This window comes from Bidens hawaiensis, unplaced genomic scaffold (genome assembly GCF_021521415.1).
Source record: "Bidens hawaiensis isolate Kalapana, Puna unplaced genomic scaffold, B.hawaiensis_p1.1 tig00002414_1, whole genome shotgun sequence".
In the NCBI taxonomy this organism is placed as follows: domain Eukaryota; kingdom Viridiplantae; phylum Streptophyta; class Magnoliopsida; order Asterales; family Asteraceae; genus Bidens; species Bidens hawaiensis.
Genome location: NW_027491131.1, coordinates 3,213,577 through 3,285,665, shown reverse-complemented (window position 1 = coordinate 3,285,665; position 72,089 = coordinate 3,213,577). Strand labels below are relative to the sequence as shown.

General features: G+C 35.5%; 3 protein-coding genes, 1 non-coding gene and 1 pseudogene across 4 annotated transcripts; 2 read left to right on the top strand and 3 right to left on the bottom strand.

The window, feature by feature from the left end:
- The first annotated feature begins 18,791 nt into the window (after nucleotides 1-18,791).
- On the top strand, nucleotides 18,792-23,611 carry LOC143619121 (carbonic anhydrase 2-like). Its single transcript, XM_077091131.1, has 8 exons — nucleotides 18,792-18,924; nucleotides 19,956-20,004; nucleotides 20,302-20,418; nucleotides 20,765-20,818; nucleotides 21,429-21,514; nucleotides 21,862-21,967; nucleotides 22,536-22,700; nucleotides 23,559-23,611. The coding sequence occupies exons 3-7, from the start codon at nucleotides 20,398-20,400 to the stop codon at nucleotides 22,695-22,697; spliced, it is 429 nt and encodes a 142-aa protein (XP_076947246.1). The 5' UTR covers nucleotides 18,792-18,924; nucleotides 19,956-20,004; nucleotides 20,302-20,397; the 3' UTR covers nucleotides 22,698-22,700; nucleotides 23,559-23,611.
- Nucleotides 23,612-28,965: 5,354 nt separating this feature from the next.
- LOC143619120 (uncharacterized protein At4g28440-like) lies at nucleotides 28,966-30,684 on the top strand. Its single transcript, XM_077091130.1, has 2 exons — nucleotides 28,966-29,191; nucleotides 30,294-30,684. The coding sequence occupies exons 1-2, from the start codon at nucleotides 28,978-28,980 to the stop codon at nucleotides 30,479-30,481; spliced, it is 402 nt and encodes a 133-aa protein (XP_076947245.1). The 5' UTR covers nucleotides 28,966-28,977; the 3' UTR covers nucleotides 30,482-30,684.
- A 9,197-nt stretch (nucleotides 30,685-39,881) lies between these two features.
- TRNAG-UCC (transfer RNA glycine (anticodon UCC)) lies at nucleotides 39,882-39,953 on the bottom strand. Its single transcript has one exon. It is a non-coding gene; the product is annotated as a tRNA-Gly (tRNA).
- A 1,170-nt stretch (nucleotides 39,954-41,123) lies between these two features.
- LOC143619119 (putative lipid-transfer protein DIR1 pseudogene) lies at nucleotides 41,124-41,489 on the bottom strand (annotated as a pseudogene).
- A 3,706-nt stretch (nucleotides 41,490-45,195) lies between these two features.
- Nucleotides 45,196-56,724, bottom strand: LOC143619172 (methyl-CpG-binding domain-containing protein 9-like). The gene is made up of 10 exons (XM_077091171.1): nucleotides 56,648-56,724; nucleotides 52,828-53,296; nucleotides 51,661-52,545; nucleotides 50,931-51,437; nucleotides 49,609-49,911; nucleotides 48,617-48,940; nucleotides 48,423-48,521; nucleotides 47,877-48,338; nucleotides 46,289-47,299; nucleotides 45,196-45,681 (listed from the first exon to the last, which is right to left on the bottom strand). Exons 1-10 carry the CDS (start codon nucleotides 56,716-56,718, stop codon nucleotides 45,196-45,198), a joined length of 4,617 nt encoding a protein of 1,538 aa, XP_076947286.1. The 5' UTR covers nucleotides 56,719-56,724.
- Between the last annotated feature and the right edge of the window lie 15,365 nt (nucleotides 56,725-72,089).

Sequence of the window (72,089 nt, the reverse complement as noted above, 5' to 3'; positions counted from 1 at the left end):
ATTTCCCGCAACTATTTTTGAATACGCAACACATCCAAAAACTTTAAGAAATCTAAGATCCGGTTTCTTTCGCTTTAACATCTCATACGGTGTTTTGTCTTTTAACGCTCGAGTTGGAATTTTATTAATCAGGTCGGTCGAATGCCTCACCATTTCTCCCCACATATAATTCGGAACTTGTCTCGCTTTTAATATACTCTGAGTCATATCCAATATCGTGCGGTTCCGCTTCTCCACGACACCGTTTTGTTGTGGTGTATATGGAGCGGTTAAATGCCGAATAAAACCTTCGTTTTCAGAGAACCGATTGAATTCACGAGAGGTAAATTCTCCCCCTCGATCGGTTCGAAACGTCTTAATTCTCTCACTATTTTCCGCTTCCACCATGACTTTAAATCGCTTGAAAGTATCAAACACTTCACTTTTTTCCTTCAACAGAAAAGTCCACATGAAACGAGAAAAATCATCAATCAAGACGAACGCGTACCTATTTCCGGCTATGGTACTAGGAGTAATGGGCCCGCATAAATCTCCATGGATTAGTTCCAAGGCTCGGGTTGCTCTAAAAGTCGCCGACTTCGGAAACGACTTCCTCGTTTGCTTCCCGACTAAGCACAAGTCACAAATTTGATTTTCTTGATCAACTTTTGGCATTCCAACGACCATATTCTTTTTCACCATTTGTTTCATAGACTCGAAATTTAGGTGTCCTAGTCTTGCGTGCCAAAGCCAGTTCTCGTTATCAATCCGGGCTTGTAAACACACGGGTTTCCCCGTCTTTAATTTAATCGTATAAAGACGATTCTTGGATCGAGTAACCCGCATCAACAATTTTCCTTGATCATCATACATCAACAAATAATCGTCTTTCATACGAATATCACAACCACTTTCTGTTGCTTGCCCAAGACTAATAATATTACTTTGTAAACTAGGAATATAATAAATATCGGTCAGTAATTGTTGCTCCCCCATTTTACCGACTAGCAATATCGACCATTTCCCGCAAATATCGACGTAAGACCCATCTCCAAATTTAACTTTGCCACCAACACGCTTATTTAATTCAGAGAAAAAAGATACATTACCCGTCATATGGCTGCTCGCACCGTTATCCAAATACCACAAGTCTTGTTCATCCGAACCACCCTCGTAATCTTTTGGTATAACCTTCTGTTCATTCAAGTACACTGTTTCTTGAACACACTGCACCATATAGAGGGACGGGTCGTTTTCTTTTGCATCGGCCAAATTTGCTTGTTTTTCTTTCCTCCGTTCCGGACACCTCGAGACGAAGTGACCAAATTCATCACAACGAAAGTATTGAACTTCCGAGTAATCCTTTTTAACCTTTCGTTTATCCCCTTCATTGGACCCTCCTTGTGTACCACGGTTCTGATTGCCACGTCCACCACCACGTCCATTACCACGCCCTCGATTCGAACCTTTCCCGCGACCCCTACTTGATTCGCGTGAAACCTGCCTCGAACTAGAAGAGGATTCAGAATGATTAAACAAAAGTTTACCTTCTTCAGAACGCAACACGTGTCATTTGATACGCTCCTCATAAGTCTTTAACCTCCCGACAACATCCTCAAAACCGACTGTTTTAAGGTCTAACACTTGCTCGAGGGATGCTACAACTTGGATAAACCGGCTCGGTAGGCTTGTGAAGAATTTCTGAACTAGCTTCCTTTCTTCATACGGTTGTCCAAGTGTGGTTGCTTTAGAGGAGATCGCGGTTATTCTCGAGGCATACTCGTCAATTGTTTCGGTTTCTTTCATCAAACCGTCAAATTCACGTATTAACGTATGAAGTCTAGCATCCTTCACACGTTCCGCGCCCATATTTCTTGACTTTATGGCATCCCACATCTCTTTTGCCAATTTAAAATTACCGATTTGAAGTATCTGTTCCTCGGGAATCAACTGAAACAGAAACGCCTTCGCGATGTTATTTTTCTTCGCGTCATTAGAGCCCGGGTCAATTACAACCCAAACTCCATGAATCCCAAAATAACCTCCATGTGCATACTCCAACTCGTGTAGTTTGTTTTTGTCAAACGCGGACACTGAAACGATCCGGAGGTCGTCGTCTCTTTACCCGTTTGGTTCGCGCCACTCATCTTGTTTCTACGGCTATAAGATTTTGAAAAATCCCTTGGTGTAACTGGTTCAATTTTTCCAGCCTACACGATTAAACCCGGTTCCAAATCAAACCCGAGCACGCCTTTCGGTTTCAAAGAAACACAGCCTGATCTCTTAATAGAATATATATATTAAAAATAAGAACTTTTGTCCTTTTGTGACCTAATTAAAAAGAACCTTAAAAAAAGGTTTGGTGAGCCACTTCGAGACTTCCGACCACTTGATTGAAATCACGGAACACCGATCGTCCACCGATCAAAAAACAACTCAATCAACTCAATCGTCCACCAATCCAAAGACAACTTAAACCCGTGACCTCAACTCAAGCCACCGTTCGTCGCCGTTGCCGTGTACCGTTCCGCCGTTTGGAGTACACAACCGCACACTGATTGCTTGATCTGCTGAGCCGCAGAGGTACAGTTGCAGATTGCCGATGACGACCGATGTTTGCTGCTGCTTGCCGGTTGAAGTTCCCACACGCCACAGGTTACTCCGACCTTGCACAGGTCCGACCTTCACGCCGGTTCCCAGGTATTTCGAACGCTCTGATACCAATTAAAGAAATTGGTACCAGGTATCGAACACGAACTCGAAACACAAAACCAAATACAAACCCAAACACGTTTGTTATTATTGAGAAACTTCAAAAAACTCAATTGCTCAGATTACAATCTCTAAACCCCAAAGCACGGGTATTTATAATCTAACCTATCACGTTTAGACTACAATTAGGATTGCTAAATAATAGGACCTGATAATTATACTAACAATTAAATCTGAGCACATTTAATTGTTTATAGTTATCCACTCCTTAAACCATGTTACTTTGCCTTGCACGCCAAGTATCGCTCTTGACCCGAAATTCCCAACATAACAGGTTCCTACCCGGACCCGTTTTTTACTTTTGTTGACCATTCCTACCCGGTTCCGGATCCTGAATATACTAGGTTCGTGCACCTCTAGTAATGTTTATAATCTCGAAGTTGATCGACTGTAAGTTTAAAAGAACTACGAAACCAAAACAAAGAGATAATGACACGGTTAATTAAGATCAAATGGTGAATACGTGTAGCTTTTGGTTACAAACATAAGTGCGAATGGTGTGGAGAAGAATCATCGGGATAGGTTAAGATAGCTCGTCAATACCAATGGAAACACTGCCCCTCCCGATTGGTAACTCCCCTGTTGATACCGAGATATTTATTCCCGATTGGTAACTTTTTACCGATGGCCTCGAGGCGTAGTTAACAAAAAAGGCTAAATAACCTTTGGGTATAAAAAATAAAAATGAATTTTTATTAATTAATTACCATATAAAATAAATATACAAATTTAATTATTTATTTTCTCACACCAAGTTGCATACTTGCATCTTTCTTTCCCATTCTTTCCTAAAATTTCAACTTATAATTCCATAAGTTCTGACTTATGATCAGGTCATGGTCGTGACTTTCATAATACGGATAGGCAGGTTGGTTTAGTTGAAAGTTGGTAATAGGCGTTTTGTGAGAAGATGATTGGCAGGTTGGTTTAGTTGTATAATAAAAAAAATAGTAAAATAATAGTAATGAGGTAATGATTGGAAGGACTACATCCACTAACCATTTTTATCAAAAAACCCATATTGTGACGTGACGTCACATAACACAAACGCTTTCGTATGGGCTCCATCCACTATACGGGGTCTAAGTAACTATGAGAAATTAATATTGGATCGAGCGGTGAGATGGCATGGAAGAAAAAGTTAAATATTTTGGATTTGTTTTTGGTTAAACTGAAATAATTGGTTTGTTCTAATACACTGAACAATATTAGTCTAGTTTAAACACAGGACTTGGTTTATTATGTTTTTGGTAAATTTTCAAGTAATTTTGTTATTAACAAAAGAAATATTTGTGATCTAGTGGTTTGGAGTTCGATCAAGGGCAGAAGAAGTTAAAACACTTTAGCCCATTAGATTTCAATAATATTAGTTCTATATGGTTGGACCCCTTCTAATGCAAGAACCCAGATCTAACCTATCCCCCCCTCCCCCCCTTTAGTGTTTAAGTTATGCCACTGGATCCGACTAGAGTTGTTCACAAATCGAGCTCGAGTCGAGCCAGGGTGGTTTCGAGTTCGGGCTTGAAATTAAACGAGACAACTTAGCTCTAGCTCGATTTTGAAGTTAAACGAGTTTAAAATCAAGCCAACGAGATGAGCCTGAGTCGATTTTGGCTCGGTTACAAAAATGATCCAAATCATCTCAGGATGCTTCAAATCAACTTTTTATAACTATTTTATTCGAGCTTTATCGAGCCACGAGCCTCAAGCTTTTTGAACAGACCTAATCCGACATTTGAGCTGCATATATGCGTAACATGGTTTGGGGGGGGGGCGCTACCAATGAGCTCTTCAATATATGAGATTCGTGTATAAAAGACAAATGTACCAAGGGCAAAAGAACACAGACAATCATGACCCGGGGGGGGGGGGGGGGTGTGGAGGCAGAACCGCCTGCCAATGAGTTCATCGAGTCATGATATTCGTGTATAAAAGACACACCGGCATAAAACTCAAAAACCGGTCTGGGTTGCCAGTTTGGTCAACAAAAGTCAAAACCGGTTTACGGTCGGTTTCGGTTCGGGTTGAAAGCGGTTTCTCGACTAGGTAACGATCGGTTTTGCTTTCATGATTAAAAATCACAAACCGGTTCCGAACCTATAGTTACAATCGATTCCAAACCGGTTTCTAAAGTTTCTAGATAATCAGTTTCGATTTGATTTTCAAATCAGTTCGATTAATGGATTCATTTACCAGTTAAATTTAAATTTAAATTTAAGATTTGTCATCGTCACTCCATCAATGCTCAACTGCTTGTTTGAATAACTTGGCCCAACCCCATCTCTTAACCTACCCGCCAACCAACACATAATATTAGCCGCCACCATTTACACCCTTCCAACTAACACTCTAAAACCCAAATCCAGCTATCCACTCGTCACCAAAATATTATTCAAATCTGAAGAAACGTGGATCGGCTCACTGGTAGACGATCAACTTTCCTCGGGTATGAGTATGATATTTCACCGATGGTTCTCCGGAGTATGAGTTCTTCCACCTACAAAACGAGCAGCACCGTGAACTTACCCCTCAGAAAGGGACAGAGGGGTCCTCTTTGGGGTAACCCTCCGGTGTGAGAATAAGAGATTGTAGGAGAAGATAATAATAATCTGAGAGTGAGTAAGGAATTGGAATGTATTTTCTTGCTTCCCTCCCCTTGTGGAGGTGGTGTGTTATTTATAGTGTTAGGGTTTCCAATGATTGGGCTCAGATCCCATTAGGGCCTTTTTGGCCTCCTCCTGTTGCTTTGCGCCACGTGTCCTTAGGACACCTGGTGCTTTTTCATTGATTATTCTCTGACCCAGGTATTTTACCTGACCCATGTGCAATCACGTGGTAGCACATGGGTTTTGCTGAGTTGTCCACCTTTCATTGGCAGCTGTCAACATCAGCATATTCTTATTCCTTAAAGGATACCTTCTGGAAGGTTTGCTGACGAGCACAATCAAGGTTGTCCTTATCCTAATTTGGATAAGGACGAGGTTGATTATGTGCACGTGTGATATGCGCCTATCCTGAGGATGCGCGAAGTCTTCTCTTTATTCTCACGCGCAGATGTTTCATGCGCAGATGTGATATGCGCGAGCATATGTAATATGCGCCACGCGCAGATGTGATATGCGTGAGCATATATGATGCGTGAGCATGCGATATGCGCCACGCGCAGATGCGCCACGCCAGATGTGATATGCGTGAGCATATATGGTGCGCGAGCATGTGATACGCGTGCGCATATGTGATGCGTGAGCATATATGATATGCGCCGTGCGCATAGGTTTTGGCTTTGTGCCTTCATGATATCTTGATTTCAAGCCTCTTGTCTATATCTTGTGGGTTGACCCGCCCCGCTCGATGTTAAGGCGGGTACATACCTCTTCAAGCCCCCCCTAGTCTAATGCGTGTCTTGTCTCGAGCGAGCGAGGTAAGATAGATATTAGACTTAATAGTTCTCTTTTAATAGGGTTTTGTCTTTTCCTTTTTTATTTCTCATCGTTGCGCGAAATTCTATCCTTGTGGTTGAAATGAATCGTCCATGTATGCGGTTGGTTGGTGCTGACATGCGTCAGAGATGGAGACGTGTCAGACTTTTCGTGTGCTCGAGGTGCTACAGTTGCCTTTCATGTCCCCTCACACAGTGTCAGGAACACGTGTCGCGCTCGCGTTGGCCTGCACCTGCGAGTGGGGGTGCGTGAACTCTGATCAGTACCTGTTTCGTTCCCTTTATGTCCCCTCACACAGTGTCAGGAACACGTGTCGCGCTCGCGTTGGCCTGCACCTGCGAGTGGGGGCGCGTGAACTCTGACCAGTACCTGTTTCTCTCTCTCCTGGGCCTATAAAAGCAAGCCTTTGGGTTGTTATTCTTCATCTTCATTGTTATTTCAGAGCTTTCCTTTCCTTCCATTTTTATTCCGATTTCCGTTCTTGAAGTAACCTCTGTTTGATTTCGCAGTTGTATGTCTGATAACCCAGACACCACAATCTCCCCAAGTAGACGCCGTGTAAAATCATTAGTCATGTCCACTTTGAAGAAGACCGGCAAGGGAAAACGGGCTGCTGAGGCCTCGTCGGAGGAGGTGCGGAAGGGCAAGACGGTAAAGAGGTGGGATGAGATTCCCTGTAAATTGAGACAGTCTGATTTTGACAGTCTCATCGCCTCTCAGGGTTTTCTCCCTGAGTATGGCTGTATGCTTCCGGCGGCCGGGCAAACGGTGGCAGATCCGCCCACCGGCTATATCTCCTTGTACTGCCATTTTTTCACCCACTGCAACCTTCGTCTCCCGATGACAAGGTTTATGGGTGTGCTGCTTAAATTTTATGGGATTCACATATCCCAAGTCCATCCTTTTGGACTTGTGCGCATGACTCATTTTGAGTTCATGTGCAAAGCTCAGCGCGAGGAGCCAACCCCTCGGCGCTTTCAATTTTTTTATAAGACAAAAATCCAAGATTCTTGGTTCTCATTCGTTCCTCGCAGTCAGAAGGTCAAGTGCTGCACTGTTTCCTTCAAGAGCCTTCATGACTGGTCTGAGAAATTTTTCTATATTAAGGCTGGTGTGATTCCCATCCGCATGACCATGCGCGCGATCACTTCTGCGCCCGCGGATGTGAATGTTTTTAAGAACCCAACTGGCGCATGTGTTAATAAGTTGACTGCTGAACCATCCCCCGCCAAGAATATTTGCGAGGAGGCGCTGGTGGGAGTTGGCATGAGCAGGAGGTGGGCCGACAGCGCGACTGAGCCCGTTATCCAAGTTGATGGATTATGTGAGTTATTAGCTCATTGCATTATTTCTGCGCGAACATAATTCGTTTTGCTGATATCATGTCTTTGTTTTATGCAGTAAGCAAGGAGTACGTCCACGCCGCCTATGATGAGCATATGGAGGGTGGCTCTGTCGCGCTGGGCGTTGGGGAAATTGGCTTCCCCGATCGCTTCGCTGATATGTTCATCCCCGTTGATTTGGGATTTTGCTTTGACAGCGATGCGCCTGGTAGGCCTTTGTACTTATGCTTATGCCTTTAGAATACCAAATTTGGTTAACATTTCTGTTGCACGTATTGTAGATGCGCTTGAGAACTATGAGCTGGAGCTCGCGGAAGAAGAGGTGGAGGAGGAAGCTGAGGTGCCACAACTCAAGCGTAAAGCTAAAGGGCAAACTGGCGCAGGGGCCAGTAAAAAACAGAAGAAAAATGATGCCCCTGTTGCTCAGGATCCTCCTACTCAGGCGAAGGGACTTAAGAAAACCAAGGGGTTTACCTCCAAGGTTTCCTTGTCTTCTTTGCCTCAAGGTGTGGGCAGTCCTCCTGTCCACACGAGGTATGGTGCCGACACCTCCTCTCTTCGCGCGACGGAAAAGGGAAGCGGCGCTGCGCCTGCTGTTTCCTCTTCAACAGGTATACTTTGTTTATACTTTATGGTTTTATGAGCATGATTCCGATAGAGTTATTAATGAATCTTTGCTCACTCAAATGTTTGTAGAGCCGGCGACCTTGGTGGATCAACCTCAGGCGCAACAAGGTACCGAGGCTGCGCCGACGGTTGCTTTGAAGTCCCCTGTTTTGCCCTCAAAAAGGGGGAAAATGGACTTCATGGCGATGTTTAACTCGCGAACGGCGGTGCGCCAAGGTATATATTGCGCTTTTATTTTCTGACTTTTTTCTTTTTAGATCAAGTCTTGAATCATTTCTCTTTGTTGGTTTTTTCATAGGCATTATAGCTGGCACACAAGCTGCTGGCGGCACTGCTGGCGCCGGCGCCAGCGCCGTTGGTTCTGCTCCAGCTCCTGCAAGCACTGAATCTCCCCTCATTGGGATTACTAAGGAGCAGGAGGCTGTTTTACGCGCTGATCTCGCGGCGTCGAGACCTCCCTCACCTCCTCCTGCGCGCAGCCCTCCTCGCGAGACTGGTTTTGATTTTTCCAGGTCGCAGGAGAAAAGGCCTGTTACAGAGGAAGATGAGGAGGCCCAATTTGAAGACTCCGATGGCGGCCGCGCAAGCCCTGTAGCGCCACGAGATTTCGTGGCGCAGTCTTCTCATGGGGCTGGCACTGACTTTTCTGCTTGCTCCCCGCAGGTATAAGTTCGTTTTGCTCCGCTGCGCGGACTTCCATATTAGTATTTAGATGACTAGAACGTTGCTTTGTGTTTGCAGAAAGCCGATCACATCTACCGCCCGAGATGGAATATTACTGAGGATAGCTCATTTCAGTCCATGGGGGTGTGTGAAGACTTCTGGGCTCACTCTGTGCCTCCAGCTGAAAGGAGGTTTCAGGAGGAGTGCGCCCGCGTGGACTTGCTCAACGACCATCTTTTTGCTGGGTCAGCGTTCTTTGCTGCCTCCCAAGAGCTTCGCTATGATTATGTAAAGGTGCGTGATGCTCTTGCGGAGGCCAAGCAAGAGGCTAAGGTATCTGCTTGGAATCTTTCTGACGCTCGAGAGAGAGCTGAGAAACTCAAGCAGAACTCAGCGAGAACCGAGCAAGTGCCAACGCTGCCTTCGTGAAGCGCGGGCATGAGCTGCAGGCTGCGCGGGAGAAGCTGCAGGCAGCAGAGGCGGACGCGGCCAAGTATGCGCGGCGAGTGCGCGACTTGGAGCTGGATGCGGAGGCGCGTGACCAAGCACTTGTGCAGTCTATCACTGACAAATCTTCATTAGAGAGTGAGGTTGCGCGCCTGAAGAAGGAGCTTGAGGCCGCGCGGGCAGAGAAGGATGAGGCCCTGGCGACGGCAGCGTCTAGCCAAGAAGCGCTCGATGCTGCGCGAGCGGAAAGGGAAGAGGCCTTGGCGGCAGCAGCGTCCGACAGAGAGGAGCTGAAACAGACCAAGGAAACTGTTGAGTTGTTAAACTCTCAGATTCCTGCTCTTGAGACGTCTGTTTCTTCCCTCGCGCAGGATCGCCAATGGCTAGTCTCACAGGGTATGACTCGTTGCGCTTATGCGATGAAATACTCAGACGAGTTTCAGACCCTTGTGATGGATTGCAACGCTGCCTCGCGCTTGGTGGGTCGAGCTGAAGGGTTTAAGGATGGCTGTGAATATAGCATGCTGAAGAAGAACCCATCGACTACCCTTATCAGCTCGACGTTGTCTGCGCGGACATGGCCGAGGTGGGGGAGAAGTATTTGAATACTCCCATTCCCATCCTTGAGCAGGTATTTTAACCTTAATGAGTTTACCTTGACTTATTTTCTTAGTCATTTTGTACTCACACTTTTCCTTATGCTTTGCAGATAGCCTTGCTTGCTGATCAGCCCGATCTCGGCGCTCTAAAGAAATTACTTGACGAGTGTGAAGGGGCTGGTGGCGGCGATGATGGCGCGGGCAATGCTGCCTCTGCTAGCGGCTCTGGCGTGGCCAAAGGACCCGCTCCTGACACTATTGTGATAGAAGACGACTCCATTCAAGATGAACAGCTTGACTATGGCAAGTTTGGAGATGAGGAGCGGGCTGCGCCAGATGCTGAGGGTGGTAATGATGAGGGCGATGAAGAGGCTGACGTCGACATAGAGACTTGAGAAGCCCTTCATGTTTTTTTTTTATTTGCAGTTTGTATCTCATCATTTTGTAAATTTGTAACCTTCTATGTTTTGGAATGAAATTATGTTTTTCCCTTATTCGCATCTTGCGCATTCCCCATTCATCTCTTTATATTGCATGTTTGCTTGTTGAATATAAGATATGCTTGCAAGTTGAAATAAGAACAAGGTTGTAAAGAAATTATTTTACTTAATCCTTGTCATATTTTAAGTGATTTTGCAATATCCTGACTATGTTGACACGTGCCTTGGCGTTTCATTATTCCTCTTTTGCGCGACGTTATCGCGCATTTATTATAGGGAACTATGAGTTTTTTAGCCTTTACGTGTCAGTATGTGTTACTCTGATACCCATTACAATTCCATGCGCGACCTCGACCTGAGACCTTAACAACTATGTTTTGGCATGTGCTTTGCCTTAGTTGTGCTTAGGTATTTTTATGGTCTAGCTGCGCAGCATGTAGGATGGATCTTGTGAGTGATTTGAGCTAAGGCTCGTATTATTGGGCTAAGGCCCTGAGCTAAGGCTCATATTATTGGGCTAAGGCCCTGACGTTTTAGAGTTAAAACTCGTTAACGCGTTTGAGCTTGAAGCTCGCGCATGTATGTTTTACTTCGTTTTATTTTTGTTTTGATGTCAATACAATGTTGTCATATTGCTCAAAATTAATAAAGGGAAGTGTGAAACATGTATGCAAAAAGTAATAGAACACACATTAAGAGAAGATAGCGCGTATCATTATTCATAATGGCTTAAAAAGCCTTGATTACAAACTTGACAATTTTTACATGAAACATTTTCTAAGCTGTGCTGCGTTCCATGCGCGCGGGTGCTTCTTTCCATTCAAATCTTTTAAAGCGTATGCGCCTTTTCCCAATTCTTCTGAGACTTGATAAGGTCCCTCCCAATTGGGGGACATCTTTCCCGGGGGTATCTCGCGGCTAGCTTCATTGTTTCGAAGGACAAAATCATTCTTCTTGAAGTGGCATTCTTTCACGCGCTGATTGTAATACTTTTCTAGTTTTTTCTTGTATTTGACTTCACTGATGATAGCCGCTTCTCTGCGCCCTTCAAGTAAGTTGAGATCCAACCTTCTTTCGCGCTCGTTATCAATCTTACTCATCATGAGCACTCTATGGGATGGGCATCCAATTTCTGCTGGAATCATAGCCTCCGTTCCATAGGTTAGGCTGAACGGGGATTCGCCATTGCTGGTTTTGCTTAATGTCCTGTGCGCCCACAGGACATTAGGTAGCTCCTCGACCCATGAATGGGATTCTCCCTCCAACCTTTTCTTCAGCCCATTTAGCAAGCTTTGGTTCGCGCGCTCCACTTGGCCATTCCCCTGAGGGTGGTATACTGAAGTGAAGATTTGGTTGATGCGCAATTCCTTGAGCCAGCTGGATATCTTCCTGTCGGTGAACTGTTTGCCATTGTCGCTCACAATTTCCATGGGCAGGCCAAAACGGCATATGATGTGGCTCCAGATAAATTGCTTCATCGCCTCGGCTGTGATTTTTGCTAGTGGCTTGGCTTCAACCCATTTTGTGAAATAGTCTACTGCCACTACCAAAAATTTTACTCGCCCTTGCGCTTGCGGTAGAGGACCCACAATATCGATTGCCCATTTGTGGAAAGGCCATGCGGAGGTCACCGGAATCAAGTTGTTCTTTGGCCGCATGGTGTTTGGCGCATAGCTCAGACACGCTTTGCATTTTTGGATCTCTTTTAACGCGTCCAAGTACATGCCTGGCCAATAGTAACCTGCGCTCATTGCCTTGGCAACCACCATGCGCGGGCCAGCATGTACTCCACAGATTCCTTCGTGTATCTCTCTGATCACATAGCTTGCTTCCTCAGCATCTAGGCATTTCATGAGCTGTCCAAGATAAGAGCGTCGATATAATGTACCATCAAGCAGTTCATAGTTCTGCGACTTGTGTCTTATCTTCCTCGCCTGTGCGCGATCGTCCGGTACCTTTCCCTCCTTCAAGAATTCCATTATTGGAGTTATCCATGATGAAGGGGTTGTATGAATTACAAGGACAGACTTCGCTCCCACCGACGGGTTGCCCATTACTTCTACCCTGACATCTTTGCCAAAGTGATCGAAGCTGGTTGATGCCATCTTACTCAGAGCGTCAGCAGACTTGTTTTCACTGCGCGGAATATGTATGATTTTGAAGAAGTCAAATTGCTCGATGAGCTTTTTCGCCTGCTCTAGATACAGAGGCATGGTGTTCTCCCTAGCATCATAAAGGCCATTGACCTGTGCTGCTACCAAGTATGAATGAACATGGGCCTCTAGCTTTTTAACTCCGAACTTGTGCGCGATGCGCAGACCAGCCAGCAGGGCTTCATACTCAGCTTCATTGTTGGTGCTCTTGAAATCCAATCTGATTGCGTAAGTATACTCATGACTTTCTGGATCCACCAGCCTGAGGCCTGCGCCGGACCCTTCATTGTTTGAAGCTCCATCAGTGAATAATCTCAAAACATTTTCTTCGTTATTGGCTCGCGGAGGGTCTACCTCGCGCTGAGCCTCTTCAATTTTTCCTTCAGGGATTTCTGCGATGAAATCCGCTAAGACTTGTCCCTTTATTGCTGGACGGGGCTTATAGGCGATCGTGTGCTCTCCTAATTCCAGCGCCCATTTTGTAAGCCTTCCTGAGAGCGCGGGACGCCGCAAGACTTGCTGGATGTTGTAACCAGTCAGAACTTCAATAGGATGACCATTGAAATATCTATGAAGCTTGCGCGACGCGTGTGTTAGTGACAAAACTAACTTTTCCATGATGGAGTAGCGCGTCTCAGGATCTGTCAGCACCCGACTTACATAATAGATTGGTGTTTGGATTCCCTTGCGATCCACCAACAACACTGCGCCGATGGCGCGCTCTCCTGCTGACAGGTACAATGTTAGAGTTTCGCCAGGAAGTGGAGCTGTGAGCGCAGGCAGATTTATCAGACATTCTTTTATCTCACTGAAAGCTTGCTCGGCCTCAGGCGTCCACTTGAATTGGCTTTTCTTTAGGCAATTTCTCAATGTGTTAACGAATGGGGTAAATTTGCTTGCATGGTTCGCTAGGAACCTGTTGATTGATACCAATCTATCATTCAACTTTTGAACTTCTTTCATGGTGGATGGTGAGGGCATGTCAAGGATAGCCTCCACCTTCTCTGGGTTCACCTTGAAACCATCCTTGGTGACCATTACACCGAGAAATTTCCCTTCTTCTACGCCAAATGTGCATTTGCTCGGGTTGAGCTTCATGTTTACTTCCTTTAAGCGCCAAAGGGTTTATTCGATGTCTTTGAGCATTTGTTTTTCCTCCCTGCTTTTGATCACCAAATCATCCACGTAGACTTCTAGGTTTCTTCCAATTTGCTCGCTAAAAACCGCGTCCATGAGTCTTTGGTAGGTGGCTCCCGCATTCTTCAAACCAAAGGGCATTTTTGTGTAACAAAAAACACCCTTGTCGGTTCTGAAGGCAGTCTTGTCCTCGTCTTGTGGTGCCATTTGAATTTGGTGATAGCCCTTATAGGCATCCAGAAAACATTTGAGCTTAAATGGCGCCACGGAGTCCACCTTCGCGTCAATGTTTGGGAGGGGGTAACAATCTTTTGGACATGCTTTGTTGAGGTCTTTGAAGTCAATGCACATCCTCCATGACCCGTTGCTTTTCTTTACCATCACAGGATTGGCTACCCATGTCTGGTATCGTATTGGGCGGATGATGTTTGCGCGCAGTAGATTCTCTACTTGCTCATTCATGGCCTTTGCCTTCTCATCCCCCATGATTCTCTTCTTTTGAGCAATTGGCTCTACGGACCTGAACGTGTTGAGAGAATGTTGCGCCAGGTCTCGCGGAACCCCAGTCATATCGGAATGTTGCCACGCGAAGACCGACATATACGTTGTGAGCAATCTTTTCATTCTCAACCTTGTGTCGTCTGATATCGTAGCTCCAATTGTGATTGTTTGCTCTGGGAATTTTGGGTTGAGAATCCATTCCTCTGGCGCGTTGTTTGCCATTGGAAGTTTCATTCTCCCTTCCCGCGGAATACTTGTCACTGCGCACAAATGATCTCGGTATACAAACGTTACACCTGTTGGTGTTGGGAACCCCAACGCGCCGTGCGCTGGCGACGGTATGGCGTTGAATTGGGCAATTGTTTCTCTACCCAAGATCATATTGTGGCATGAAGTGGTGGGCAAGACCAAGAAGTTGACAATTTCAGCTCGCTTGTGTTTCTCATCCCCCATAGTTAGTTCAAATTGTATCTGACCTAAGGGGTGAATGATTTCATTTGAAACACCCGAGATTGGTGCATTCACAATTTCGAGCCTTGCTTGGTCTGCTGGATCCAACTTCCTGAAACATTGCTCATACATGATGTCTGATTCACTGCCAGTGTCCACCAGGACTTTTGACACTTCATAATGAGCAATGTGTGTAGTGATGACTAGAGGACTGCTGATAGAAGGGCCTCCCCTGATTCTTGGGAAGATTACTTGTTGCTCGCGCCAATCTCCTTGGACTTGCGCGCTTCTCTTTTTCGATCTTTGCCCTTGCCTTCCTCCCTCGGATACACAGATTCTTTTGAACTTTTTGCTGGCTGAGGCTCCATCTGGTTGTTCATTCTCTGGTCTTGGGTTTTTCACCAGGTGAGCCAACTTGCCTGATTTCACATCTCTTTCAATCGCATCCTTCAAATGGTGGCATGCATCGGTGTTGTGCCCTGTGGACTTGTGAAACTCACAATACTTGCCACTGTTTGGTGGTCCCTTATAGTGTAGTGGCTTGAGGCTTTTAAACTGGACATTCTCTGTGCTTAACACTTGTGAAGGCGTTTTAGTGAGGGGAGTCCATATTCTTGGTAGAGGTCTGTTAGGCTCTCTGCCCCCCTCCCTCTTGTCACCCTCTCCGCGATTACGACTGTCTTTTTGGGGCTGGGGTGAGCTTGGTTGCGCCTGCTTTTCTGCGGGAGAAAAACTGGTTTGTTGCAACCTGGACCATACAGAGTTTTGTTTGCCCCTCCTTTCGTTGTTGCGCGGTGCTTCTGCTTGGTGCCCTCTTTCTCTTGCTCTATCTTGGGCAATTTGTTTTTCTTTTCGCGCGAAAACTCGCGATGCTTCCATTAGCTTGGCCCAAGTGGTTGGCATGCCATCTCTGCTCACGAGAGCTCTGCGGAGTTGATCACTGCGCGTACCTTGTATAAAGGCCACGCGCAAGAGTTGCTCAGTGATACCTCCAATTGCAAGAGATTCCTGATTGAAACGAGTTATGTAGTCTTCAATCATTTCATCATTACCCGAGACATACCATGACAATAGTTTCCATTATGAGTAGGATTCTATTGGAAACACTTGTTTGTAATAAAGTTTAAATATTAATGGTAAAAACTGTAATATGAAGTTTTTTAAGTCGTTTAAATGCATTACATAATACATATCACGTGTCAGTCATGACCGAGCTTGATCTCTTACCATCTTGGATAATTTCTACAATTGTCATTTCTAAAAGATTATAAAACTATAAATTATATGTTAGGAAATTATAAGATCAATAAATATCTTGGCTATAGATGATCATGCCTTTATGAACATGCATGACCCGGAATGCCTTAAAAGAAACTTGACCTGATTTTTATTGTTTTTTATGAACACACAAAAATTTTCATAGATAATATGCTTTTCTACTTATCCATTTTTCATAGAGTATCTTAAAGAGATTTGTTACATTGGTTGTCCATTTTTATTAGTCTAGTGATATGATGTCTAATTTTACGATGATAAGGTAGTGAATTCAAATCTTTGCAAATACAACGCTTAAAGGATTTCAGGTAGAAAAAATTTGTTGTACAAAAACATGAATACTCTATTTCCGGATATTGAAAAAAAACCAATTTTTGGGTTTTTTTCAGGTATAGAATGAATTTTTTTAAGGGGTTGCACTTTTTAGGGGTATTTTCAGGTAAGATTGGGTATAGATCGGGTATTTGAAAAACATGATTCCGGGTATTGGAAAAACCCGGTTTCGGGTATGGAACCGGTTTCCATTTTTCGGTATTACCGGGTACAAATCGGGTCCGGTTCCGGTATTTGGGTCCGGTTTCGGGTTTAGGTTTTTTGTAACATGAAATGATGGGTATACACGTGAGATTATCTAGTTTAAAAAAAACTATTTTGTCATTCTCTTATTTTATACAAAGTCTTAACCATGGTTGGTTACATCACATCTACTATATATCATCATCCATCTCCTCTTAATAATAAGCTGATCGTTTCACACCTTCAATCACGTCTCACCATTAACAAAGGTTTATCTCCTACTCCACTCTCATCTATTATTTACGTTATTATTTTTAATATTCATCGACATATTCACGCTATTTGCATTTACTCGTAATCCGTTTATTATTATTATTATTATTATTATTATTATTATTATTATTATTCAGATTTTAATGAATCTGAACTGATACGTAATGCGTAAGCGTTATCGTGTACGTCTTACTTGTTCAACAATTTAATAATATTTGCTACGAATGAGCAATTTCGTTTACCGAATACAGGTATCGTACCGAATGAACATAATATCACTTGTTTTTATGTTTTCGGTTTTCTTATTTTCAATGGTACCTGTTAGTATTCGGTACACAGTTTCACTTCAGCTCCATACCCGTACCGATACTGTACCGATTTCATTTCTAATATTCGCTTCCATTTGATTGATTTTGTGAGTTTCTGGTTTTAGTGTTCATATGATTATGAATTATTGTTTAATCCAAATTGTTTTAAGTGTTACTTGTACATCAAGTTAATAATATTTGCTTTCAATCTACGAATTTCGTGGTTGTAGAGTTCATATGATTTATAAATATATGATATGATATATTGATGCGTAATCGAACGTGTTAATTTTATATCAATATGATACAATTTGTTTTTACACGCGGATTTGGTCGGTATCAGGTTGTAGGTTTCATACACGTGATTTTAATTACAAATATATGATTATATAAATAATAAATATGATGTAATATATATATCGATTTAGTGGGTTGATATTTGATTAATTTCAGGTTGGAGAAGATATGGCAACTAAGGATGGTCGTACGGTCAATGACGCCATTGATGGACTGAAGAAGCTTCTCAGGTAAATAATAAAAAATAATAATAATTATTACTTTTATCTTACGAGATAACGGGATCGGAACCGTCCTTTTTAGGAATTTCACGCGCTTTGAATTTATTGCTATAATTAATATCAACAGTTACTCGAGATCTCATATTGATAAAAGGTTTGAAATGAGTTGAGCTTTAAAAGTCACTCGAGATCTCAGACCGATAAAAAGCATGAAATAAGTCAAGCTTTTTGAGCTCGAGCCAAACGAAACCTCAAATAAAGCTTGTTTGGCTATCGATCTCGGGCTCTAGTCCGCTTGTTGAGCTTAACTAGCCTTGTGTATTTTTTAAGTTTTATGTCTTTTGAACTTTAATGTATTAATATTAATAATAAAAAGAATATATATATATATATATATATATATATATATATATATGGGGAAATATAAAATAAAAACCCACTTGAGTTGTGAAAACCCTATGTAACATCGTTTTTTTTTTGTTTTTTTTTGTTATACACGTAATATATGTTGTAACATTTATACAAAACATCGAAAACTAAAAAAAAATTTGCTATTTTTTAACATTTTTTTACTAGTTTTTATATATGTTTTCAGGAGAGAGAGAAAGTTATATTTATGTTTACATTTTTTATTAAGTGGACCACAAGATTTAAACTTTATTAAAAACATCTGGTTAAGAATGAGTTTCTAGAGTTTTCACAATTCAAGTGGATTTTCATTTTAACCTTAGCCATATATATATAGATTAGTTACTTAATTAATAAGCTGAGTCCGAGCTTAAAGAAACAACTCATAAGCTGAGCTCGAGCTCTTGTAAGTTAAAACAAGTAGAGCTCGGGATCAACTCGTTGACGCTGCTACCCCAAACGTAGAAGTGTGTATGGAAACCCAAAAAAGCATACGTAACCGATAAACATAAATAACCAAACCTAAAGTTTAGTTTTATATTTTAGTGAAAACCAAAATTATGGTTTGGTTTCGATTTTGCTTGTAACAAAAACTGAAATACCCAAACCTGACATATTGACTTTTTATATTTATTTTAAACTTTTAAGTACTTTATAATATTTTAATATATAGTTTTACTGAAGTATAATTTATTAATTTTAACTAAAAAAAGTTAGGTTGAAATACATTATTTTCTGACAACCTTTTTCCTCGTCTCAAGAATTTCAAGCCGAAATGAAAAAAATAAAAATACGAAAAAACCTAATGGTTTTCAAAAACTCAAAAACTAACATTCGATTGTTGGTTCGGTTTTAGCCCAAAACCAAACAAAATCGGCCCATGCCCACCGCCAAACTTAATCACCATTGACACTAAGATTTGACAATTTTGCAGCGAGAAAGATGACCTTCTAGCCGTGGCCGCCGCAAAGATCAAAGAGCTCACCGTGGAGTTGGGGGCCAAAGATGCCAATGAGTTTAACCCGGAGAAGAGGATCCGAGAGGGGTTTGCTCGGTTCAAAAAAGAGAAATTCGAGTATGTTTATTCACACTATTTATTTACCTTTTTCTAGTACTGAAATAAATAATTTATGTCCTTTTTCTGAACATAATGTCCACACCATTTTATATGTTGGGCTGTCTGTACTGCCACTTTTATTTGGAACACATGGTTTTGGTTCCATTTTGGCATTTTGTCACTACCCTTAAACTTAAATTCATGGGAAAATTTTAAAAATGATAAAAAAAGGAGAGAAAATCCCAAAGCAAACCTTTTTTTTTTTCAAGATTTCATAAAAGTTTCTCCAAATCCGTCAGCTTAGACGACTTTTAAACGAAAACCGTCGGCTCAGATAACGTTACGAAACCCGTCGTTTTTGAAATTCGAGTTTCTGAACCCGTTGTTTTTGAATAAAACAACGGGTTTTCAATAACGACGGGTTTTGAAAAGGTTGGTCGAATAGACGGGTTTCGTAAAAGTCATCTAAGCCGACGGTTTTTGTTCAAAAGTCGTCTGAGCTGACAGAATTGAAGGGACTTTTATAGAATCTTAAAAAAAAAAGAGTGCTATTTTGAGATTCTCTCTTATCTTTTGGGTCATTTTGGGAATTGCGTTCTTACGTTTTTATAAAAAGTGTAGTCAATATCATGATTTTTCTTCATGAATATTATTTTTCCGGGATCTTGAAATCGACTTTTAAATAAAAACATAAAAAGTTGATATGCTATTAATTTTGAAAAGAATGCATAAATCTAATTATTAAGAGCCATTTTTAATAATGTTTATGATTGTAAAGATATATTTATTTTTATAGTATACAATTATACATGGACGTCTTTTACTTAATTTTAAAATTAAAAAAAAACGAATAAACAATATGATACATAAAACGGTTACATAACATACACTTTTCAACATACAAGTGTTATTGCTATTGTTAATCTTAGCTAATTAAGTTTGTACTTAACATGTTCACTGTAATAAATTCTTTGTATATCTTACTAAATATATTATGGACTAAATTGTATGTGGTTTGACCTTTTATGTTTCTTTTTTCTTTTGTGCAGAACAAATCCCACTTTGTATGGTGAGCTGGCCAAAGTCCAAAAGCCCAAGGTAAACCTTCTTTCTATGTCATATTTAACCAATGAATGCATTATCTATATTACATTATTTAATATACTTTTAATACCATACTTAACAGTAAATTATATTACTTGTAAAATTTTAAACTGTGTACACTTTAATTGACATGCAACTATCTTTTCATAAACTGTGTTTATATAGCACTTATATTTTATGACAAAAATATATAATTAAATGATGTAAATAAGTATAATGCAACTATGCAAGTTTCTAATCATGCTTTTAGTTTTTATAGACAATTAATTTCTTGCTTTTACTATAACACAGTTTTTGGTGTTTGCCTGCTCGGATTCTCGAGTTTGTCTATCACACATCCTGGATTTCCAACCCGGTGAAGCCTTTGTGGTGAGAAATATCGCCAACATGGTTCCTCCTTATGATACGGTATTAATTCAAACTCTTACGAGTAAATCTGACAACCGTGACTCATTCGTCACGAAAGGAGTTGATTTAAATAATTTTCATTAACATCAATTCAAATTATAAAAAACGAGTCACTTTTATATATCTGTTAAGTTAAAATGGATCCAAATGGGCGAGCGTAAGCGTTATCAGTTATCACTTTATAATACATTTATAACAAGCACAAAAAAATATCAAAAGTTGACTTTATGTAATGCATTGAAAGTACAAGTAGATGCTTTGAATATCAATAATCAATGTAGTTCAATAATTGTTGGATTCCTTATTGCTTTGTTGACTCATCAAAGTCAAAACTCACTTTGTGTAGATAAAGCACTCTGGAGCTGGAGCAGCCATTGAATATGCAGTGTTGCACCTAAAGGTGAATATTAAAACTTTTTGTGGTTCCATAATTCAACTTATATCTACTTGTAGTACTAAACATAGTGAATATTATTAAAGAGTAACAATTTTAGTACTAGTTTTTTAAATACATTTCATTTTTCTAACAGCAAAATTATTAAAATTTAGGACTGCAAATGAGTTGAGTTCTGACGAAACATGAGTTCGGCTCGTTTAATTTAAAAGAGCTTGAATTGAACTAGTTTTATTTAGTTATCTTTTATGTATAGCATTTTAGGACCGTAAATGAGTTGAGTTCTGACTAAGCACGAGTCCGGCTCGTTTAACTTAAAAGAGCTTGAATTGAACTAGTTTTATTTAGTTATCTTTTATGTATGGCATTTTAGGACTGTAAATGTGTTGAGTTCTGACTAAACACGAATTCGGCTCGTTTAACTTAAAAGAGCTTGAATTGAACTAGTTTTATTTAGTTATCTTTTATGTATAGCATTTTAAGAGTTCTGACTAAACACGAGTTCGGCTCGTTTAATTTAAAAGAACTCAAATTGAAGTGTTGAACTAGTTTTACTTAGTTATCTTTTATGTATAGCATTTAATATTTGTTAGTTGTGTTAATATTGTCTTTTCAGGTGGAGAATATTGTAGTTATTGGACACAGTTGTTGTGGTGGAATTAAAGGACTCATGAACATCCCTGATGATGGAACCACTGCTAGGTAAATAAATTATTTGATATGTCATTTAGTATAAGAATAACACAACATATTAATAACACAAATATAATCTGTGACCCATATGCATTGTTTTGTCTTATGAGGATTGCATGATGGCTGAAAATCATTTACTACTAATTAAATTTTTAATATTGTTTAATTAAAAATATTTGAAAATTAACTAGAAAAACCACTCTGGTTTCAGTATTCTTTCTGTGCTGTAAGTTATTATTATTATTATTATTATTATTATTATTATTATTATTATTATTTTTATATGTAGTTCTTACAGTTGTTTATTTAAAATTGGTTGTATGTTAACAAATATGTTTCGGATTTTAAACGATCAGTGATTTCATTGAGCAATGGGTTAAAATCGGTTTGCCCGCTAAGAGCAAGGTGAAAGCAGACTGCAGCGATTTAGAGAACTCAGATCTGCATACCAAGTGTGAGAAGGTATGTTTAAAGGGTTTATTAACATTTTTTAGACTATAACCGGAATAAAATTAACGAGTGATGTATTCGTACACTATCTATCATTACTAAGATAGAAAGTTATGATAAAATTTTGGGCCAAAACGTTAACTACGATTTGGTAAACAAACCAAACTGGTGGGGTTGACTGGATCAACTGGACGGACCAGTATTAACAGTTTGACAAGTTTATTGGTTAGGTTTCGATGGGTTTTTTTATCGTTAGTTTGGATTAAAATATTAAAATGACAAAAAAGGTCAATATAATACATATACATATCCACATATTAGAGTTAGTTAAATAAAATAAATAAATAGGACGGTCAAACGACTGTAACCAAGTTTCAAAACGTGGTACTAGACATTAAATCGTTAACCCGTCAAAACTGAACCGTGAACCGTGTAATCTCTAACTGACTTAAACACCCAAACCTCATTAACTACTCTTTTTCTTGTCGTTTTTCCAATTTGAACCGTTCTTAATTAAATACATACTGAATTAATCCGTTTTATTTTAACCTAAGGTTATGTGTTTATGCAATAAATACAGGAAGCAGTGAATGTATCTTTGGGGAACCTATTAACATATCCATTTGTGAGAGAAGCTTTGGCCAACAAAAAGCTATCAATTAAGGGAGCACATTATGATTTTGTGAATGGGACTTTTGACCTTTGGAATCTTGACTTTGGCATCACACCATCTCTACTTTAACGTGTCAAACCGAGTTAGGCAGGGGCGGACCCACATAGGTCCGATCTGGGTCCCGGGACACCGATGTTTTTTAAAAATTACTTAGAGACGGTATATTAAATTTTGTAAGGACCCCATAAAAATTAATACTTGGAACCCATACTATTAAGATTGAACTGGTACAGTGGAAAGTCCCTTGTTTTACTTGTGAGAGGTTGTAGGTTTAAGCCCCACCATACTCCTTTTTTGTTGTTTTTTTAATATCCTAGTCTTAGTTATTCAATTTGGGTATTTGTGCTTTTTGTTAGTTTCTCTCATATAGTCATTATCACCATGCAACATATATAATGTTAACATGGATTTTGCATATTCTTTTATTATTTACCTTGTGTATGTATATTATAATTAATCATTTATTTGTGTTAGAGTTATTTTTCATGTTTTGGTCAATTATATCAATCAATCAATCATACCCAGTAAAATCCCACCGACAGCAAAGCTATAAGTAGGGTCTGGGGAGGGTGGGATGTAGGCACACCGTACCTCTATCCAAAGGAATAAAGAGGTGGCTTCCAGAGAGACCCTCGGCTATGAATTAAAAGTGTATGTTTCATCTAGTTTGTAATTTATGTAAGACCATATATATAGATTATGTTCATGTTTTTCGGGTATGAATTAAAAGTGTATGTTTCATCTAGTTTGTAATTTAGATTCTTTCTACTTACTCGTTTCCAATGACACCATAGTTCCGTGTTTTATTGTGTTCCTCGCCTCGACCCGACCCGAATAACGACCGACCCGAAAAATTTTGTAAACCGGAAAAATTGGGACCCCATTGACAAAAAATCCTGGGTCCGCCACTGGAGTTAGGGTTTGTGAGAGTGATCTTACTCTCCATCAACATAACTAGCTTCACATCTATACAATAACTATGCAAATATTAATATCCTATAATTGTGCTTTAAAAGTCTTTAATTTAGTTTTGGAGTTTATCAAAAGTTGTAAAGTTTTTGGTATGCATTATATATGTATAATATATGTTTTGAGTTTCGATTATCTGTCTTTTTATTTCATATAGTTTTGGTCTATGTGTAACATCTCGTGTTTTGATAAGACTGACATATGACGGAATCAAAAGAGACAATGATGAAAGCAAACATGTCTAAAATAGTAAAACTTGTATCAAACGTTAAATATATTAAACATGGTTTTTAGTCGCGTGTAATGATACTCTCGCGTGCATTCTTACATAATATATGCTTGTAACAAACATGTGTTAACTACAAGTGACATTGGTATTCATGGCCTAGTTTTAGTAACTTTTAGGTTAAACCGTCAGCCAAATTTGTTTTAAAACTCTTTAAAACCAAAGCGAGAATGCTTTGTAATTGAAAGCATTACTTTGAAAGTGTAACGACCGGCTTTTGTAAATACTAGTATCATGTTCATGGTCGCTCGATTTTTGTCTAAATTGAAAACACATCAATCGATCCAGACAACCGTAGTTTTTTAGTTAGACCTTGAAACAAACTTGACGTCTAGTTTAGGCAGTTTCATCGGGTTTAACCGACGCATGAACACCTCTAATTAGGAATATATTTAACATATAATTGTTTTTTGCTGAAATATAATTTATAGTAGGGGCAACTTCATAGAATAGTAACCAACTTTCAAAAGAGTTCCAATTAGGTCACTTAACTTTATAAAGTGTTCCAATTAGGTCACTCAACTTTCGTGTTTGATTAAATTAAAAGTTTTAACATGTTTTTAGCCAATTTTTTTTCTATTTCACATAGGAAATCTTTTTATCTTTTTTTTGAAGTTGACGTTGAGTGGCGACGTGAATTTTATTTTTTATTTTTAAATTTTAATATAATTAACGTTTTTTTAAAATTTTTAAATTTAACCACATATATTGCAAATTCCGACACCCACATCTTATCATCCATTTCTTTCTTGACGTACACAAAAATCAGTGAGACTTGATTTGAATATTTAGTGACCCGATTTGAAGAAAATATACATCAGTGACCTAATTGGAACACTTTTGAAAGTTGGTTACTATTCTATGAGATTTTCCCTTTATAGTATGACCTCTTTTTATCATTAACTTTCTATTATTACATTTAAACTCCCACATGATAATCCAAGTGTTAAACAGAATGGTATGGATAATTGAATATTATAAACTAAACAAAAATGAGTATATTTGGTTTCATAATATTTTGGCTAAGTAAATATTTGAAGAGTAAAAGAGCATTAATAATGAGACTCGGACCCTCAACTGTTTGCAGAGAAACACATATTCACATATCTTGATATCGATAGGTTACATATCATACTTTGATAGTCTTGATATAGAGTTGTTTTTCATGTAAAGGAAACCGATTATCTTGATTGCTTCCATAATTCCATGAATCAAGACGTCTTCGTAATTAAATATATTATTGTTTCGAGTTTCCTAATACACCAACAAGCCACAAGAAGGATATCATGCATCACTTCTTTCTCTTTTCGTCACATGCAATACTTTTATCTAGCTCAAAAATATTCTTAACATAATTTAGCTACAACTAAACTAGTTAGTAATATTAATTTTATTGAAAAAAACTTAAAATAATATTCCATTTTCATTTGTCCCAATGAAGGAATGCGGCCGGTCTTTTGATCCAATGATATGAGAGCTATGGTTAAGATTATGATCTTATGATCCTAGATTCGAAACCTGACACAAAGGTGTATTCTCATAATGGTGGGCTTCCTCTACAAAGATGTTTCTAAATAAGTTAGGTCTGAATCGTCAAAATAGGTATAAACAGTTGACATCCAGTCTTAGAAAGACTCAATCAGATAATTCTAAGTAATGTTCTTTTTTTTTAATAAAAAAATACATGAATAAACAACTAAATAACTACGGATCCGAATTGGGGCCACCGTGTGTTTAGGGTTGTTCACGAGCCAAGCCGAACGAAGGCTTGCTTGTTTCTTGGCTCGTTTACAATCGAACCGTAAGGCTAAAATTCAAACTGAGCCACATTTTTCGATCGAACATAGACGATTTTCGATCATTATTTATTTCCTTTTCACTTTAAAAGTTTTGATAAGAAACAAGTCTGAATGTTGTAAATAATATATTTTGTAAACAAATTAGTAGTTTTCAGACAAACGTGTAATAGATTGTAAATTTTCATAAGAAATATATTTAAACTGAGATACAATGAACATGTAAACAAACTTCTGGTATTATGAAAGCTTGAAACGAATAAATAAAACTATAAAATTAATGGAATTAGGAAAATTTTAAAGTGTATAAAAAGTTGTATACTTATATTTATGTGTGCTGTCTATATATTTATATATTTGCTCATATCTAATTATATATAAAATAAATAAAAAATTCGAGCCAAACCAAACCAACAGAGCGGCTTGTTTACAATAGAGCGAAAAACCGAGCGAGCATTTTTCAAGTAATCTCCGAACGAGCGAGTTCGAGCAGCCCTACGTGTGTTACGCCAGATAGTTCTGCTTTTGTGATGCCATCACGACTGTCAAGTGACGATTAGCGATATAATTTTTCAGAGGAACGTCCAAGTCAAACTTTAAAGTTAACGTTAACATGATTAAGACAACATATTCCAACAACAATAAAAAAGTCTTACGGATCCGAATAGGGGATCCGGATTCGTTTACCCTTACTATAAAAACCCAACACTACATCAATTTCAGATCTTCACTTTTTCTCGATCGTACCGATAATCCTTTGTACTCGTAAACTCAGGTCAGTCAGTCAATTTATAATTTATATTAATTATTATTATTTTACTCGCCAATTTGTTAATTGCACGATCGAACAGATTCTGATCTACGAGACTAGAGTTATGATTATGCATTTAATTATCTGATCAAAATCGTACGGAATTGCCGATTAATCGTATAATTTGAGTTATATACGTTAGATGATTGCTTTAGAGTTTAGATTCAATCCGCTTGTTGAATTGAATTAGAATTGGATAATTTGGAAAGTTAGGTTTGATTTGAGCTTCATGCATGTATTTGTGTATTTGATTGTGGATCAATTGTTGTACAATATGCCTAGGGGTGGAGCCGAGCCAGCCGAGCAGCTCGGCTCGTTTTAATTTAAGAGAGCTCGATCTCAGCTCGTTTAGAGTTTCATTTTTAAAGCTCGAGCTCGTTTATTGTTTATTAATTATTTTATTTATATATATTTATAATGATTTGCATATATATATGTTTACAAATTTTATATATTTTTGTAACATATATTATCTATATATTATATTATATTAATATAAAACTTTTATATATTAAAACTTGTGTAGGCTCGCGAGCTGGCTTGAGCCGTTTACTAAATTATTTAATGTGATTGAGTTATGTAAGTCTGAAGAATGCTTGAGATTCAAGGTGCTTGTTGGATTGTGCTAAAATTGGAAAATTAGGTTTGGTTTTAACTTCATGCATGTATTGGTGTATTTGATTGTGGATCGATTATTAAATGCCTTGGGGTGGAGCCGAGCCGCTTGTTTAGAGTTGCATATTATAAATATAAATATATAATATATATAAATAATATATATCATAAAATTATAAATATATATATATTTATAACTTTATAATATATGTTATTTATATATATTATATTAGATTGTATTATATTATATTAATATAAAACTTGTATACATAAAAAACTTGTGTAGGTTCACGAGCTGGATCGAGCTTGTTTATTAAATGATCTAATGTGAGTTATATAAGTCAGAAGAGTGCTTTAGATTAAAGCTGCTTGTTGAGTTGTTTTATAATTCGAAAATTAGGTTTAGTTTTAACTCCATGCATGTATTTGTGTATTTGATTGTGGGTCGATCTTTATTACCTTATTTGCCAATTGTTGTTATTCGTATCATGAAAAATTCAACATTTTTTTTGTTTATAAAGATATTTGTTGAATTAGGGTTCTGATCTCGTGTAATTTGAGTTATATACGCTAGAAGAATGCTTAGGATTCAAGGTGCCTGTTGAATTGTTTTAAAATTAGTTTGATTTGAACTTCACGCATGTATATGCATATTTTCTTTTGGATCGATTGCTGCGTACATATACGCCTAAATTTGTCAACTGTGATTATTCTGATCATGAGAAAGTCGATTAGTTTTATTCATAAAGATACTGTCTGTTATAATCTTATTGTTGATGATGACCATCATGCATTTATACACCTAGAAAAACTGCCTCTAGTTTTAGACTGGTGAGCAAACTTTGGTTCTGTTTTTACCCATAACCAAAAATGATTACCGAATCAGTTCGGATCAGTTAATAGAGCGGTTATTAACATAATGAAATGGAGGTATAAAAGCTAGAATATTTGCCATTTCTTATTCAGATCATGAAAAAGACGCTAGTTTAATTTATGAAAGAAGTCGCCTGTTTTAATCTTATTACTGATGATCATTATACATGCATACACAATGTTACATTTAAATTAGAAAAAAAAACTAGTTGTAGGTGTAGTTTATGCATGCATCTAGGGGTGTTTAAATTCTGTTAAACCGACGGAACCGCCCAAAATTGAAGCAAGTGGGCCAGTTTGAATAGGATGTGGTTCTCGGTTCTGTTTTGAGGGTTTGGAATCTGGAACTAGCTGCTAACATTTATTATTGTTAAGAGTTTAGCGTTATGAATATGTACTATATCATGAACTGCTTTTGGAAAAAATAAGAAAGCGGTCGAGCCAACGCACCCAATGAGTTTGGTTATTTCGTTTTTCCGAAATCTTAATTAGCAATTCAGTTCAAAATGTTTACCAAAACTGTCTGAGCCGGACTGTGAACACTCCTAGGCGTATCGATACATCTTTAAATTAATGATTCTTTGTTTGATAGCCAATCATCTTTATTACCCTCTTACACAACTAAGCATCTAGTTAAGGAAAATATCTTAATTTTAGACTGTTATAGTATCAAACAATCAATATTCATAGATGATTGCGTATCTGTGTATCATACACAATATCGCATTCAAAATTTGGAATTTTTTTTTTGTAGTTTAAGCCGATGCATATATCTTTGTTTGGCAGCCAAATACACTTTTTTATAAAGTCTTACACAGTCTAAACAACAAAACTTTAGGTTGTTAGTGCTAAATCTTATACTGACCGAGCCTTGAAACGGTGTGTTTTTCATAAGTATATCATTGGATTCGACGTGTAGATATGATAATTATATAAATCTGGTGACTTTTCTAACTAATTTTATTGTTTGGAAAATATTATTTTAGGGTTTGTTGGAAAATGGCTGAACAAATTAAGCAGCAACCAGCTTTCATCAAGATCAACCAACTTCGTCCCGGTGCTTTTGGTCTTAACCTAACTGTAAAAGTTGTTAGCTCAAAGGCAATAACAACACGAGGTCGCAATGGAGCTCAAGGTCGTAACATGCGTCTTGCTGAATGTTTGGTTGGTGATGAAACTGGAATTGTTGTTTTCACTGCTAGAAATGATCAAGGTATGATTTTATTTAATAAGTTTCCACAAAAAAAGATATTGTAATCAGTTATTACATTTACTTGAAAAGATTTGTAAAACTAATGTTTTAAAAGCCGGTTTTTAACTCGTATTACAACCGGTTGAACCTTCAACCGGGGTGAATAGTTACCTTGTAATTTCAAATAAACACAAATTTAATTCAAAAAAATAACCCAAAAGTATATGATTCCATAATAAAAAATAATCCAAAAGTTGATCTTTAATAAAAAAAAGTAGGGGCAACTTTATAGAATAGTAATCAAGTTTCAAGTTTGTTCCAATTAAGTCACTCATATTTTATTTTGTCTCAATTAGGTCACTCAACTTTCAATTTTGTCTCAATTAAGTCACTCAACTTTCAATGTGTCTCAATTAGGTCACTCAACTTTCAATTTTTTCTCAATTAGGTCACTCAACTTTCAATAAATGTTCTAATACTATATTTTTTTACCTTCATATTATGTGTTTATAAATTACTTAAACGTCATTAAAGCCAAATTTTTTTATTTTTTGTCGGTAAATGCATCACTTACGATAATATAGTAGTCGTCCCTCTCGTTTTACAACACAAATTGAAATTTAAGTTACCTAATTGAGACAAATTGAAAGTTGAGTGACCTGATTGGGACAAAACAAAATATGAGTGACTTAATTGGTACAAACTTGAAACTTGGTTACTATTCTATAGTGTTTTCCCAAAAAAGTAATACAAAAGCACTCGATTTTCAAAAAATAATTCAAAAGTTTACTCGTTTCAATGTTAATCGTTAGGTTAAAAGTAAACTTTTAAAAATATGGGTCGCAAAATATAAAAAATCTATTGGGCTTAAAACCCTGTTTGTCGGTTTTAACCGGTATTTTAGAAAAAACCGCCGGTTTGATGTTCTAGCAGACCACCCAAAAATACCAGTCTGATATGCGAAACCCGGTATTACCTGTTCAACCGGCTGGCACAAACCGGCTTTTAAAACTCCGTGTAAAACTACCTCCATATTTATAGAATGTAATAAAACTCAAGTATGTAACACTACCTCCATATTTATAGAATGTAATAAAACTCACAAAAGTATGTAAATTCTCAGTTGACGCGATGAAGGAGGGTAGCACTGTAATTTTGCGAAATGCAAAAATCGACATGTACAGAGGGTCAATGAGACTTGCGGTTGACAAATGGGGTCGTGTTGAAGTTACCGAACCTGCTGATTTTTCTGTTAAGGAAGAAAATAATTTGTCACTTATCGAGTTTGAGCTTATTACCGTTGAAGAGTGAGAAATTACCGTTTTGCCCTTGTGTTCGCCCTGGAGTCTAAACATATGTGCCCGTGTTATGGGGCGGTTTATTTACAGCTTTTAATTTAGAGTCTGTTAGTAGTACTGAAAAGTGTTTGTTTTGGATAATTATGAAATGAGAAGTAGCCTTTTGAGACCATATAAGTTGAAAGTTATTGATGTTTATTTATTACCATTTGTTTTTTATTTGCTCTTTAAGCATGATTTTACATGATTAAAATCTGATTACAATCTCTCTTTTTGGATAATTTTTACCCGTGATAAGAAAGTGTGAGGCGCTTCGAGGGGTTTAGGTCTGGAAAGCGAAGGCGAGAGCGACATGTACACGAGGCGTTGCTCGATATACATCCCAATAAGCTTTATGTAGTATGTACAACCAAAAGTTGCATATTTTTCGTCTCTTTTACGTGTGAGCCTTTTAATCAATTTCGAGCCTCCTTCAGACCTTATATTTGACCAATTTCGACCTTTGTCTAAAGGCTTTGAGATGATTTTACGAGGTTTTGAGGTTTTTAAAACTAAGGGTCTCGTGAGTTTTTCGGTAAAAGATTTTGATGTTTAGCCAACAAAACTGCATATGATCAATATTAATTTGAGTAAATAAATTTCATTTAATTTGCTTAATTTAATGTGATTAGGGATAGCTAACAGACAAAATAAAAGAGTGGAGATTGAGATGGTTTGGATATGTGAAGAGAAGACACGCAACGAATCCCGTTAGATCCGTAGAAAACATTACTATAGAGGGAAGGAGGGGTAGAGGCCGACCTAAATTGACTTGGGATGAGAGGATTAGACATGATTTGCTAGACCTAAATCTCTCTGAGGACATGGTTGAGGATAAAAATTTTTAGAGACGTAGAATTAAGGTTATTGACTTTTAAGGAGAAAGTAACACCCTAGGTGCTTCTATTTACTTAATTTTGGTCACACGATATTATGTTATTCTCTTTTCATATTTATTGCGTAGTCTCTTTCTTGTATTTTATTCTTAGTATTTCAATATATCTATATATTATTATTATCACTACTATTAAGTGCTACTATTAACCAGCTGGGCTAGCCCAGTTGGCCAGGCAAAGGATGGGAAGACACGGGGAGACCCGGGCTCGATCCCTGATGCTGACCGGATTTCCCCTAATGGATAAAACTTGTGCCTTCAGGCGGGGTGAGCGGAGGTTTTACCGGGAATGCCAAATGATCCTTAGGTTCCAGCGTGGGTCCCGATAATGTCAACATAGTCTGGACCGAGGGTGATGGGGCCACGAATGCTGTCGTGTTATCACTTAACTGAGAAAGTCGCCGTTCAAAACAAAATGCTACTATTAATTATATTATTATTGAACTTTGATTACCTGTTAATTTTTACATACATGTGACTTTTAGAACTGAATGTCTCTCTGGAAGCCACCTCTTTATTCTATTGGATAGGGGTAAGGTGTGCCTACATCCCACCCTCCCCAGACCCTACTTATAGCTTTGCTATTGGTGGGATTGTTACCGGGTATGATTGATATTGATAATGTGATACTTGTTTTAATTTAATTTAAACAATGTGCTTTAAGATGAAAAATAGTTGTCACGTTTAGTCAAATAGACTTGGTAGAACTAGAAAGGGCTCTATAGTGATGTCAAGGTTTATGGGGTTTTATGTTAAAGTGGTTGGATATTTAAAAAAACACATGCACACAAAAGAGGGCTTGCGCCTGGTACCCGTCCTCGGCGAAAGGGCTAAAGCCCCTATGTTGTGTTGTTGGGGGCGCTAAAGTATGAGTTGGTATGTGGGATGTTGTCGGGTTAATTCCCACAACACATGGCCTAAGATTGTTTCAATAAATGACTTGAATTGATAGAGCGGCTGGTTTGATAATCAGATATCCGGTTTTCAAGATATTCCAATTAGTGAATTGAATTGACAGAGCATTCGGTTTTACAATCGAAAAGATTTTCTTTCAAATCATTAACTATAACAATTAGCATAATGGAATTTGTTTTACACACAGAAAATAGTTATTAAATATATTATAAAAAGAAACGTTATAGGTTGTATATGCATAACGTAATATCTAATTCTGATCGACGACTTCTTGTCCACTTCTATCATGACAAAAAATGAAAATGTTGATTTGTATTCAAAAATATTTTATTTTTGTTAATCTTGAATAGTATTTAGTTGACATAAAATCAAAGAATGGCTATCATTTGACAATTATTTATTGTTTTTTAATCGTTCACTAATTTTTTTATATTCTTTTTTGTTATTTTTCACGTTTGTAAAATAAATACAAAAAGCCCATTATAGTTTGCAAGGATGTTTAATTTTGGACAAGATGATGATGATGATGATGATGATTATTATTATCAGCAGCAGCAGCAGAAAATAATTGGAAAGAATCGATGCTAGCATAGTTGCATTCATCATTTGAAGATGGTCAATTTTTAAGACTGGATTGACCCGAGGAACCGGTGAACACATGTTCATCGAATAGTATAGATTTCAAAACATTTTTTCGACAAAAGAAAAAGACAATTCTATATAAACAAAAGTCATTAGATAGTAGCAAGTAGCAACCTTAATCAACGCACACCAAATCACTTTAGGCGTTTTATGATGAGAGGTCAATCAAGCTCATCAAACAACACATTTTTTTTCATACGATCTAACATTCTTTTTTTGTTAAATAAAACAAAATAAGTAACATGCAGTCAAATAGGGATGAGATCAATAATTCAATATCGTATTGTTACCGTACCGAAAGCTAGTGAAACCATATACTGAATACCGCATTGATTGAAAATACCGAGACCAAAAACACGAATAACGAGTACCAGTTCCATTGAAAATACGGTACCGGTACCGTAATCGGTATCTTACTCGGTATTCTCAATCAGTATCGGTACTTGTTTTTCATGTTTTTGGTTTCGGTATTTTCTATCGGCACAGTAACCGGTATATGATTTTACTCGTTTTCAGTATCAATATTTTTCAATACAATACCTATCTCATCCCTAATTAGAATTACCGAATATCGTACCTATCAATACTTGTTCAATTGAAAATACCGAAATCGAAAACATGAAAAGCAAGTTATCAAAACTTCAGGGTTACTTTTGTTTATATATTCAAACGTCCAAATAACCCCAAACGACATCGTTTAAGCCACTCTACCCGCCCAAATTGAATAACAAAGAAGTCAACAATAAATAATCTCATGACACAAAGAAACGCTCCATAATACGCTCCCATAACAAAACCCCTAAATTCATTCAAATTCTGCTCAACTAATCTCCGTAAATCCATCACAATATTTCAATTAAACACCTGATTACCGTTCGATCATCATCCTGTTCAATACCCTGTTCTCAGTTTTCCTGAATTTGTTCCCAGTTTTGCGAATTTTGATAACTGAATTCGAACACATAAACCCTAATTCCTACAAATTCTGTTCGTAAATCGTTACACTACTTCAATTGAACAAGTAATTCTTGTTCGATCATCATCTTGTTCAATACCCTGTTCCTAATTTTGCGAATTTTGAAAGCTGAAATTAAACCCAAAAACCCTAGTTTCTTTCAAAATTGTTCAAGAATCACAATAAATCGATCACAAAACTTCAATTATACATCTGGGTCTTGTCTGATTAACATCTTGTTCAATACCCTGTTCTCAATTTTGCTAATTTTGAAAGCTGAAATTAGACCCAAAAACCCTAATTTCTTTTAAAATTTGTTCAAGAATCACTGAAAATTGATCACAAGAGTTCAATTAAACATCCGGGTCGTGTTCGATTAACATCTTGTTCAATACCCTGTTCTTAATTTTGCGAATTTTGAAAACTGAATTTGAACTCAAAAACCCTAAATTCTGTCAAATTCTGTTCATAAATCACTACAAATTCTTCAATTAAGAAACTGGGTTTTGTTTAATCAAGACCAATTTTAGTTTCCTGTTCTCAATTTTGCAAATTTTAAAACTTGAAAAAAAATCGAAAAATTAATGTAATGGCGAAATTGACACCCGGGTCGCTGTTGAAGCTGCTAGATGGAATGAATTCAGGTGTAAAACCCACAAGTGAACACAGGAATACACTTTTACAAGTTACCGATATAATGCCGGTCGATCTTGATGAGAAAGACCTCTGGCCGAAACAGGGGTTTTGCGTTAAAGTTTCGGACTCGTCTCATTCGGTTTATGTTACTTTACCTGCTAATCTTGTTCTCAGCAATCAAATCCAGCTTGGACAGTTTGTGTTTGTGGAAAAATTAGAGTTCGGTTCGCCTGTTCCGGTGGCCAAAGGAGTGAAACCGGTCCCCGGCCGCCAACTGTTCGTTGGAATGCCTGAGCCATTACTCGGGTTTAGTGGAAAGCCAGAGATTGTTAATAAAAAGGTAGTCGAGAATCTTGATCGTGTATCGAGTTTGAAACCAAAATTTTGTACTCTGAAAAGGGGTTCTTGGGTTACATCTCGAAAGGAACACATTGTTTGTGCGTCGTCTTTGAATTTGAATTCAAACGCAAAGTTGTCGGGTGCTAGACGAAGTTCTTGGGTTATAGGACTGAAAAGCGGACATGGGATATGTGAAAAATCAACTCATTTTGATCAATGTACATCTTTGATTAATAAGAATTTGAATTTAAAAACGAAGGTATCGGGTTCTAGAAGAAGTTCTTGGGTCACAGGACCGAAAAGAGAACATGGGATTTGTGGATCATCAACGCCTATTGATCATTGTACGCCTACGAAAAAGTGTTGTTCGGTTATTACTGAAAGTCCTTCTAATTCAGTTGTAGGTACACAACGTCTCTCTTTAGTAGGATCGGATTTGCCATTCAAAAGGGGGGTTGCAGTGCAACTTGTTGTCTGCTTACCGGCCTCTCTATTGTAATTGGATTCTTTTGTGAATAAAGTGAAAAAAAAAGTTTTATTTAAGTTTAAATCTTGACATGCCTAATTCTGGTTGTACATGTGTTATGTGTATGTTTTTTTATATATATTAATGGCAAATTTTAAGATTTAGTAAAAAAATTTCACATTTTTTGCCATTTTTAACAGCCTACTTTACTATTTATCACTGTCTTTAGCAGCCAACCTTATTTTGATTTTATTGGTAAATTATTGATGTTTCAGCCTAGGCCTGTAAACGAACCGAACGAACACGAATGAGGACATGTTCGTGTTCGTTTGTTTAACTTTAAGCGAACGCGAACAATTAGTCGAACACATATTTTGTGTTCGTGTTCGTTTGTTTAAATTCTAAATGAACAGTTCATGAACATAACGGAACAAAAATAAACAAACGTATATGAACAAATGTAAATGAACACAAACAAACATACTTAAATGAACAAATATAAATAAAAACATTAAGTAGCTGACTTTTCAAAATAATATTTAATTATTTTCTATTAATATGTAAACGAACATAAATAAACGGACATAAATGAACATAAATAAACGAACTTCACGAACATAAATGAACGAACGAAACATGTGTTCATGTTCGTTTGTTTAATTTATCGAACACAAACTTTTTGTTCATGTTCGTTCGTTTATTAAATAAACGAACATAAACAAACTTCCTGCCAAACGGTTCACGAACAGTTCACTGAACGTTCAGTTCGTTTACAGGCCTATGTTTCACTAGTTGATGTTATGACACTCGCTACAACGATGTCACATATGCAAAGAAAAAAAATTGCTATAAAATAATTAATAAATGACAAATAAGTCGCCATGTCACGTTTACATGTACACGAAATCTTGAGTAAGATGTCATATCTACAGTTTTTGAAAATGATCAAAAAACGCTTTAATACGCTTATCAAATTCACCAGCGAGATATGAAAGCTTGATCATGAAAATATGTTCAGATAGTTAAGTTTCTTAAGTGATCATTTTTTATATAATTTGCAGAACAAATAAGTGTCACACCACCAAGTTCGCAGAGCACACGAGTCCTGTCGTCTACTCCTCATTCATCTCCGAAAACCAGTTTGTCATTTAACTTGCCACAAAAGCTTAGCTTACTGGGAAAGGTAACTTCAAGTTTCTTTTGTGTTTTATATAAATTTTATTATTTTTTTATAAATTTTATTTTTTTTGTTTTGTGTTTTTTTATATAACTTCAAGTTTCTTTTTTTTTTATAAATTTTATTATTTTTTTGTGTTTTGTCGTCTACTCCTATGAATGAATGAATATTGATGATGCATTATAGGAAGCCGTACAACGACAAGAAAGAGCGCAGAAAATTGCCCATCAGTCACTTAGAAACGCCTCAGCAACCGAAACTCTTGTTTGGTCTCTCAAGTATGATTATTTGATCCTAGTATTTGTTATGTACATTTAGGCCCGTTTGCTAATTTATTAAATTTGATTGAAAAACCATTGTGTATGTTTAATTAATGCAACCTTTTAAATCACTTTATTATAATATTTACTTTTTTATATAACGCGTTAGTTATTTATTAAACGCCTAAAAAGTGTTCATAAAAACTTAAATCCATTTTCTGAAAAATAAGATTATTATTCAACAAAACAGATTTTGTAAAATATTGTTTGGTGCATTTACTTATTTATAAAACTAAAAAAGAGCCGACAAAAACATGCTAACAGAGTAACAAGTCGGGTTGCTTGTTTTTGTTAGCAACCCGACCTGTTAGCACATTTTTGTTGGCTCTTTTTAAGTTTTATAAATATGTAATGCACCAAACACGATTATAAAATCTGTTTTGTTAAATGATAATCTTATTTTAATAAAATGGATTTAAGTTTTTAAAAACACTTTTTAGGCTTTTAATAAATAACTAACGCGTTATATAGAAGGTAAATCCTACAATAAAGTGATTTAAAAGGTTGTGTTCATTAAATACATTTAATGAACACAACCTTTTAAATCACTTTATTATTATAATGTTTACCTTCTAAATAACGCGTTAGTTATTTATTAAACGCCTAAAACGTGTTTTTAAAAACTGAAATCCATTTTATGAAAACAAGATTATTATTTAACAAAACAGATTTTGTAATATTGTTTCATGCATTACTTATTTATAAAACTAAAAAAGAGCCGGAAAAAACGTGCTAGCGGGTCGGGTTGGGTCGGGTCGCTCGTCTTGCAGCATCTAACATTTTATTTAAATTGCAGGACTTTATCTGCTTTGACCAAGTCAGGTAACCCGGACGACCCAACCAATTGTTTTGAGCAGTTTCTTGACTTCCATAACCAAATCGTTCAAGCGATAACCAACATGATGTCACTTAAAGCAGCAACCAAAACAACCAACAAAGAGTTAAAAGACACTCAGATCTTGCATGACACCATGAGAAAATACCCATTACACACAAGTCAACAAAAGTCAACGGTCATCGGAAAAAAGTCAACGTCACCCGGTAGCTTGACCGATACGATAAAACTCGGGAAGCAGATTGAGAAAGAGGCTGGAAACTGGTTCATGGAGTTCTTGGAAAAGGCAATGGAAAAGGGTATGAAAAGTCAAAGTCAAAGTCAGATGGTACAAAAGTGTCTCGGTTAGTTTTGAAAATGGTTGTGAATTGGGTTGAAGCCGAACAATGTGATTCTAGCAAGAGGCCGGTGCATCCGAAAGCCGTAGATATTGCCAGGAAATTAAGGATCAAGTTAAGGACTTGATGAATATATGTGTACACATTGATTGATTGTTTTTACATATTATGATGTTTGATACAATAACCGAAAAAAGTGATGGTTTTTGAGGCAAAATGTTACTTGCTGATTTAACCTTTTTTTTATATGTTTTTTGTTCGTCGGACTACATATTATATATTTTCTCTAATGAATGTTGGCCAACTGGTTTTTGAGCTCTGAACTGCTTGCGAGCTACTCAAGATCAAATCGAAAAAAGCTCGAAATGAGTTAAGTCTTATCGATCCCGACCTCAAATAAAGCTCGTTTAGTTATCGAGTTTGAGCTCGAACCTTAACGATCCTAGTATATTTTAAAACTTCAACATTTTTTAGCCTTTGCATATTAATTTAACTGAGCTCGAGCCGAGCTTTGGCGCGTTGAGGTTTTTTCAAAATGTAAAAAAATAGTTAAATATGTATTAACTTAATTTATAAATAATAAACAAACCAAGCTTGAGCTGAAGTGTAAGTCAATACGAGTCGAGCTTTTATCTACTCGAGCGTGGCTATACCCCTATTTATGAAGAAGCAGAATGCCATCAACAATCTCAAACTAAAATAAATAAAACAAAAAAAAAATGTTTAAGAAATTAATGAATATTTGTGTACAATGATTCTTTCACATTTGCTTTTTGATACAATAACTGAATAAAATGATGCTTTATACAATGCAAAAGGTTATTAGCGGCATTAATTTGTTTATTATTTTTATGTTTATTGTCTATTTGACTGCATTATTACTTTTGAGTAGGGCTGCAAACGAGACAAGCTGCTAGCTAGCTACTCGAGATTGAATCGATAAAAATCTTGAACGACCCATACCTTATTGAGCCCGAGCTAAATAAGGCTCGTTTACTTATCGAGCTCTAGCTCAGGCCTTGTATGGGAAGACCATTTAGGCTTGTATAGCCTTAACGAGCCTAATGTTGTTTTATGTTTTATGTTTTTAACTTTCTTGGACTTCTAGTTCTATGTATTAATTTCACATTGCAAAGTCGAGATCTAGCCGAACTTTGGCTCGTTTAAAGAAATGTAGATGAGCTCGAGCCAAGTTTAGGTTCGTTACGGTTTCTCAAAGTGTATAAAAATAATTAAATAAGTTTTAAATTAATTAAGGCATAGGATCCTCCTACACCACCTAGGATCTTCATACACCAATTTTTTTTCTATACGGCTCGTATTGGACTATACGGTCGTATAGCACCTGAATCATGTCAGTTTGTGTCGGACCTTGTCGTTCATTGTTTGTAGTGCCTCGTATAGCCTATACGGGGGGCGTATAGAGCTATACGGTCGTATAGACAATTTTTTGAAAATTTTACGTTACGTATAGACCTATACGGGCCGTATAGGGTTATACGGCTGTATAGACAATTTTTTGGACACAATTTTAAATATTAATAAGTAATAAACGAGCCAAACTCGAGCTTTAGAAAAGAGATTGAAATGAACTGAGCTCAAGCTCTCGTAAATCAAAATGAGCCAAGCTTACGCTCGGGCTCGTCTACAACCCTATTTTTTAGACCGATATTGGTCGAGTTTTCAAAACACTGACGACGACGACGGACGGATGATGATGATAAATGTATTTATCATTTAGAAACAAGAATATTGTTGTTTAGAGTTTAAACAATATATGCTTATGAAAAATTAGAGTGACAATCTCAAACTGTTTGAATGAAACAAAAAATCAATATTAATTTAAAACAGTCTATTGCGTTTGCCGGGAGTCGAACCCGGGTCTATTGCTTGGAAGGCAATTATCCTAACCGTTGGACTACAAACGCTGCTTGTGTATTTTAAAGCTTATATTTTATATTTATGTTTTTAATTTTATTTTATATGATTATCACACATTTAAACCTAAAAGTTTTCGGTTACACTTATAAGTTATAATCCATAAATTTAAGGGATTTTTACATATTTTCCCTTTCTAAACTTTTGAAATTACATATTTCCCAAAAATACAAGTTTTTAATGCACAATGTACAATACTCTTTAAGCATGGTTTGGGGAAATATGTAAATGCCCAGTTTCTGTTTTTTTATGGGTTTGATTTTTTCGGTACATATAAAGCCGAAACCGAACCTCAAATTGGGTTTTTGAAAAAACATAAAACCAGCTCGTGGGTTTTGGGCTGGGTTCGGTTATTTCGATTACGGATCAGTTTCATGCAAACCCCTAAAAACTTTGTTTTATTGACATTTAATACGCGTATCTACACACTCTTTGTAGAATAGACGGAAAGTGCGCGTACACACTAATTTCTTCTATTTGTAACTTGTCTACAATTGGTTATTGTGTCATAGCGTGTATATATTTATTTGGAATTCTCTACTTGTTTTAATGATGATTTATGACATTGGTGCCAATGTCATTCAGTTTATTAATAAAGACTTTCATCAGTTTTAGGAAATGATAAACTAGCCAGGTTGGGAGGATCGGTTTTAATGGTTTGACAGTTTAACAGTTTAGGTTTGAATCGATATATTTAACTCAATAATTTGTATTAAAATTTTGAAATAATAAATATGGTTCAAAATTATAATACATAATTACATATTTCAAAAATTAAAAACATCTAAATTTATGGTTAAACGATCTGTTTGGTTCAACATGACAGGAGATATAATATACAATAATAATAATAATAATAATAATTAATAATTATTATTATTATTATTATTATTATTATATATTTTATTAAAAAGTAGTGTTTACATCGACATAATATCTTCACTCTCCTGTCACATAGTTTCGCCAACAAACATAATAATCTGACAATATATATATATTATTATTCACCATCACAAAAGCATCCAACCACCATGAACCACCAATTAGCACGGCGGAGTAGTAGTAGTAATAATAATAATATATTTCATTAAAAAGTAGTGTTTACATCAATATAATATCTTCTTCACTCTCCTATCACAAAGTTTCGCCCACAAACATTATAATATCAAAATATATATATTATTATTCCACCACCGAAAAAGCATCCAACCACCACGAACCACCAATTAGCACGGCGGAGCGGGGAGGCTACACTTAGCGGGTAACCCTACCGCAAGCACCGGGTCAATTCCTAAAGAAGGCAACATACTCGAGTTCCTATACGAACATAAACAGTTCATGTCAGCCCCCTCAACCACTTTGCAACACTCGGGTGTGGGGTCCACCGGGTCTGGGTTCGTCACTGGCGGCTTGCACGCCACCAAACCGTCCTCGGTCATGTTGCATATTTCAATCGCGCCAATCGCAACCGCCAACGCCAACACCAAAAACACCACAACTTGAGCCTTTGCCACCATTTTAGTATAAGTTTAATATCACTTTATGATTATTATTATTATTATTATTATTATTATTATTATTATTATTATGTTGTCACAAGTAAAATAAGTTGTATACTTAAAGGGCTTGAAGTAGGGCCCAATAAAATAAGACCCGTGAAGGAAGAATAATTTGTGTACTATTATTAAGTATTAACTATTAAGTCACGGGTTGAGTGTGGGCCGTAATTTGGGCTGATGTCAAGCCATGTGGTTTTGTGTGTGTTAAAACCAAATTGGGGCCCACCAAAGATTGTGATAAGATGACTCATGAGTCATGGGTGCGGTTAGAGGTGCACAAAATACCTGGTTTCGGACCTGACCCGGAACCGATTATTACCCGTATCCTACCCGTGGATAAGACTCGGCATAGGATTTCTCCTCAAAGTCGTACCCGTACCCGGTGAAACCGTAACCAGAAATACCCAGTCAAAACCCGATCCTACCCTACCCGAAAAAAAAAACGGAAAGCCCGGTCAAAACCCGGTTAAATACCCGACTATACCCGGAACAGATTCCTACCCAGACCCGGTTTTGACTTTTGTTGACCATACCCGGAACCGATTCCTACCCAGACCCGGTTTTGACTTTTGTTGACCATACCCGGAACCAATTCCTACCCGGTTCCAGTTCCTGAAAATACCCGGTTTGTGCACCTCTAGGTTGGGTAAGTACTAGTTTAAAACTAGGGGTGAAAACAAGCCGAGTTCAAGCTTTACTAAAGATCGTTTAGTTATCGAGCCCGAGCCCAAGCTTTAAGAAAGAAGTTATAGGTACAATTATATATGTCTTGGTGGGTTGTTTGGAAGCTTCGAAATAATTTGGTATTCTTGAAGAATCGGTCAAAAAACTCAATATTGTTTGATGATGTTATGTTTTTTTTTTCTTTTTATTGGTTCTCGAGTAGGAAAAAAAATGTAAGGTATCGTGGACAGAGTGGATTAAAATCTCATGCTTTTCATGTAGTCTTTCTTTTCTTTGTCTGTCTAGCTTATTGCTGATCAGTGCTTTATAAATTTTCGTCGTTCAAAATAAAAGAGTTATCGACTTCGAGTTCGAACCATGTATGGTAAGCTCGTTTAGGTTCGTCAAGCCTTATCGAGCCTTGTGTATTTTTAAGTTTTACCTGTTTTGGACTACTATGCATTAATTTAACACTACATAGCCGAGCTCGAGCCGCTCGCTTAAGGTACTACGATCCTGGGACGAGCTTAGACTCGTTTAAGGTTTTCCCTAAAATAGTTAAAAGTGTATATACTAATAAATAGTAAACGAGTTTAGTCCGAACTTGAAAAACAACTCACGAGCCAAATTCATAGTTAAAACAAGTGTAGTTGGGTTAAATTCCTAATGATATTCTAGGTTATATAAATAAATAAATGCTGTGGTAAAATAAGATTGCGAATGTCGTATTGTTATGATGATTTCCTATTAAAATATTAGTTATTTATAACTTTTTTAAGATAGTGCATTTATAAAAAAAATTTAAAAAATTTTAAGTTATTTTCTGGTTTTTCAGTTTATTTAAATTTTGTTAAAAGCTATAAAGACTTTAGAAAATAAAAGGGTATTGTTTATTTTAAAATTGTTGTAAAGACTATTATACAACACTTATGTATCAATTATTTATTATATAGTGTATGTCTAAGTATTGCAAAAACATATGACAATAAAAATTTAAAAGTTAGTGTAAAAGGCTGAATGTGATGCTTAAATGTTTATAAAGCAAATTATTTCGTGCAAGTAAACTTGAAATGGATGATCTTCATATGTTTGCATGTCTAGACAATTTGAATGGGAGGTGTGGAGTGTGATTCATTGATTTGTACCTAAGCAGTTAATGCGGAAAAGTATCGAATTTCGGTTAAGGACCGATATCTGAGATATTGGTTATCACGGTGATATACCGGTGGGATATCGGTATTTTAATATCATGTAAAATTCATATATATAGCAATTTAGCACTAATAATTCAATATACTCTCCTACTACTAACAAATTAACCTTTTGCAACTTGCAAAACACTAACAATCGTAGCAAGTGAGAACTGATTAAGACTTAAAACACTAACATTGAACACTAAAACTGATAATTAGGACTTAAAACATTAATATCGGAAATATCTGTCAAATATCGGCTAAATATCGGTCAATATCGCCGATATTATCGGTACCGATATTCTGACCGATATTTTAACCGATATTTTACCAAAGAACCCGTAACCGATATATCGGCGATATTGACCGCGCAGATTTGTACACAACAGAAAATATGATTCATGGCAACCAACAATTGGCAGCTTTACCCTTGTACAGTAAGAGTATAGAAGCGTACAAGAAGGTAAGGGCAAATTTGTCAAACTTCAGTTATATTGTGTTTGTGTCACCTTTTGTTAAATACAAATCCGTGTCAAATAGTATTAGAGCATCTATAACAACAAACTTTCTCAAACTGGTATATCAGCTTCACATAAGATTCTAAACTTTTCTCAAGAATCTTCATTTACCTCCCAACAAACTTCTACAAACCACATTAAAATAATATATAATATATATGTAAATAATATATACATATGTATGTGAGATAGAGAGAGAAAATGGCATCCACCTCACTAGTTTGCAAGAACAAACTTTGGTTCATAGACTTTGCTCCACAACAAGGAAGTTTGTAACCATCTTGTCTGCAGTACGCCATGTAGATCCGGACCTTGGGTTCCACACCCCGTTATGGATGCTCTTACTTCCTTGCTGGTCTGCGTGGCATTATGATAATTGCATTTATTTTTCTCAAATGTATTATTTTATTACACTGGCCCTAAACGTTAATAAAGTTCTTTTTTCCTTTCGATGATTTTTTAAATTTCTTTTTTTATTTAACTTATTATAATCAAAGCTAATTTTATAACTTTAGTTAACCGTGTGGCTTGCTAAGCTTCACCGACGTTTAGGTTAAAACGTACATGATCTATATATTAATTCACCAATATACCATGTAACAAATACATCTCCGTTAACACCCTTCTATGACTCTCGTCGCAAAGCTTGGGCTCCAGACTCCGGTACTAGAGCATTTCACATTTTCACCCATCAAACCCATTAGCCCAACCCACATCCTCTAGGTAATTAGTGCATTTGTGTAATAATAAGTTAATCATTGACCATAAATGAAAATTAGGTCTAAAGATTTAATCTCAAATTCATTATTTAAGTCCAGCTTTTTCGACCCAAAATTTTCAAACCTATAAAAGCGAATCGAACCATTATGACGCCCCAAAACTGAGAAACAAAACTGAAATGTTTTCAATAGCCCAACAAGACAGCATTTCAATGCGCACGCCCCTCGTTTCCACAGTTCGCCCCTTAACGTTAACATTTATATAAGAAACTTAAATGCGCCGATTGCAATAGGTACATAAAATCATATATAACTACCCTGGATTTAAAAGTTATGTGTAGACTACACGAGACAAAAGTAAAGAAAAGCAGGAGATTCATATATGTGAGCAAACGACTGATAAATATATAGAACCCTTAGAATTTAAACATCCGATACATTTCGAAAACAGAAGAAAACACAACAATCAAGGGCTCTATATGCTTCTATCTAAAACACGAGATTGAAAAAAAAAAAAAAAAAGGCTACCCGCCTTTGCATTATATGTTGCAGCCACACACTCTACAACACCAGGATGCAATCAGGGTTCAAACCATAACATCAACGGTTCATTGCTCACGGCTGACGGTTCATGGCTCACGGATGACGGTTCACCAGTCTTAACCGCCTCCACAGTTTGATCAACACCATCTACAACAACACTGTCTGAAACTTTAAGTTTCTTTTTCTTTGGTTTATCTTTGGGTTTTGACACCCGAGACGGTTCCACATCATTCTTTCTCTTCAACTTCGACTTTTTAGGAGTTTCTTCCTTTGGCTTTAAAACTCCTGTTGCCACCATGGGTTCCGTCAATGTCACCGGAGGTAGAGGTGGAGGTGGTGGTGGTGGCGGTGTCGGGGGTGGCTTCTCGTAACTGATAGCGGCATCAAGGGCGTAGATGTACAGGGCGAGAGATGAAACGGTTTTGATTTTAGTAGCAGCTGAAGGTGATGACCAGTACCACCATTCTTTTTTTAAATGCACGGTTTTAATCATGTCTTCTAAAATAATAGTTGCTTGTATCATCTGGAATATAAAGCAGGGTTAACATTTTAAGAAATAATAATAATCACCATGTGTAATAAAACATGTTCGGTATAACAGGATATAATGTATTTACATGTATCTTACTACCTCGGTTGTCTAGAGTTGTAATAATCAGATAAATTATATATGAATATAATTTTAAAATATAAGAAAATGATTGAAATGCAATAATGTTTGTTTCTCTCTTTCAATATTCTAATAAAATATAAAAATAATAACAAAACTCGTTCATTTATAACGTATACGTGCAAATCATGTGTAGATTAGATTTTCTATATACTAAACTCTTAAAAGATAAAAATAAAAAATACTAAAAAGATTAATTTTATGGTTTTTTACACACATGACATAGGCATTTGTATGTAAGAAATAAAAGTTTTAAAACACATGAACCGCAGAAGGAAAAATAAAAAGATTTAATTTTTTTTTGTTCTCGCAATAATTTAGCATTTGTAATTGACCTGTGTGTGTGTGTGTGTGTGTGTGTGTGTGCGAGTGTGTATATATATTACTTTCCAATTTCATGGACAAATACAACGCTTTGCAAATAATTATTAAAAAAAAAGATGAAAAATGCAAAACTCACCTCATTAATGGAATGGGCTGATTTTAGAAAAGCCTGCCAAGCACGTAATTTATCCGAGTCTACTCTTGAAGATCGGAAAGCATCTCTTGGAAGAGTGGTTTCAATATCAAATAAAATCATTTTAAGACACTGAATTATTTCATCAACCCGGCTCGTCAATGATCCAGAAGAAAATGAGGGATTCTTTCCAGTTATACCCTCAGGGTTTGACCCGCCAGCCTCATACGTTGACTTGTTTGAATTGACTCCGTGTTTGACTAAAAATGAAGCATTGTTATAGCAAAAGTGATCTCCCTGCATAAAAGACGAGCTCTCATTTGTCTTTTTTACCTCGAGGTTTGACCGGTTAACCTCAGATGGTGGCCCGTTTGACTTGACTCCCTGCTTGATCAAGAATGCAGTTTCGTAACCGGGAGGGTATTCAGGAACAAAAAATGACGGGTTTTTGTTTGACCCGACAAACCCGTTAGTCAAAGTCAACTGCTTCTCAAAACCCTCACATCGATTATTGAGAAATGTCGAGTTGAATGGCGTTTTACTTCCTTGGATGATTCTATTATCGCCAAACGTACCGAATTTTTTTTCCAATTCTGCCCTTGCATTGGTGCATCTATAAACCGATGACCGCAAGCAATTAACTTGCAAGTCAGCTTGACCATGAGGATTACTTAATTTACCCTTTTGCCACTTTATAATTTCTTCTTTCAATTCACTCTCTCTTTCATCATCTCTTAACCATTCAACGAGAGCCTCGATTTCCGTATCGGATTCATAGCAAATCCAAGAATCAAATTCTTCAGATGAAGTATTAGAGGGCTCACACACTTCACCTTCACTTACTGGGCCCGATACAAACAGCCTCTCAGGCCTGCCAAGAGTCCAGTACAGTCTTCCGGCCCAGTCCCGGCCCAAAAAGTTTCTTTTGATGTCACAATTATCCATGCTTATGTATTCTCGAATTGCTGTCGAACTCAAAGCCTCGTCACACAAGAAGTGTAAAAGAGAAACCCTCTGCAAATGAGCGGTTGCATGTTTATTATTAAACAATTCAGGCAATTCAAAAGGACCAGCAAAAATATATTAATTCAAGATTTTCCTATTATTTTTTCAATCATAATCGAATAATATTACTAGTAAAGTTGGAAAGATGGAAGGTAAGGTGGATTGTGTGACAGGTCAAAACGGGTCAATTTTTATTGTGTCGAAAAAAATAATATGATTTAAAACGGGTAACTCCATAAAAAAAATTTTAACGTGTCGGATTTGTGTAAAAAAAATATATATACAATGAAAACTTTTTCCATTTTCATATAAATAACAAATACTTGAATTATGATTTCATAGAAAATATGATTACAATAATCATTGAGTCTGTGTATGTCAGTTTAGGAGGTTCTACACTTGTATTTGTCAAAAATATTATTACCATTTGTTTAGTAATTACAAAACTTATTAAATATTTCAATGCAAATATTAATTTTGTTTTCTGAATTGAATCTATCATCAATTTCAAAACTTAAAACGTTGGTTTGACTTTAAAAGTCAAAGTCAGACAGGAAATAGAGATGAAACGAAAGTCAAAGCTAACCTCCTTCACTCCTAGTTCCCAGTACTCTGTTGACTCCATACCATCTGCTAAATCCGCAAGTGCCTCTAGACCACTACGGATAAACTCTCTTTGACTTCTCTTTTCACTGGGTTGACTTGACACCATGGAGTCAAAGTTGTCTTCTCGTGACATAGTTTGACCTTGACTTTGACTTGTAATGAAGGAAATGCAAGGAGGGCAATACCAACTTGATTTTGGAATTCTTTGAAGTGGCGGATTTAAACAATACGTATGATACTCTGCATCGCATCTATCGCATAAAAGTAAAATATGGTCGTTTTCATCTTTTCCACATATTTTACAAATTCCTACTTCCCATGGAGCAACAAAAACTGTGGTCGAGATTGTTTCTGCAATCATCATATTTAGCTCGTTTTTTACTTCGTCGCATGAGGTGGGAGCGTTCATGTATTTGAGTATTGTGTTGACCAGAGTGAGTACCTGGAGGATGTAAATGATAAATTAATAACCATTTGACAATTTGGAATAAACCCAGTTTCCAAGATATGAATCATAACAACTAACCTCTTGTTCATACCGATCTTCTAGCTGTTTTGAGATTTTCTCAATCAATTCAAGATATTTATAGCTGTTCATATACCTTATCCTTAAATTTTGCAAAACCTGCCAAAAGAACATTACATGTTAGATTTCCAGACAGTTAAACTGAGAAATGCATCCAAAAATATGTAAAAAAAATTTTTAACTTTTTGGCATACCTCACGAACATCTTCAATGAAAGACTCATGTGAATCACCATAAGAGCCTGCATCTAATCTGAGGTCAATGGTCCTGAAGTCTAACGGTCTAGAAACCATTTCAAGATATGCATCATTGTCAGATTCATTAACTTTCAAGAAAGATTCAGCCATGAGAATGAAAAAGAACTTGTTTTCATCTTGAGCAGCAACAGCACGTAGCACCAGTCGACACCTTTTCATGATAACATCTGATACCGTCCTTATAGCACGACTTTCTTTTGTCTTCTTTTTAGTGAGTGGATTTTCGTGCTTCACTTTCTCAAGAACCTCAACAACAATTTTCTGTTATTATTTCAGTTAAAAAATCAGTTATGAAATAAAAAACGCAGAGGTGGGGAAGAAAAGTGAGTTAGGTAGCCGGTCAAACGGGTAGTTTTTGTTAGGGTGGCAATATGTGTTGGTTGTGGTCGGATCACCCAACCCAAGCACAACCCGTTTAGTTAAGCCAACCTTAACTTGGGCACGCCTAACCCATTTAACTTGGGAACGATTCACATAACCCAATTATCTAAATGGGTTGGGAGGTTAGTTGAGCTGTAAACAAGTTGATATTATAATTTATAAATTTGTTTTTATATGTTCTAAATTTTAAAGGAGTAGGAGTTCAACCCCTTTATCCACAACCCAACATGTTCATGGCCTGTTTATTAAATATGTGCAGTGGGTTTTGACCTGTTCCTAACCTGTTGCATCAAAAAATGATAATAAAGATTATACTGTTTCAGTACTAATCTTTCTTTTTTAGAAATTCAGGTTTTATGCATTAAAAGCACAATTTTGGTAACTTTCAACCCATTTGGCCCGTACCCTTTCAAATTAACTATTTTTATTTCACATTTTTGATCCGTCAGAGATAAAACCCAACCACATCGGCCCATTAAAAAAAAAACAGGTCAACACTGCTACCTAAAGGTCAACAAAATTTCAAAACATGAAGTCAAAGCACAAACCTTTGTGGGTCCCGCAGCATTACCCTTGTAGACATCTTTGCTTATGGACTTCAACAACATCTCTGTGGCCCACTCTGGTGGCCCTCTTTCCAAAGATTTTTTAACTCGGTTTCTTATTTTTGCTCCCACGTTTGTTGGTTGCTTTCTTATGGGTTCTAGAACCTTAATCCACTCGGGACATTTATCAGTTCTCTTTTTCTCAGTGGCAGAGTTGTTAATATTAAGATCTTTTTGATCTATGATGAAGTCAACAATTTTACTCTTCACCGAAGAAAATACTTTCTTTGATGCCTCTGCTAGGACCTAAAAATAACAAAAAAATGATCTTAAGTGGTAAGAATTGACTCAAGAAACAAAAAACACAAGCAATTCCCAGTTAGCAAATATAAATATCCAACCATGTTACAAGGATTTATAAATGTGTTTTTAGAGCGAATGTGATAATGAACTAAGAAAATCAGATAATCAGCAGCAATGAAATAAGGTGGAGACTAAATGGGTTTCTGCTTCTTGAATTAACAGATCATGTGACAGAAGACTAAAATGTACATAAGTAATTGTCCACTTATCAAGTATCTACTGATAACGAGATTTTTTTGCAGCTACGTATCGAACTGAGTATTCACAAAGCTTCACTATTTGACCCCTAAATAATCATGTAATTATAAGCAGATCTGCATATACGAGTTGATGTATCATATATGGTTACAAAAACTATATTATCACAGCTTACCTTTCTAAAATAAAATAGTCTTTGCGAAACAGGTTATTAAAACACTCTAGTTGGCTTTCTACCCGTTTAACCAATGAGATCTGTGTTCTACGGGGTTTTTGGCTGCCAGTTGATCGTTGGGAGGCGGTTCGACTGGTGTCGACGATGAGAGGCAGGACTGCCCAAACAAAAAGTATTGATGAACAGTGGTCGGAATCTAGAAATGAAACCGAGACTTTATTTGAAACGGAAAATAAAAAACGGAAAACGAAATCGATCAGAGATCGGACAGGACGGCGGCGGTGCCGACAGCCGCCCTGTCTATGGTTTCTCTCAAGTAGTGACGGCTAGGGTTCGGTTATTTGAGTGTGGCACGGCGGAGACAATGGTAAATAGTGAATTGGTATTATTGAAAGGTTAGGTTACTATATATAAAGATCACAAAGAACCCTAGAAACCTAACTGAGCCCATGGGCTCATACTAATAAACACTAGTCTGATAATACAGTCCAGTAGTTTTTTTTATAATTTGAACCGCAACCCAAAGCCACCCGTTCATAAGTAAATGGATCAAAATTAACACAATGAAAGAAATGTGGATAAATCTTACCACTGCATCAGCCTCGATTGCAGCCATTCCCGTATGAGAACCACAAAGTGGGCCTCCGTTACCGCTTAAACAAAGAAATATTTCATTAAATACGCGGCTCGTAACCTCCAAATCTTCAAAACTATCATCCATAGACAATAAAACCAAAATGTATCTCCTTGCTAGTTCAGGCCAAGTGATTTCATTAATAGGAAATATACCAATCTTTGACTTTTGACCATGAACATTGACCTTGACCTCCATGTTTTTCTTCCTAGCTTTTCTTGACTTTTCCATGATATTAAAAGGATCATTAACCACAACTTTTGATAGCATATTTTCTACTAATATCTTCACCGTCGCCATATGAAAGTTTGATAACGGCGATTCACGACCATGCACCCCAGGGGTAATTGTGTAACTTAAGCCATTAATCCATGGATTCAGCAACCCGTATTCCAGTTGTTGTCTAGACAGAGGTGCCTCTTGCCCCAAAATGTTATGAAACCGCAAGAAAAACTCATAGGCCTAACAGATTATTAATTAAAACTACAATTAAACAAATAAAACAAAACAAGGAAATAAACTTTTATAAATCATATATTCAGAAAACTTAGACTTATACTGAACTAATATAACTTTTCTAATAACTTGATAAACTTTTTGTTTTAAAAAAATTTTAACATTATGGACCAAAGTATTCGGGTTGACCCGACCGGTTTTGACCAATAAATGTAAAGCAATGCGATACCTGGAGAACATTCCCAATTAAACTGGTAGGAAGATCTGAGGTAATTTTATTGCCTGGTGGGCCCAGTCTTTTCCTGTTTTCCCTAATACTATCTGAAACCGTTGGCAATGAATGATATTTCCTTAAGACGGTAAAAAAACCGCTTCCAACAGTATGAGCAATCGAGTTTTGACACCTGGCATCCAAAGATTTATATCTATAACAAGCAGAAACTTCTGGTAGCTTTTCTATGAGTTCTTGAACAAACTCTGCATCTAGACCAAATCTATCGGGTTGCAGCCATCTCCTCAGCACCATACAAGAAAAGTTAAGCTGGTCAACAGTGAGTATTGACCTAGGAATTCTGTTAGTTTGACCAGCCAAATGCCCAAATTTGTCCAATGAGTCAATACCATACAAACCATAAGAATGTTGGCTTTCAACACTGTGGTTACAGCAAAAACTTAAAAACTTTAAATCTTGAAATATATGGCGGCATGAAAGTAACAAAGTTTCTAAAACCAATTGCCATGCAGATGATGGTGACCTCCCCTCAACTGAAATTTCACCGATTAAATCATCATTGGAGTTCTTAGAAGTCATGTGTTGACTTTCGGTAGGCAAGCAGTTTGATTGATCAGAGGGCCCACATTTTGGTTTGTAGATTACTGTTGCAGCATTTGGGGTTGATTGTTTTGAGCATGGATACCGGGTTACTTTGAATGATGCGCCACAATTACCTTTATCCAACACATTACACACAAAAACGGACCCTGTAAGCTTATCGTGCCACATGGACTTGTAGCCAACGGGCCAGATATGGGAAGCGTTGTGAAATGGAGTTTGTGGGTCAATTTTTCCAATTGAGATAACAAAGAAGTCTTCAAACTGAATTGGAAAACCATCCTGCAACAAATTTAACAATATAATCACAATAAAATGGTAAAAGTCGATTTAAAAAAAATCATCAAGAGCAGGTTATGTTTTATCTTGAATTAGCTAAAAGTAAAATAGCCTGTCAAAAACTAGTTAATAATCAAAACCGGTTATAATTACAAAAATAACCCATCAAAAAACTTGTAATACCAAATTGGATAAAGAATATTTATAATTACCAAAATGGACCAAAGGTGAAAGTATATTGCAAGTGTATTAAAGGCAGGCATTGGAGAAGGATAACAAACTTACCAGAAGCGTTTCTGACCCACGGTTACCATTCTGAATGGGATCCACTTCAACTGCATTTCCACCATTAACGACCTTGCTCATCGACCTTGAAGAACTTTCCATATTTTTAGCAGCGCACAAGCCATTTTGCAGTAATCCAATGCTATCGTTTGTCTTAAATAAAAAGGAATCCGATAATAAACCAAGATAATGAGCAACTTTTGGCATTGAATCAAATTTACTTCCATCTGGGGCACAGTAAACTGGAAAAGTTTTGCACGTTCTTTCTGAATACTTAAACCTAACACGCCAACCATCTCCTAATATGCCTCGTTTATCAGATACGTAATCTTTGAGTGCTTGTAAATACACTAGGTGAGCATTTTGTGTTGCAATATCAAGATTCAACTGTGCAACTTGCATATCTGTACGAGTGTTTGGAGAAGTTAAGGAACATTGAACTAACGGATTACCAAATGTTTCCTGCATTCTTTAGAAAGAAAAAGAAATGGAAAGTTAGAATTTAAATAAAGCAAGTTACTGAACAATTCTAATTCTAATGTATTTGTGAAGTTTCTATATAAATCAGACGCATCGCGAATTCATACCAGGCTGGTGGCATTATTAGAGGATTAATGGTGTAAAAAATGGCGTCACACTGGTGAAAAATGGATATAAATTAACAGGACAGTATGTGTACAGGCCATACAAGTCTTCAACCTTTTTCCATTATGAATACGGTTTCATTTATACAAATTGGCCAAAACAAGTTGGATGACAAAAATGCCCTTTATTTTATTGAAAAGACAAAAGTACCTTTGATGAAGTGTCAAAACGTTATACGTAAACATCATTATTTTTTTAAAATATATATAAGGGCATTTTTGTACTTTTCATCAACAAACATGTTTTGGAAGGAACTAGTATAAAATTATAAATAAAAACTTCATACATACTTAGGTGGTCTTAATGAAAGATAGTTAAATACTTAGGTGGCTTCCATATATTATCCCAAAAACAAATTAGCCATTGTGTATTTGATACGATCCCAGCTGCTTGGAAGCTGGTTGTAAAAGATACCAAGGACACGAAACGTATGCATATCGTTACACTATTAATTCAAACATATTATTACTAAGACTTCGTCTTAAGTCATCATAATTTGGTTTGCATCTTATTGGTTCATGCATACTAGAATGACTAAACCATTGGAGGCATTCATGATTAACATGCATTTTTTTAGTTTTATAAACACCACCTATCAAAGAAGGAAAGACTTATGATATAGCATAAAGCTTACAACATATTTCTGAGTCTCCAAGTGTTTCTATATAGCAAAAGATTAGCCCATTGCTTTTTAGGCATCGTGAGAACCAAATAAACTCACGGCACCGTCAATAGCATGTAACCAATGGGTTCAGGTAAAAAGCAGTTTGGCTGGGGGTGGCCTTCAAGGGGGTTAAAGGCCAAAAATACAGTGGAAATTGGATTTGAACCTAAGACCTCATCTTGGTAATAGTTTGGCCCAAACCGGATTGTTGATGGGACGTTGGGCTAGTGATTTAAGCCTAAACAACGCCATTTCATTAAAGTTAAAAAAAATGAATTTGGAGAAGATCTAATTGAGAACCGGTTTTTTTATAATCAGATGCAGATTTTTTGCTGTATCTGGAATCGAGAACCAAATCGGGCAGGTATGATAAAATTTTGGTTCGGCTTAAGTTTTATGGTTTGGTATAATCACATGTACTATCCAAACAACAATGATACTAGTAAATTCCTACTTGTTTCATAATTGAAATATGGTGCAATTTGTTGATTTGTTTTGGGTGCGGACACCAATTCTTGGTGGACCTTTCTTCTAAATAGCTAAAAGCAATATAGCATTTTCTGGAAGTCCTTTATATAATCCTCATGAAAGAAGATACTGAACATTCTATGATAAGATCACACCTTTTACTTATTGTTAAGTGAAAGGTAAATTATGAAAAAGTTCTTACTTCAAGACATCATTTACTCTAGAGACCACACCTTTTACTCTAATCCAAAACATTTGTTTGCCTTGCCACAACATTTTCCCTTAATGGGCAATTATATGCATCCTTGACTTGATCGTTCAACTTTGTGAGTGTTATGCAACTCACCGACAAAGAAAATCTAACAAGTCCCATTAGAGTTATGCAGAATTCCGGTTGGACCGAACACCCGACCCCAAGACCGGACCAATTATGCGTGTTCCGTGCGATTTTCAACCTTATTGCTAGGAGTGGATTTAGGTTCAGTCTAGTCTGGGTTCAAATAAAAAATCGAAATGTGAACCATCTTAGCCTAAAAGTTTCATATCCGATCCTGTTCCAATCTGAGACCGATCCAACCCGAAAATACTAAGACCGACCCACCCTAAATCGACCGGGTTGTCAGTTTCGATTTTCTAGAAACTACAGTTTTGGGTTCAATCCAGTCCAGTTTCAACTCGACGTTGTCCACGATAGCAAGATGTGCATTCAAAAATGATTTATTAAGTAAAATCTGTAAGGTGAATCTCTAAGATACAAGACAGTGATTTGAACCTTATATTGTAACACGATTAAGTTAGTTATTCGACGGATAAAAGAGATAAGGGGTAGATATATTGTATTCAATGTTTGTAGAAGAATATGGCATTGAACCATATATGTGATGGCATATATATGTTGTAACGAAATACAACTAAGTTGATAAACCCAATCAACATTTACTAGGTTATTTGGAATAGATATCCAATCTTGTAATTTGCCATATATGTAGCTTGGTCTATCATGAAAAACCCAAAAGCAAAAGAAAAAAGAATAAATCCAGCTTCACTTAATTACAACTACTACAACCCAAAGAGATTCTATATGTTGATCATCGACATTGTTGAATTTATTGGCTCTTCTTGTACCTCTAAGGTAATTGCATTCGCGTCCTTTTGACTATAGCATGACGATACCACAAGTGTTCAAAAGACTTGCATGAGAAAGAAGAGAAACACCACCATTGACCACCCAGCCATTCAGTGAAACTTTGTGTTTCTTGCACCGGTGACCACACGCCATCCATTGTTTTGAAAAGCTCGAGGTGCTCTGAGGCATTTAGATCCCAAAAGTCGAGAAGCAAGGTGAGTAGCTAGTGCTTTAGATACATGAGGCGTTTGGTACTAATTGTCTAAAAGCATTGTTTGTGTAGAAGTGCAACAAAAAACAAACAACCCAGTATAAAGGATTATATTTAAATGCCTTGTATAAAGTTGTCGGTACATCAACAAAGCAAGTTGAAAGCACTAACTAAATAATGCATTATTCACGCATGTAAGCATAAAACGAGACACCAAAACTTATTGAGCAACAAAAGAACCCATGCTTGAAGTTGTATGAAATGGAAACCTAAAGCGGTGTTTGGATGTGCACTTTCAAATTGATCATCGACATTTGACAAATATTATTAAAATAATCACTGTAAAGTGCTTAAGTTGGAGAGAATACATAATTCTACAATCTCTCTCAATAACCAGTTTACCTTACTAGAAATCCTTGTATGCATGTCTGGTTTCCAAAATCATATTATCTTGACATTAAACCAATCAAAAGTTAGTATTTACAATCACTATTATCATTTCTTTTAGGTTTTAACGCGATCCAAACACCCCTTGAGGCATCCAAGACTAAACTCCATAGCAACAAACATTTATGAGCTATAACTAATGCAACTCCATATTTCATACACTATAACTAATTAGCTCACCTAACTATAGCATCAACAAAGGCAAACATGCATTGTTAACTAATCACACATATTATCAAGTAAAAGCAAAAGATCATACCCTAGGGCACCGTTTATCACATCAACCTCCACGTGATCATCGTCAACCTCTCGCGGCGGTGAAGCATTCATATCAAAAGCACCGGAAACCGAAGATCGGTGCGGTATTTGGCTCAGGCATTTGGTCGAACAGTTGGCGCACGTCCAGTTAGTTTCGTCTTCGATACTACGGCAGTCGTCTACATGGAAGAGGTTTACGCAGACAGAGCATAGCACCATCGCGTGGTGTGTACGGCCGTACGAAGCAAACCGGTGATCCGCCGTGGCTCCGTCGTCATTACCGGTGGTTTGTTGTTGGTGGTGGTTTGGGTGAGACGGACGGAGGTATGGGGTTTTGTTTTGGTTAGATCGAGTTGGAGTGTTACTGTGTATGGGTAGTAACAGGTACGGGTGGGTTCAGAGATGTTCAAAATGGTTTGGGACTAGGAACCGGAACCGGTTCCTAACCGGTTCCTATATTCAAACCCTCATTATAAACCGGTTCCAGGCTTGAACCGGTTAGGGAACCGAACCGGTTCTCCCACCCTCGGATCCCTGACCTATCTAACCGGTTCTTACCGGTTCCTAAACCGGTTCCTGTACTGTAACCGGTTCCAACCGACCGGTTACAGTGTAAAAAAATTTTTTTTTTTTTCGTTTTTCGTTTGCGATTTGTATTCTAAACTACGATTCGTATTTGTATAACATGAAAAATAAAAAAACAATTAACATAAAATTCATTTTATTTACTTTAAGAAGTTCAAAAAAAAAAGGTTACATGTTTTAAAATCTTCAAAAACAAACTAACAAAACATTAAACTTATAAATATAAAGTTGTGACATATTATTTCTAGAAAAGCCTTCTTGTTCGTCGTAATTATTGAGCGGCGACTTCTTCATCGGAATTACTTGTAGAAATGCCTTCTTGTTCGTCGTGCACTCGAACATCAAGTGGTGTTTCATCTTCGAGAGTGGTTACGTGTTGAATACGATCGATTGAGTCCAAGTGATCCTTTAAGCAAATGCACATCTCCACCGACTCCGAATTTAGTCTTGTTATTCTCACCGATATTACCCTGCCACTAAGAGAAAAAGCGGATTCTGAAGCTACCGTAGAAGCTTTGACGGTTAGTAAATCACGGGCCATGGTGGCAAGAATCGGAAACTCGGTTTCCTTTACCTTCCACCAAGCCAAAACATCAAAAGTGCCATATTCCTCTTCGGATAAACCGGTAGAGTAATCATTTGCACTATACCTTCCTAGTTCGCTTGAAGGGGTGTTACCCCTTTGTTTTTTAGCCGTTACGTTGCGAACGGTGTTCATAAGGCTAATCATGGGATCTCGTACTCTAGTAGCACTTGAACTTGATGAAGACCCCCCCGGCATAGGCATGTGTATGTTTGACCCATATTTATTTAAATAAAAGTCATACATAAATTTAAAATTCAAGTTAAAATAATTTTTTGCCTCTGTTGAAAAGTTTGGGTCAACTTCATGCATATCTAAGGCTGAAAAAATTTCGTCTATCACACATTCAACCCCCGTAACATTTAACATTGGGTTTAAAGCGGCGGCGCAAGTAAAAACCGGTGGCAATTCAAGAAAGTATTTTTTTAATTTAAACTTCATTGGTAATATGATGTTTGAAAACATTGGACTTTTATATTCAAATTCTTTAAGATTGTTAACCATTAAAAATAACTCCGAAAGAACCAAGGGACTTGTCGGATAATACGTTCCCGATAGTTTCGTAGTTGATGTTTTAAAAACTTCAAGAAAAGTCGATAAGTCATTGATAATTTCTCATTTCTCATTTGAAAAGGGGATTGCCAAATCATTATCGGCAAGACTAGAATGAAACATTTGTAAAGTTTCTCTTTATTCCAAAGCACTTTGAAACATTATGCAAGTGGAATTCCATCGATGAGGTACATCCCAATTAGCTCCCAAAGCTTTTCTTCCCATATCTTTACAAAATTTTCTATAATCCATTTGTCTTTTTTTACTTTTCTTAAAAACTTCATGTATCATTAGTCTAAAATCGTTTATAACCGATGTAACCTCATCCGAAGCAAGTCCGTCTTGCACGATTAAATTAATGATATGTGCAACACACCTTGAGTGAAAAAATACACCATTGCAAATCGGCGTATATTTTAATTTTAATTTATCAACCGCCGATGTATTATTCGACGCGTTATCAAATGCCATTGAAAATATTTTATTTTCTAGTTTATAAGTTTTTATAACATAATCTAAAATTTCAAACAAATTATCTCCCGTATGTGGATACTCAAAGAGTTCGAAAGCAATGGTGCGTTTCATCATTTCCCACGATGACGGGTCTACCCAATGACCGGTGACACAAAGATAAGATTCGGGTAGACCATGTGGAGCCGACCAAACATCACTAGTTAAGTTTATTCCCGTATTTATATTTTCAAAATATGCAATTAGTACCTCTTTGGCCTTCTTCCACAATTTTAAACAATAACGTTTAAGAGTATGGCGACTTACGTGAGTGTATTGTGGTTGAAGCGTATCTCGAATCATGGCGGTTAAGCGAGGGTTGTCGAAGTGGCTAAACGGCAAAACTTCTTGAATCACAAACTTCGTCATACGATCTTGAACTCGATCAATTTGGTATGTAAATATTCCGCCTTCACTATCCATTTGCGTTTGTTGCGAATCGACGTTCTTTTTCAACGCCTTGCAATACGGTTTTTTGATGTGTTTCTTTAAATTTGAATTCGAAAGTGGATTTAAATAAACCCCACAAAACTTGCACCGAGCCTTCAATGAATGGTCACTCAATTCAACCAAATTCCAATTGCACCAAATCTCTTGATTACGATTATGAGGTACAATACGAACGAAACTTGGTTCGGCGTTGGAACCTTGACCAACCGATGATTGTGAGGCAGCCATAACAACAAATATGAATATAAAAGAAGAGAAAACAAGAGATTAGAGAACTCAAAACTTTGTAATAGCGTTTTTTTTGTATTTTTTTGCGTTCGGGTTTGCGTTTTGAGTGTTGTGATGAACCCATGACATCAAATACCTATTTATACTAGTAGTGGGGTGCTTGGGGGAGCCAAAAAACGGCTATTTTTGACCCCAACGGTCAAAAAACGGCCAAAAAAACGATTTCCAACGGCTATACTCGATCCAACGGTTAGAACCGGTTAGGAACCGGTTCCGGATGGAACCGGTTCCGGTTCAGTTCCGGTTCCTACCCGCCCCCACTCAGAAACGCAAGAACCGGTCACGGATCATCGGATTGAATCAGATAGGGTCCGGTTCCTACAAAAAACGGGTAGGAACCGGTTCGGTTCCGGTTCGGGTCTACCGGTTCGGTTCCAGGAACCGGTTTGAATGATCATCTCTAGGTGGGTTATTCCAACCCGTTGATCCATCTGAATCTAAATTAGGAGCTCAACTAGGCTCGAGCTCAGCTCGTGAGCGGATTTTGAAGCTCGAGCCCGGCTCAATTACTATTTATCAATTATTTTTTATATAATTATATTATTTTTACATATTTTTTCTATTATAATTTTATGTATAAAATAATATGTATTATTTAGTTATTTTTATTTATTTTTTCATAACATTATATTCATTAATTAATAATTATTATATATATATTTAAAAAAAGTTATAGAAATGACAGCTTGTTTAGGCTCGTAAATCGGTTCGAGCTCGATAAGTGAAGCTCGGGCTCGGGCTCATTTATTAAGCGAACTTATTTTTGGGCTTGGGATGGGGCTCGATTAAGCTCGACTCAATCGACCTTTTTAACGAGCTAATCTCGAGTAAGCAGATCGGCTCGTTTGCACCCCTAAAGGTTGCTCACGATTCGAGTCAGGGTGGGTTCGAGTTTGAGCTTGAAAATTAAACGAGACAACTCAGCTAGGCTCAAGCTCGATTTTATAGTTAATTGAGCGTAAGATCAAGCAATGACCTGAGCCGAGCTTGGGGCGGGTTTGGTTCAGTTACAAAAATGAGACAACTTAACTCAGGTTGTTTCAGATCAAGTTTTTTTAGCTAGTTTTATTCAAGCGAAGCCACGAGCCCGAGCTTTTTGAATAACCCTAGCCGTAAACGAGTTGAGTAAGTGTGGGTTCAAGCTTGAGCTCGAAATTAGTTGAGGCAGCTAGGCTCGAGTCGAAGTTAAACGAGCCTACGAATGAGTAAGCCGAGCTTTGGCTCGGTTACAAAAATGATCTGACTCAACTCAAGTCTTTTGAAATAAAGTTTGTTTTAGCTAGCTTTGTTCAAGCTTTTATCGAGCGAGCTACGAGTCGCGAGCTTTTTTAGCGATCCTAAATCTAGATAATAATAAAATAATATTCATATTAATATTTTATTTCGGTATTATATTTTAATCTTTTATTTCTTAAATATTTATTAAAGTTATAAATATTAACTCTTTAAATTTATACGCTCTATCTAATTTATTCATAATTCTACTCTACGGTCGATGGTAGACTCAAGTCCTTGACCGGTAGGAGAAAACGCAATGCTTAATACAACACGATAACGTTATGAACAATCAATAAATGATATTACAAATCTTTGTAACATTTTTAAAGAAAACCACAATGATTTGTTTCTTTTATAAAAGATTCAAAAAAATTATCATTTTTATGGTAAAAGCCTAAGACCGTATACTATGGGCGCTCTTCAGATGGCGCGGAACATCGTCACGGGACGCTGTCGGTGGGGGCGCGAAGAGGAGAAGGGCTGTCTGGACGACCGGCGCGGAAGGAAGGATGGTGGGCCCTCTCTTTCTTCATCTCTCACATACACACATACATATATATGTTGGGGGCGCCCAAGGGGCATTAAACAATAGCGGGGCGGGCTTCGATGCCCCGTTTTCTATGAGGCGATGGCGTGACGTTGACATGGCACGGTGGAGAGGCTTCAATGCCTCCCACCATAACGAATAGCCTAAAAGGTATAAATATGAAAGAACAAGCTCATGTTTATAAAAGGTATAAATATAAATATGAATTAGCTTAACCGGATTTAAGTTGATCAGATTTAATGAAAAAAGGTAAAAACAATAAAGAAGCCTTTAATGGAAAACCATTTAAAAGATTCAAGAATTTCTTTTTAATTTTAGCAATAATTAATAAAAATAAAAATATGAAATAGCAACCTTATAGCAGCTTACGAATATCGACCAGATTCAGATTTTTACAACGAAAATTGAACATCCAAACAATTAAACTTTTATTGTAATTAAAAAAAACGAGAGAACGAACTTCATCGTAATTTATAAATGCCACGCCTTGTAAGAAACCTTAAATCTTTGACAAAATTAGCTCAAATTTATATACTTAATGAAAACAAAAGTGCGAGAGTATATGTTTTTTTTATCATAATCTATGACATATATATGTGGAGCAAATATTGATGCTACAACAAATTAATATACCACGCTTAGAAAACCTTCAACAAAGTAATGCGAGGTTTTTTTTATAGACATTAAAAACAATAAAAATATGAGAGAACAACTTTACCGTGATCTATGAATAAACTTCAGCAAAATTATAGCTTTACAACAACGGAGCAATGTATAATATATGAAGCTTTGAATATTCCAGAAAACAATAAGGGGGGAAGTGAAATTCGAGGGGTTTATGAAACAGTTATCGGGTTTCAAAGAACTAAAAACATGATTAAGAAGATTTTTTAGGATTTAGAAGATCGAAAAGTTTTAAAAGTTTTTGAACTTTTAGAAGATAGCTATAAAGAAAAGTAACAAATTTGTGGGTATTTGATGGCAACATGAATTGGGTCAAAGTGTTTGGGACAAGGTCAGGAAATTTTAAAATTAATTATCATATTTTTCTTAAAGAAATATTAGTCAACATAAAAATTAGAATATACGAAAGCACAACAAACTAATTGTACATATGCAAAATTTTAAACACAAATTTGGTTTTGACTGTATATTAATTATCTAATGACTAAATTACCCTTTGTTTAACATCTAGTGTTGAGTGTGTTAGACATCTTATTATTTTTTGTTAAGTAAATCTTTACTAAAAATACTATAAATCAACCTATTCAAATAAAGTAAAATAAATGAGGACATTTGTCATGTTTTGGTTAATTCTAACAAATGCTTTCCCTTCAAAACTAATATACCCTAATATATGTAATAAATCAATAATTATTTACTTTCCTTTTACACTATATTTATATAATATCTATATATTTTTATAAATATAAATATTAACATATTATTTTACTATATATTTCAAAATACTTGATGAATTCCAAAAACCAACAACAAATTATGTTTCTCAAATGAAAATTGTTTCGGTTTTTTTGTGAAAGTTAAATTTGATTCTATGGGTCAAAAGTTGGTAAATATATTGTTTGGTACAAGTTAACTACATTTAGGTCAAAATTTGTTACGGTTCAAAAATAAAAATTTAGAGTATTTTTAAAAGTTTGAGAATGCAAAATAGATTTATCGTTAAATTTGTTATGAGTTCAAAGTGTTGACTTTAAAATGTCAAAAATATGAAAGTTGGAATTTTAAACATGATTCAGGTTTCAAATTTATTTTTAAGAACGTTTTTTGAAATAATCAAAAAGTTCAATGGTGATCAAAGCGTTGTATAAGAAGCATGTCATACAAAACTATGCTCAAATGAAACAAAATATTCACAAAATTGAATTGATTAACATGCTATCTTTTATGTTGACAATAAGCCCTCTAAAACTTATCAAATTTTTTTTTATGGTGTAGCTCAGAAAAACATAGTTTTTGAAGAACATCCATTGTTACAATTTAATATCTTACTTTCCTTTGATTGGTGGTAAATTGATAAATATATCAATAAAGATAACGCCTATTTTGTATTTAGGCTGAGTGGTTAGAACTACATTTGTATGAGAAGTCTTGTTTTCGAAATTGGTTCATAACCAAAATTCTTTCGATTATACATATATGACACCGAGAATGAATTTTTCAATAGAAAAAAACATTATCGGGTAAGATTTTGCACGAACATTTTTTTTATTAAGTTCATTTAAAAAAATCATTTTATGATATAAATAAAATCAATTTATGTACACATTTTATAGATATAAGCATATTTGTAATACATTTTTTTTTCATATACGCTATGTAATTATTTGTTTTACTTATAATTTTATAATTTGAATTATCCCGTGTGTGACACGGGCTCTAAAACTAGTTGTATGATAAAAGAAAGAAAACAGGATGGTGTTAGTCTTTTCTTTTAACGACAACTTAGATTACTAACAGGTCACTGACTCGCCCGATCATCTTCATTTCACATAAGAAGGAAACCACCATATGTAAGAAAACCTCATGATTCAACCTGGAAACCTGAAACCCTCAATTTTTAAATTTTTTTTATCACAAATAGAACTTGTTGAGAAAATTTAATTCTTGACATTAGTTTATTTTGTGTTAGCTGAAGTATTTAAATTATTTTCAGGATGTTTAATATATTATTCTTTTTAGAAATCCGTTTAAGAAAAATCGAGATACTTATTTATAGAAATTAATTTACTTCCTGATATTAATTATCTTGTGTTTATTGAAGTATTTTATTTGTTACAACTAGTCAAATGTTTTGACCACATCTCTCTTTTATTTTTACTAAACCTACAATTTTACTCATCTACTATAATATTAAAACAATAACTCTTTCCATAAATAATATATATTCTCATAATTTCTTTATAATAAAATAATTTAAAATTATATTAAATTACATTCAACTTAATTACATTAAATACATTCTAATCTACTATACAATTAATACATGTGTTCCTTTATGAATTTGAGTTTTTCTTTTCAAAGTTTCTTGGTAGTAATTTTTTATTTTTAGTTTCATTTTGGTTTTTGGTTTCTGTTCGGTTTTAGTTTTTATAAATTTGTTTCGTTTTAGTTTTGTTTCGGTTCAATTTTTTTTAGTTTCGTTTTAGGTGGGTTTAACTTTATTCAGTTTTTCGTTCTGGTTTTCACAACTTTTGTTTTTGGATCGGTTTTAGATTTATTGGTTTTAGTGTTTCAATTTCATGGCGATTTTTGTTTTAGTTTTTTTGTATTTGGTTTTATTTAGGTTTTCGGTTTTGGTTTAGTTTTTTTCAATTTAGTTTTGATTCAATTTGTATTTAGTTTGTTTGGTGTTTGATTTTAGTGCCTATTGAAAAATAAAAGAATATGAAGGGTTCGCATGAGTTTCAACTTTCAAGTGAGTTAACGTCATTGAACCTTTATATATATTTTTTTATCTTAATAACCAGTAATAATGAATTCAATTTGATAGATAGGATTTCAAAATATAAGGACACTAGTTTTAGAGCCCGTGTCACACACGAGATAATTCAAATTATAAAATTAGAAGTAAAGCAAATAATTGCATAACGTATATGAAAAAAATGTATTACATCTATGCTTGTATCTATACAATGTGTACATAAATTGATTTTATTTATATCACAAAATGATTTTTTTAAACGAACTTAATAAAAAAATGCACGTGCAAAAACGTACCCAATAATGCTTATTTCTATTGAAAAATTCATTCTCGGTGTCATATATGTATAATTGAAAGAATTTTGGTTATGAACCAAAAATAAGGCTTCTCAAACGATAGTAGTTATAACCACTCAGCCTAAATACAAAAGGAGCGTTTTCTTTATTGATATATTTATCAATTTACCACTCGTCAAATCAAAGTAGAACATTAAATTGTAACAATGGATGTTCTTCAAAAACTATATTTTTCTAAGCTACATCATGAAAAAGATTTTGATAAGTTTCAGAGGGCTTATCCACTTTGTCAAAATGACAACATAAAAAATAATATGTTAACCCATTCACTTTTGTGATTATTTTGTTTTATTTAAGCATAGTTTTGCATGACATGCTTCCCATACAACGTTTTGATCACCATTGAAGGAAAAATTAATGTTGACATAAATATTTCAAATTTGATAAAAGTTAAGCATTAATAGGCATGCGGGTGACATGTCAAAAGTGTTTGCAATCTTTTCTTAAATTTTAATAGTTGAGAGAAAAATAGTCAGTTTGCCAAATCCTAAACCCTTTGATTATTTCAAAAAATACACTTAAAAATAAATTTGAAACCCGAATCATGTTTAAAATTCCAACTTTCATACTTTTGACATTTTAAAGTCAACACTTTGAACCCATAATAAATTTGACGATAAATCTATTTTGGATTCTCAAACTTTTAAAAATACTCAAAATTTTTATTTTTGACCCGTAACAAATTTTGACCCAAATGTAGTTAAGTTGTATCAAACAATCTATTTACCAACTTTTGACCCATAAAATCAAATTTAAGTTTCCAAAAAAAACCCGAAACAATTTTCATTTGAGAAACATGATTTGTTGTTGATTTTTGAAATTCACCAAGTATTTTGATATATCTAGTAAAATAATATGTTAATATTTATATTTATAAAAATATATGGATATTATATAAATATAGTGTAAAAGGAAAGTAAATAATTATTGATTTTTGGAGGGAAAAAATTATAAGAATTAACCAAAACATGACAAGTGTCCACATTTATTTTACTTTATTAGAATAGGTAGATTGTATGTGTTACCCTTTATTTTTATTTTTATTCTTCAAGTGTGTTATTTCAATTTTCATTTATGAAAATGGGTCATTTTATAAATGTTTCGATTTGTTTTGGCTCGGGTCAAAACGTGTCATTTTAAAAAGGTATTAGCTATTTAGTTCTGGTCAATGAGTCAATATAAAAAGGTATTGATTTCGTTCGGGTTTCAACGGGTCTTTTTAAAATCGCGTCGATTTGGTTTGGGTCATAACAGCTCAATTTTAGAAGATATTTATTTGGTTCGGGTTAAAATGGGTCATTCTCAAAACGTAACAATATTATTCTGGTTAAAAACATGTCATCTTAAAAAGGTTTTGATTTGGGTCTGGTTCTTAAATACGCTTTGGACGTGCTTCAGTTTATTAGGGTGCAAGACCTTTCACATGAAATGTAAAAACAAATTTCGTATTCAGTTAGTTACTATGTTTGTTAGATTTGGTGTATGAATGTTTATGCCATCAACTATGTTCCCGATACAGGAAGAAAAGAAGCCCAAATTATTCTTGGATGCTTATTGGGAATTTTTCCTAGATGCTTATTTTCTGATTTGCTTGTTTTCCAGACCATTGTTAGTGAAGCTTGTTTGTTTCTGTCAATATTATTTTTTAAAGTTTATGAAGTTTATATTTTAAAGTTTTAAATTTTCTTTGTAAACATTCTACTATTTAAAGTCATTCTTTATAAGTTTATGTATTTCAATACTTTGTGTACGAATATGAATTGCAATTACAAATTATGTTGCCATCTCAAAAAATATATTAAAAATAGCTTGTCATTTAAAATTATATATGTGTTTACTTGATAATTCTATATTTCCGTCTGTGTCGTGTACGGGTCAATAATCTAGTTTTACATTAACACGATTCAAACATTCTTTTTATTTTACAAACAATGCGCGATTTAAAATTTGTAAAAAGATTATAATTTTACACTTGACCTTTTTCTCTAGCAAGCTAGAATTCCTAAAATATTGATACATGCATTTTAATTTTTTTTAGCAGCTAAATTTTATATTCTATAGGGTTGAACCCTTGATTTCTTATTGTACATCTGAATCACTTTACCATCACACCAAAGTGGGATGACTATTATAAGAAACTCTAAATGAATTCACTTGTATTGACTTAACGTCTTCAGTTTGCTTGAAGGGGCATTTGTTTAGCGTAAAATTGTGTTTTGCACGATCTTAAAAGTTATTATGAAGGGTTTTGATGAATCTCGTGAAATTTTTAATAGAAATCACAATTAAACGATTGATAATATTTGTGTTCAGTGTGATAAAATATCATTATCTACCTATTCTAATAAAGTAAAATAAATGGGGACACTTGTCATGTTTTAGTTAATTCTCACAATTTTTTCCCTCCAAAACTAATATATCCTAATATAAGTAATAAATCAATAATTATTTACTTTCCTTTTACACTATATTTATATAATATCTATATATTTTTATAAATATAAATATTAACATATTATTTTACTATATATTTCAAAATATTTGGTGAATTCCAAAAATCAACAACAAATCATGTTTCTCAAATGAAAATTGTTTCGGGTTTTTTGTGGAAGTTAAATTTGATTTATGGGTCAAAAGTTGGTAAATAGATTGTTTGGTACAAGTTACCTACATTTAGGTCAAAATTTGTTACGGATCAAAAATGAAAATTTTGAGTATTTTTAAAAGTTTGAGAATGCAAAATAGATTTATCGTCAAATTTGATATGAGTTCAAAGTGTTGACTTTAAAATGTCAAAAGTATGAAAGCTAGAATTTTAAACATTATTCGGGTTTCAAGTTTATTTTTAAGGGCGTTTTTGAAATAATCAAAAGGTTCGGAATTTGGCAAATTGACTATTTTTCCCTCAACTATTAAAATTTAAGAAAAGATTGCGAACACTTTCGACATGCCACCCCATGCCTATCAATGCTTCTAACTTTTATCAAATTTGAAATATTTATGTCAACATTAATTTTTCTTTCAATGGTGATCAGAACGTTATATGGGAAGCATACCATGCAAAACTATGCTCAAATGAAACAAAATATTCACAAAATTGAATGGGTTAACATGTTATTTTTTATGTTGTCATTATGACAAAGTCGAGAAGCCCTCTAAAACTTATCAAAATATTTTTTATGGTGTAGCTCAGAAAAACATAGTTCTTGAAGAACATCCATTGCTACAATTTAATATCCTACTTTCCTTTGATGGGTGGTAAATTGATAAATATATCAATAAATGTAACACCTCTTTTGTATTTAGGCTGAGTGGTTAGAACTGCTGTCGTATGAGAAGTCTTGTTTTCGAAATTGGTTCATAACCAAAATTCTTTCAATTATACATATATGACACCAAGAATGAATTTTTCAATAGAAAGAAGCATTCTCTTGTACGATTTTGCACGAACATTTTTTTTATTAAGTTTATTTACAAAAATTGTTTTATGATATAAATAAAATCAATTTATGTACACATTGTATGCAATACATTTTTTTATATACACTGTGTAATTATTTGTTTTACTTATAATTTTATATTTGAATTATCCTGTGTGTGACACGGGATCTAAAACTAGTAGTTGTAATAAAGCATAAAAATCGTTTTTTTTCTGACGTATAACAATGTCATGCAACATGTCTTAAAAGGTGGTATATTTTAGAATGGTGGCTGACCGTAATTGTGATTTTTACAAAAATCTATAATCTATAATATATATAAACGAAAACCCTAAAATCCTACGTGTCGCGATGTGGCCGCTCCCCCCTTTTATGGAAGCCACCAGATTGCTTGATTTTTAAATGGAGTCCTCTCATTGATTTAACCCAAATTCATGGGTATGGGTTTACCAAAACCAAATAGCTCTTAAACGGGTTATAGCATCTCATTAAATTAAAAATTAATCTTACCAATTATTTGATATGAAAATTCTATAAAATAGGGATATACTAAAAATTAATATCCTATTTTATTTAAAAGAATATATTATTTATAATTAAGAAACAATTTTATAATAAAGAAAATAAACGGGTAATGGGTATCACCAAACCCAAGTGGCTTTTAAACTGGATTATAACATATCATTTATTTGTGAAACCATTTCATCATCAAACCTCAAGTATATTAATTATTAACTTTCTTACAACAAATAAAATTAAAATCAAAACATATATATATAAATATTAAAAACGAATAATGTAAAACAACCCCCGTAATACGAGGGATAAAATCTAGTATCTATAATATATATAAATGAAACCACTAAAATCTTAAGCGTCGCGATGTGGTCGTCCCCCTTTTATGGAAGCCACCAGATTGCTTGATTTTTAAATGGAGGCTCTCATTGATTTAACCCAATTTCATGGGTATGGGTCTTACCAAAATTAGATAGCTCTTAAACGAGTTATAACATCTCATTAAATTAAAAATTAATCTTACAAATTATTTGATATGAAAATCCTATAAAATAAGGATATAGTAAAATTTAATATCCAATTTAAAAAGAAAAATATATTATTTATAATTAATAAACAATTTTATAGTAAAAAACATAAGCGGGTTATGGGTTATCAAATCCATATAGCTTTTAAACGGGTTATAACATATCATTTATTTATGAAACCCTTTCATCATCAAATCCTAAGTATATTATTAACTTTCTTACAATAAAAAAAATTAAAATCCAAAAAACAAATATTAAAAAAAGAAAAATGTAAAACAACCATTCTCTCAAGCCATCAGATTGCTTTATTTATTAATGAAGGCTTTTCACGCATTTGACCCGAATTCACGGGTAAAGGTCTCACCAAACTCAGATAGCTCTTAAACGGGTTATAACATCTCATTATATTAAAAAATAATCTCATCAAATATTTGATATGAAAAAATCCTATAAAATGGGGATATACTAAAAATTAATATCCTGTTTTATTTTAAAAAAATATTATTTATAATTAAGAAAAATTTTATAATAAAGAAAATAAACGGGTAATGGGTATCACCAAACCCAGATAGCTTTTAAACCGGATTATAACATATAATTTATTTGTGAAACCATTTTATCATCAAACCTTAAGTATATTAATTATTAACTTTCTTACAATAAATAAAATTAAAATCCAAGTATATATTAAAAACGAATAATGTAAAACAACCCCCGTAATACGGGGGATAAAATCTAGTAAATAAATAAATCTATCTATAATCTATATAAATGAAAACCCTAAAATCCTACGTGTAGCGATGTGGTCGCTCCCCCTTTTTATGGAAGCCACCAGATTGCTTGATTTTTAAATGGAGGCCTCTCATTGATTTAACCCAAATTCATGGGTATTGGTCTTACCAAAACCAGATAGCTCTTAAACGGGTTATAACATCTTATTAAATTAAAAATTAATCTTACCAATTATTTGATATGAAAATCCTATAAAATAGGGATATACTAAAATTTAATATCCAATTTAAAAGAAAAAGATATTATTTATAACTAATAAATAATTTTATAATAAAAAACATAAGCGGGTCATGGGTCACCAAATCCAAATAGCTTTTAAACGGGTTATAACATATCATTTATTTATGAAACCCTTTCATCATCAAACCCTAAGTATATTATTAATTTTCTTACAATAAAGAAAATTAAAATTCAAAAAATAAATATTAAAAAACGAAAAATGTAAAATACCCATTATCTCAAGCCATCAGATTGCTTTAATTGTAATTGAAGACTTCTCACGCATTTGATCCGAATTCACGGGAAAAGGTTTCACCAAACCTATATAGCTCTTAAATAGATTATAACATCTCATTATATTAAAAATAATCTCATCAAATATTTGATATGAAAATCATATAAAATAGGAATATACTAAAAATTACTATCCTATTTTATTTAAAAAAAAGATATTATTTATAATTAAAAAACAATTTTATAATAAAGAAAACAAACGGGTAATGGGTATCATCAAACTCAGATAGCTTTTAAACCAGATTATAATATATCATTTATTTGTGAAACCATATCGTCATCAAACCTCAAGTATATTAATTATTAGCTTTCTTACACTAAGTAAAACTAAAATCCAAATATACATATATAAATATTAAAAACGAATAAGGTAGAACAACCCCCATAATACGGGGGATAAAATCTAGTAAATAATATATCAATTTTAGTAGTGGTTAAGTTTTTACGGTTTCAGATCGATCTTTTCAATTTTATACGCACCCCAACCTTCATCAACTATAACTATGTGACATCTTTTTCTTAGATTCCACTTTCAAGACAACTATCCTAGTTACTAGGGATGAGCTTTGTATTGGTATCAAAATTCGTCAAAATAAGTACCGGTACCGAAATTGTTCGGTACGTACCGATACTGTAACACCCCGACCAAAGGCGGATTATACATCGGGGCGCCACATATTGTTTCATTACTCGTGACACTATTTGGGTGTCAATATTTAATAAATACATTCATTCGCGCACGCGCAAGGTAAACATAAGATAACATAAATCATCATAAATCAATATATTATAAGGCAAATATTAGAACAACAAACAACTTGTCTTGATACATTTTAATCTAGGTCCAAAATAAAGAAAACTTCCTATGTGTCCACAAGCTCCAAAACAGCTACTGCAAACCTGAACATGTGTTAAAATAAACGTCAAACACTTGCGTGTTGGTGAGAAATCAAGTTTAATAGATAATAATAGATAACAATAGATCTGCGCGTAACACGTGTATGTCTGGTGTTTAACAAGGGTGCAATCAGATTGTGATCAAGCCTAAATAGATCATAGCT

Excerpts from the sequence above, each read along its gene's own strand:
- LOC143619121 (XM_077091131.1), top strand. The coding sequence starts at position 20,398 with ATGGTTCCTCCTTATGATACG. Across the intron at positions 20,419-20,764 it reads TGGTTCCTCCTTATGATACG|ATAAAGCACTCTGGAGCTGG; the intron begins GTATTAATTCAA and ends CACTTTGTGTAG. Across the intron at positions 20,819-21,428 it reads ATGCAGTGTTGCACCTAAAG|GTGGAGAATATTGTAGTTAT; the intron begins GTGAATATTAAA and ends TTGTCTTTTCAG.
- LOC143619120 (XM_077091130.1), top strand. The coding sequence starts at position 28,978 with ATGGCTGAACAAATTAAGCAGCAACCAGCTTTCATCAAGATCAACCAA. Across the intron at positions 29,192-30,293 it reads CACTGCTAGAAATGATCAAG|TTGACGCGATGAAGGAGGGT; the intron begins GTATGATTTTAT and ends GTAAATTCTCAG.
- LOC143619172 (XM_077091171.1), bottom strand. The coding sequence starts at position 56,718 with ATGAATGCTTCACCGCCGCGAGAGGTTGACGATGATCACGTGGAGGTT. Across the intron at positions 48,339-48,422 it reads AAGATCGGTATGAACAAGAG|GTACTCACTCTGGTCAACAC; the intron begins GTTAGTTGTTAT and ends TACATCCTCCAG. Across the intron at positions 45,682-46,288 it reads CAGCCCATTCCATTAATGAG|ATGATACAAGCAACTATTAT; the intron begins GTGAGTTTTGCA and ends TTTATATTCCAG.